At 41.5% G+C, this 67500-nt stretch overlaps 1 protein-coding gene across 5 annotated transcripts; it reads left to right on the forward strand.

Annotated features, from left to right (window-relative positions):
* Positions 1 to 3101: 3101 nt before the first annotated feature.
* On the forward strand, positions 3102 to 29290 carry LOC110526812 (mitogen-activated protein kinase 6). Of its 5 annotated transcripts, none has more exons than XM_036981510.1 (8): positions 3102 to 3398; positions 12032 to 12975; positions 13989 to 14306; positions 24947 to 25091; positions 26423 to 26587; positions 27504 to 27699; positions 27844 to 27970; positions 28051 to 29290. In XM_036981510.1, the coding sequence occupies exons 2-8, from the start codon at positions 12739 to 12741 to the stop codon at positions 29239 to 29241; spliced, it is 2379 nt and encodes a 792-aa protein (XP_036837405.1). In that variant the 5' UTR covers positions 3102 to 3398; positions 12032 to 12738; the 3' UTR covers positions 29242 to 29290. The 5 variants fall into 5 exon arrangements, with proteins under 5 accessions (XP_036837405.1, XP_036837407.1, XP_036837408.1 ...); XM_036981512.1 differs by lacking the exon at positions 3102 to 3398 and adding an exon at positions 5620 to 6247; XM_036981513.1 differs by lacking the exon at positions 3102 to 3398 and adding an exon at positions 7009 to 7166 and having other exon boundaries at positions 27847 to 27970.
* Positions 29291 to 67500: the final 38210 nt, after the last annotated feature.

Here is a 67500-nt window from a genome sequence, read left to right on the forward strand (position 1 = left end):
TGTTAACCCACTAGTCTATACCAGTTGTTAACCCACTAGTCTATACCAGTTGTTAACCCACTAGTCTATACCAGTTGTTTACCCACTAGTCTATACCAGTTGTTACCCCACTAGTCTATACCAGTTGTTAACCCACTAGTCTATACCAGTTGTTAACCCACTAGTCTATACCAGTTGTTTACCCACTAGTCTATACCAGTTGTTTACCCACTAGTCTATACCAATTGTTTCTGGCTTTAGAAGATGTAGGGCCTGTCCCAAATGGCTGCATGTCAAGTCGGTCAGTCTGTCTGAGAGCTAATAACAGACTAATATTACTACCCTGTAACACCACACCACTACCATCATATTACTACCCTGTAACACCACACCAACACACCACTACCATCATATTACTACCCTGTAACACCACACCACTACCATCATATTACTACCCTGTAACACCACACCAACACACCACTACCATCATATTACTACCCTGTAACACCACACCAACACACCACTACCATCATATTGCTACCCTGTAACACCACACCACTACCATCATATTACTACCCTGTAACACCACACCAACACACCACTACCATCATATTACTACCCTGTAACAACACACCACTACCATCATATTACTACCCTGTAACACCACTACCATCATATTACTACCCTGTAACACCACACCACCACACCACTACCATCATATTACTACCCTGTAACACCACACCAACACACCACTACCATCACACCACTACCATCACACCACTACCATCATATTACTACCCTGTAACACCACTATCAACACACCACTACCATCATATTACTACCCTGTAACACCAACACACCACTACTATCATATTACTACCCTGTAACACCACACCACTACCATCATATTACTACCCTGTAACACCACACCAACACACCACTACCATCATATTACTACCCTGTAACACCACACCAACACACCACTACCATCATATTACTACCCTGTAACATCACACCACCACACCACTACCATCATATTACTACCCTGTAACACCACACCACTACCATCATATTACTACCCTGTAACACCACACCACTACCATCATATTACTACCCTATAACACCACACCACTACCATCATATTACTACCCTGTAACACCACACCACTACCATCATATTACTACCCTGTAACACCACGCCACTACCATCATATTACTACCCTGTAACACCACACCAACACACCACTACCATCATATTACTACCCTGTAACACCACACCACTACCATCATACTACTACCCTGTAACACCACACCACTACCATCATATTACTACCCTGTAACACCACACCAACACACCACTACCATCATATTACTACCCTGTAACACCACACCAACACACCACTACCATCATATTACTACCCTGTAACATCACACCACCACACCACTACCATCATATTACTACCCTGTAACACCACACCACTACCATCATATTACTACCCTGTAACACCACACCACTACCATCATATTACTACCCTATAACACCACACCACTACCATCATATTACTACCCTGTAACACCACACCACTACCATCATATTACTACCCTGTAACACCACGCCACTACCATCATATTACTACCCTGTAACACCACACCAACACACCACTACCATCATATTACTACCCTGTAACACCACACCACTACCATCATATTACTACCCTGTAACACCACACCACTACCATCATATTACTACCCTGTAACACCACACCACTACCATCATATTACTACCCTGTAACACCACACCAACACACCACTACCATCAAATTACTACCCTGTAACATCACACCAACACACCACTACCATCATATTACTACCCTGTAACACCACACCACTACCATCATATTACTACCCTGTAACATCACACCAACACACCACTACCATCATATTACTACCCTGTAACATCACACCAACACACCCAACACCCTTTCTCCATTCTCACGCCAGCCACACAAAGACAGGACGAAATGACTAAACAGTTACCAGTCAAAAGTTTGGACACACCTACTCATTCAAGGGTTTTTCTTTATTTGTACTATTTTCTACATTGTAGAATAATAGTGAATACATCAACACTATGAAATAACACATATGGAATCATGTAGTAACCAAAAAAAGTGGTGAAAAAATCTAAATGTATTTCATATGTTGACAGCTTTGCACACTCTTGGCATTAGGTGTGTCCAAACTTGTGACTGGTACTATATATGTACCACAACAGATACCACGTGATAAAAGCATCTCTGCACTGCCCTTTGCAAAAGAAGAGTATTAAGGAAACGAATATGGTATGATTATACAGCAACCTCACTTCTCACACATGCAACTAACACAATCACATGAAGATAAGAAGTCATAAACTCTATGTCGTCAGGAAGCAGCAGAGAGAGAGAGATGCAGGGAGAGAGAGAGAGAGAGAGAGAGAGAGAGAGAGAGAGAGAGAGAGAGAGATGCAGGGAGAGACAGAGAGAGATGCCGGGAGAGACAGAGAGAGAGGGAGAGAGAGAGAGAGAGAGAGAGAGAGAGAGAGAGAGAGAGAGAGAGATGCAGGGAGAGAGAGAGAGAGAGAGAGAGAGATGCAGGGAGAGACAGAGAGAGAGAGAGAGAGAGAGAGAGAGAGATGCAGTGAGAGACAGAGAGATGGAGGGAGAGACAGAGAGAGAGAGAGAGAGAGAGAGTATCTAACAGGCAGTGGTCTAACAGGCATTGTGACAGTGACAGATCTAACCATATTCAGCTTAGACTCCTCCCCCCACTCTCCCTCTCTCCTCCCTCTCTCTTAATGTCCCTCTCTCTCTCCATCTCTACTTTCTCTCTCCTCCCCCTTCAGTCTCCCTCGCTCCCTCCCTCTCTTTTTTCTCTCTCCTCCTTCTCCCCCCCTGTCTCTCCCCCTCCCTCTCTCTTCCCCCTCTCTCATTCGCTCCTTTGCTCCTCCCCCTCACTCCCTTTCTCTCTCTCCCCCTTCCTCCCCCATCCCCCCTCTGCTCCTCCCTCCCCCCCCTCTCTCTCTCTCTCTCTCTTTCTCTCTCTCTCTCTCCATGTTCAGCCTACATGTACTCTTCATGGAGCTCCACCTCCCAACCCAGACTGACTCACATGGAGCAACACAACATATCACCAAGACTGTGACAATCTATTTCTACATAGTACTGTATCACTCCACAGGCTACTAGTGGACTGTCTGTCTGGCAACTGTCTACTTCCCTTTTCCTGGCTGCTGAGGTGCTACTGTAAAGCCCTGTGGACTGTGGGACAAGCCGTGTTGGACAGTTGGATATTGGTCTCTTTCTTTAGTACATAACTGTATGGATTAACTGCTGTTCTGTACCATGGCGTTCCTGACACTCCAGGAGGATTTCAACCATGGTAAGAGAGATAGACGGCTGTAATATCAAGTTACAGACTAAGTTGAACAAGGCAGAAGAACAGTATAAGTGCAGAGGGACTCTGGTTGAAGTGTTCTATGGGCATATAGTAGAGTCTAAGAGACATGAGAGGTTTGTTGGCTGGGCGTGTAGGAGAGTCTAAGAGACATGAGAGGTTTGTTGGCTGGGCAAGATCCTGTGACTGTCTGTTTCAGCCGAATAGCAGTTTAGTTTTTCACGATTGTAGATGAACAACGAGCGCTAGAGATCTCTGTATGTCTGTCTTTTTCTCTCTCTTTCTCTCTCTGTGGTGAGATATGGTGAGCTGGAAGCATGAGTCGAGGCTGAGGCAGGCAGAAAGGCAGACAAGCAGGCACTCAGAAAGACAGGCATGCAGGCAGGCTTGTGATGAGCTTCCTTTGTGATTATGCCCGCTGTCATCATCACAGCAGCATATAAGGTGACAGACGGGTGTAAACAGAATTTTCACGTCTCCTTGGAGACACGGCAGTCAGAAACCACTCTTTACACTCCGAGGACAGAGAACGTTCTGTGCAGATGAACTAACACTGGAATGAAGTCCCAAATAGACCCCTATGCCCTAGGGTGCTATTTGTAATGCATCCCGGGACTCAGACAGGGATTTCTCAGCCCGTAAAGCACAGCACATCGATACAAAGTGGTTCTGTGGTAACAGTGTAGACACAGGTGTGTTGTCCCTGTGTGCATTAGGATAGAGTTTAAATGTGATATCAAAGTCACGGTAGCTTTGTTTTGTCAAATCCAGCTCCCACTATCTATGGTGCTACTTCATACTGACCATCTGTGTGGTGCTACGGCTTCAGTTTCAACAGATCAACATTAGTTACATTAGTTACATTAGTTACATTAGCAACATTAGTTACATTAGCTACATCAGTTACAATAGTTACCTTAGTTACATTAGTTACATAAACTAGTTACATAAGCTAGTGTGATGGATATCCTACTACTTCAGCTCCCCTCAGCAGGTTGACAATATGAATGACAATATGAATATACAATATGAATGTTTTTTGAGGGGAAGTCTAAGGGACTCAACAAATGATACTGTAGACTAACCTTGGGTGGGGGGGGGGTGGGGTAAAGTGTACCCGGCCAAAACCCAGACGAAGCTGGGCCAATTGTGCGTCGTCCTATGGGACTCCCAATCACAGCTGGATGTGATACAGCCTAGAATCGAACCAGGGACTGTAGTGATACCACTTGCACTGAGATGCAGTGCCTTAGACCACAGGTATTGATCTATACCACAGGTATTGATCTATGTCTTACTGTAGTGATTGATCTATATATTACTGTAGTGATTGGTCTATTTATTACCGTAATGATTGATCTATATATTACCGTCGTGATTGATCTATATATGACCGTAGTGATTGATCTATATATTACCGTAGTGATTGATCTATATATTACCATAGTGATTGATCTATATATTACCGTAGTGATTCATCTATATATTACTGTAGTTATTGATATATATATTACCGTAGTGATTGATCTATATATTACCATAGTGATTGATCTATATATTACTGTAGTGATTGATCTATATATTACCGTAGTGATTGATCTATATATTACCGTAGTGATTCATCTATATATTACTGTAGTGATTGATCTATATATTACGGTAGTTATTGATCTATGTCATAGTTATTGATTTATGTGTGAACGTAGGCAATTTGTACCATTGGTCAGAATTCCATTCAGCTACTTTTCTTCACACCTTCATATGGAACTGACCTAGAGAAGCTGATCTGTAGCCTGCTCCTTGGACATGGTCTCAAAATGCTCACCTCACCATGTCTGTCGCATAATAGACTGAGCATCCTTCCAGTCTCTCCATCCCACTAGTCTACATCATCATCATCATCATCCCAGGCTGGGTCAGGTAACGTTCTGCAGCATTCTCAGCCACACGGCTCTTCACATGGTCTGCTGGCCCTGCTGATGGACACTGCAGTTGATGGGAGCAACCTACCACATTGCTCCTGCTGCTTCCGCGTCCGGCCTCTTCCGGTCCTCTCATTAAACTGGCCGATTCTGTTGCTCGTTCATTCATCAACATATCCTACATATCCTCCTTCCCCGCCGCTCTCCCCTGCTCTGGTGCTGCCTGTGCTGATGTTGTTACATCACACTGGCTCACAGACTGACTGGTGAAGCTACTGCATAGCAGACAAGGACCCCAGACCTGCAGAATCTATCTGGATATCTCTGGATCCGAATATTTTGGCTATTCTGTTTTATTTCTGTGTGATTTTTATTCCTTTATTCGGAATATTATTTTCGGAAGGATGTAGGTAGATCGCAGTGCGAGAGATTCCACATACCGCCAGTCGGGGAAAAAAAGAAGACAAAAAAAAAACCAGCAGAAAAAGGCGACAAGCCCTGCGCATCATGACAGATGGACTATCTAAATCCTCGCGCAGCACCAGTAACCTTTCCGAGGGACTTTTACCTCTAACGCGGCTAATAACCCAGTACTGTGTACCATAATCTGAAAATAGCATTTAGGCCAAACTCAGAAAACACTGCATTGCTGCTGAAGGATGAAAAACAACGGCAGCACCTCCGCAGTCCTTCGCAAGCAGAAGGATTTCCAAAACAAGTGTGTCTGTCTTGTCTGACTGACTTGCTTGGAAGTTGACACAAATATTAGTATCTCTCTTGAGTGTTGATTTTGAATATTTTTTTTTTGAATATTTTGAAAATATAAATATAATCCTCCGTCTCAGCAACTGTGTGTGACATATGGTCCAAGCGTAACAGGCACTGACTACACCTGTGCCCAGTCAATAACAGGTAAAATACACGCGAGAGAAGTACAGAAAACTATAGGTCATGATTAAATGATTGATTTGAATTTGATGTGAAGATAAGCTTATACCGCCTATCGATCTGTGTTTTACTTTTAAGTTTAATACATGAGGATTTCATTGAGCAGTCAGACTCAACCGCATAGTCGCTGTGTTTACTATAATTATAAGATATAGGCTTTATATATATATAGGCTCAATATGATTGTCAATTAGGCTATAGGCTTTATATAGGCCTATAGGCTGAACATGACAGGTTGTCAATTAGGCCTATGCATTATTTTATGAACAGACCTACGTCTAAAAACAATGACCTTCTGAATGAACATAATCCTAACTATCAGCAGTTTAATAATGAATTGATGTTAACTGTTTTTAATGGCTGTTAATTGATTTAAAAAAAAAACTGTTTTAATGACTGTTACTTAATGTTTAACTGTTTTGCGTTTGAGGTTTCCCAAGGCTGCTTTGATCCTCCAGTCAATAGTGATGGCGGCCTGTTAGTGTTTTTCCTTTGTATTGGGGCTATCTATTTAGGATAAGATTCTGCCTGGCTGGCTGTCAATAACTTCAGGGCCCACAGCGTAAAATAACCGTTTATTCGGACACTAAGACTATTTAAAAAAAAAAACATAACAAAAAACACAGTCAGTAAAATAACATCAAACAAACATTAGAAGATAAAATCGCCCTAAATATTTGTTTAATTCCGATATTTTGAATTTACCGCCCGATTTCCCATCGTCTCCGTTCTCCACGTCTGTTGAATGACGCCGACGCTGACGCGGGCAGCCAGTCTGAATGGCGATGGTAACAGACTCGCAGCGCGGTGCGGACGGAGCGCAGCCCGACCTTATATCGCTTTGAAAAAAACATCGCTATATCAAATGAAACGGACGAGAACAGTAAGTGATTCAATACTATTTTTTTTGTTTTGTTTGGTTGGATAAGTGTATTGTTATGTGGGAAGGTCGTATTATGTTTTTAAACGGCAGATGATGTGATATTTTCGACGTCGGCTTTGTGTTAGGAGGGAGCAGGATCCGCTGTTGTATGCCTCAGAGGGACGACCACGGAGCCGAATAAAGCTAACTAGCGACGGCCTTGTGAGGTTAGCCTGCTCCACTCAAGACCCTCTGGCCAACAACAGGGCGCCTTTGTTCATGTCACGGGGATCGTTGAAAACCTCTCTCACTCGTATCGACCAAATATGTGGATAAAACGTTGTATATATTCGTAACGTTATATAGAAGAAGCCTTTGGCTGAATATCAACGATATTTCATTTCCCCCTGTAAGGTTAGGATAATGCGAACAGTCAACTAGGGGGTCTGTTCCCCGAATTATCACCGGAGTCGGAGGTTCACGACTTTAATGGGGGGGGATCACATGGTTAACTTGGCTAGCAGTGGCTATCTGGAGAAAGTTCATCGTAATAACGTGGTTATCTTCACACAAAATAACCTATAGTCGGCAATACGGCGAGTATGTTTTGTTGGCCAGCTGCTATCGCCATGTTATTTACATTTAAACATTTCGGAGTGTTTTTCTGGTTCCGTTTTGGATAGAAAGTGTGTCGCTAGTTAGCGAATTATGCTACAGTAGCTAGTTTACCAGCCGACTCCACGATTTACTATGGAGTTGAGCGGCGCAGTGTTAACATTTATTTATTGTATTTTTTTTAAAGGAAAAAAAGTAGCTTTTGTCCGTTTGTCCCTAGATGACATAATAGGGATTTGTTTTTACGTTTATGCTGTCCCTCAGTCCTCTCATGCAATGAGACATTAAATCATTAAAATGCACATACCTTTTTTGAAAATAGTATACACTTTATTTTTTAACTTGTTATTATTGTTTATGCCTTATAGAGAGCTGTGGTGTCATTTGACAAGGAGACGATTTAATAAATTAACTTCACTCGCTGCAGCAGAGGGGTGAGGACCAAGAGGCTAGAGTGGCGCTACCTCAGTGGAGGAGCAGCTGAGTTTAGCCAGGCAGGGTACACAAACACGGAAGTCACTAAATCCCGAGTGGCGCAGTGGTCTCAGAGTGACGTAGAGAGCAGCTCGCTAAGACACCGCAGTACCTGGTTCGAAACCAGGCTGTATCACATCCGGCCTTGATTGGGAGTACCATAGAGCGGTGCAGAATTGGCCCAGCTTCGTCCGGGTTTGGCCTGGGTAGACGGTCATTGTAAATAAGAATTTGTTCTGAACTGACTTGCCTAGTTAAAATAATGAAATCAACCAAAAGTAACTGGGGCAGCCTTTAAAAAGTATCTAAATACTCTTGCCAATAAAAGTCGCTGGAAGGATCTGACTTGCTAAATCTAGCAACAAAGTCGCTAAATTGGCAACACTAGAGTCATATTTAAAACGAAGTTTTTATTAAAAACTACTGATTTCATTATCCAAAGAATAGTCTGCAATTACATACATTGTTCTCTGTAATTGCAGGCTAACGCTATTCTTTGGGTGCTGAAAGAGGTATTTTTTATAAAAACTGTTATTTTATGTGAGGTCGGAGGTCCAATTTAAGCCAGGTGTACAGTTGTGGCCAAAAGTTTTGAGAATGACACAAATATTAATTTCCACAAAGTTTGCTGCTTCAGTGTCTTTAGATATTTTTGTCAGATGTTACTATGAAATACTGAAGTATAATTACAAGCATTTCATAAGTGTCAAAGGCTTTTATTGACAATTACGTGAAGTTGATGCAAAGAGTCAATATTTGCAGTGTTGACCCTTCTTTTTCAAGATCTCTGCAATCCGCCCTGGCATGCTGTCAATTAACTTCTGAGCCACATCCTGACTGATGGCAGCCCATTCTTGCATAATCAATGCTTGGAGTTTGTCAGAATTTGTGGGTTTTTGTTTGTCCACCCGCCTCTTGAGGATTGACCACAAGTTCTCAATGGGATTAAGGACTGGGGAGTTTCCTCGCCATGGATCCAAAATATCGATGTTTTGATCCCCGAGCCACTTAGTTATCACTTTTGCCTTATGGCAAGGTGCTCCATCATGCTGGAAAAGGCATTGTTCGTCATCAACTGTTCCTGGATGGTTGGGAGAAATTGCTCTCGGAGGATGTGTTGGTACCATTCTTTATTCATGGCTGTGTGAGTGAGCCCACTCCCTTGGCTGAGAAGCAACCCGACACATGAATGGTCTCAGGATGCTTTACTGTTGGCATGACACAGGACGGATGGTAGCGCTCATCTTGTCTTTGGACAAGCTTTTTTCCAGGTTCCCCAAACAATCGGAAAGGGGATTCATCAGAGAAAATGACTTTACCCCAGTCCTCAGCAGTCCAATCCCTGTACCTTTTGCAGAGTATCAGTCTGTCCCTGATGTTTTTCCTGGAGAGAAGTGGCTTCTTTGCTGCCTTTCTTGACACCAGGCCATCCTCCAAAAGTCTTTGCCTCACTGTGCGTGCAGATGCAATCAAACCTGCCTGCTGCCATTCCTGAGCAAGCTTTGTACTGGTGGTGCCCTGATCCCACAGCTGAATCAACTTTAGGAGACGGTCCTGGCGCTTGCTGGACTTTCTTGGGCGCCCTGAAGCCTTCTTCCCAACAATTGAACCACTCTCCTATTGATGGATCAAATAAATGGTTGATTTAGGTGCAATCTTACTGGCAGCAATATCCTTGCCTGTGAAGCCCTTTTTGTGCAAAGCAATGATAACGGCACGTGTTTCCTTGCAGGCAACCATGGTTGACAGAGGAAGAGCAATGATTCCAAGCACCACCCTCCTTTTGAAGCTTCCAGTCTTGTTATTTGAACTCAATCAGCATGACAGAGTGATCTCCAGCCTTGTCCTCGTCAACACTCACACCTGTGTCAACGAGAGAATCACTGACATGATGTCAGCTGGTCCTTTTGTGGCAGGGCTGAAATGCAGTGGAAATGTTTTTTGGGGGGGGGATTCAGTTCATTTGCATGGCAAAGAGGTACTTTGCAATTAATAGCAATGCATCTGATCACTCTTCATAACATTCTGGAGTATATGCAAATTGCCATCATACAAACAGAGGCAGCAGACTATGTGAAAATTAATATTTGTGTCGTTCTCAAAACTTTTGGTCCCGACTGTACACTACATGATTTTGCCCCCAGACAGGTCTCATCGATTAGACGTAACATAGTAAAAGTAAATCCGGGACACTCGAATTAGTATGATATGTTACGTTTGGTATTGTTACATAAGATCGGTTACGTATGGCATTAAATTTAAAGGAGCGTGGTTGGGTGGGTGTATAACGCGAACGTATAGCAACCCAACACGGGACTGGCGCTGACTGGACACAGGACGGGCGCTGACTGGACACAGGACGGGCGCGGACTGGATGTGTTTTTGTTTGTCCGTTCTCGGTAAACCCTAGACACAGTCGTGCGTGAAAAGTCTAGGAGGCCGGCCTGTTTCTGAGATACTGGAGCCAGCATGCCTGGCACCGACGATCATACCAACGCTCAGTCGCTTAAGTTAGAGTGTTGGGCCAGTAACCGCAAGGTTGCTGGATCGAATCCCTGACCTGACAAGGTAAAAATCTGTAATTCTGCCCCTGAGCAAGGCAGTTAACCCAGTGTTTCCCCCGGGCGCCAAAGATGTGGATTAAGGCCGCCCCCCAGCACCTCTCTGACACATTTCAGTTGAAGGCATTCAGTTGTACAACTGACTAGGTACCCCCCCTTTCCCTTTCCAACTGACTAGGTATCCCCCTTTCCCAAACTAGTTTTGCCCATTCTAACATCTGCCTAGCGACTTTCCACAGATCATATGGTCTTTATTGCAACTTGGCTGGATTACAAAGCCAGGTAGCTATTTTTTTTTAGAAGTTTATTAAAACTAAAACTGGACGTTTTCCTCAAATAGTTAAAATATAAGACTATTTTTCCAATAAATATCAAGGGTCTTATTCTGTTGACGTGATCATCGATGCTTGGCTGCCGTCTGACAACTAAACATCATCTCGCTCTTTTGTCGAATAATAATCCAATTATAGTCTTATACCCACACTGTATCTGTACCCACACTGTATCTATACCCACACTGTATCTATACCCACACTGTATCTGTACCCACACTGTATCTGTACCCACACTGTATCTGTACCCACACTGTATCTGTACCCACACTGTATCTGTACCCACACTGTATCTGTACCCACACTGTATCTATACCCACACTGTATCTGTACCCACACTGTATCTGTACCCACACTGTATCTATACCCACACTGTATCTATACCCACACTGTATCTGTACCCACACTGTATCTGTACCCACACTGTATCTGTACCCACACTGTATCTGTACCCACACTGTATCTGTGAGCGTGCCAATACCAGAATGGACACACTTGCTATACATCTTTTTTTTTGTGAAAACCATCAGTAGAGTTGAAAATGTGATGAGAAACCATTTAACTTGAACTTTTTTTTTGTCAATTTGATGGAAACTCTGGTGGGAAAATTTGCATATTGTTTTTATGCAGATTTTTTTGAATATTTGTGTGCAAAATCTGTCGGCAATTGGATGAAAAACCCTAGTTTGAAAGTTTTGAAATGTATTAGCTAGCATTTCTCTCCCATGTATTTCTCTTTTGGGTTATCTTAAATTGGACAGTGACAGTTGTTCAGTCCGTTGGACGTCAGGCTGTTAAAACGGCTGAATGGAACTGTGTCCAGTCAGCCAGCCGTGGGCAGTGTTACTATTGTCTAATTGTTGTCTGACTGCTGACCTAAAGCATTGTGTTGTTTCTGTTTCAGGTTACCCCTATGTAAAATGGAGGATAGTTTTGATTGCGACTGTGGTGAGCTTGAGCCACCCGATTGTTGAGGGCCAGACTACTCTGTGAAGACTAAAAGGCAAGACACCATTTTTGGATGAGCGGTGGTTTCAACAGGAAGAAGATTTGAGTAAATACAAAAAAAAAAAAAAAAAAAAAAAAATAGAATTTAAAATTGTAGTTCTTTTTAGCGCAATTGTAATCAATGCAGCTACACAGGATGAGTCTATCACTGAATGTATCTGCACTGTGAGGATGCAACAAGATGCTGTTGTAGTTGTTGAATTGGCCTCTTGAGTTCATTCCATTATTGCTGGCTGTTAAACACTATAAACGTTTAAAAACGGTTTAAAAACCGGAGAAGCTGCAAAAAACAACACAAACAAACAAACAAAAAACAGATTTTGAAAAAGTAATTCATATTAGGCCTGGAAAAACTTGCTCCATTTGTCAAACAAACATGACTTTCTACTCTGGTTGTGAGTCCGAGAGCCGTGTGATTCTGTGAGGGTTAGACAGGGGGAAACAGTAGTCTTCTGTAAGGGTTATACCATTCACATTTTCTATTTTCACAATGTTACACACCAGGCAAGACCTCCTATAGCTTATTACCAGTCAGTTTGTCCATTTTTGTATTGAACAACCCCCAAAGTCAATCGCAAACTTAGTCAAAACACCAAATCCAAGATGGCGGAGAAGTTTGAGTCTCTGATGAACATCCACGGGTTTGACCTGGGCCCACGTTACATGGACCTGAAGCCTCTGGGCTACGGAGGGAACGGCCTGGTGTTCTCAGCCATCGACACGGACTGCGACAAACGAGTGGCGGTGAAGAAGATCATTCTGACGGATCCTCAGAGCGTCAAACACGCCCTGAGAGAGATCAAGATCATCAGGAGGCTGGACCACGACAACACCGTCAAGGTAACACAGGAATTGCAGTAACGAACTGTACAATACTTTATTCATATGGAAATGTATTTTTGTCAGGACAGCAGTGGAATGGGTCAGCTCCTAACACTGCAGACAGTGGAAATGGGTCAGCTCCTAACACTGCAGACAGTGGAAATGGGTCAGCTCCTAACACTGCAGACAGTGGAAATGGGTCAGCTCCTAACACTGCAGACAGTGGAAATGGGTCAGCTCCTAACACTGCAGACAGTGGAAATGGGTCAGCTCCTAACACTGCAGACAGTGGAAATGGGTCAGCTCCTAACACTGCAGACAGTGGAAATGGGTCAGCTCCTAACACTGCAGACAGTGGAAATGGGTCAGCTCCTAACACTGCAGACAGTGGAAATGGGTCAGCTCCTAACACTGCAGACAGTGGAAATGGGTCAGCTCCTAACACTGCAGACAGTGGAAATGGGTCAGCTCCTAACACTGCAGACAGTGGAAATGGGTCAGCTCCTAACACTGCAGACAGTGGAAATGGGTCAGCTCCTAACACTGCAGACAGTGGAAATGGGTCAGCTCCTAACACTGCAGACAGTGGAAATGGGTCAGCTCCTAACACTGCAGACAGTGGAAATGGGTCAGCTCCTAACACTGCAGACAGTGGAAATGGGTCAGCTCCTAACACTGCAGACAGTGGAAATGGGTCAGCTCCTAACACTGCAGACAGTGGAAATGGGTCAGCTCCTAACACTGCAGACAGTGGAAATGGGTCAGCTCCTAACACTGCAGACAGTAGGGGGCGGGGGGGAGAGACTCCCCTTGCTCAAGTCACACTGCAACGTCAAACTCTGCAGTCATACGACTTGGCCTGAGTCGAACAATACAAGTCACTTCCAAGTGCTGGACTACCTCCCACTAGTTAGTCCTTAAACAGACAGGATGGAAGTTACACTGCACACAGTCAGGAACACACAGACAACATGCAGGTGTGTCTGCTCGTATGAGTTGATGTTAACATATGAACACCTTCCCTCTGCCAGGTATTTGAGACCCTTGGGCCCAGCGGTCGTCACCTAACAGAGGACATAGTCTCTCTGACAGAGGTGAACTCTGTGTACATCGTCCAGGAGTACATGGAGACAGACCTGCGTCAGCTCCTGGAGAGGGGTCTACTCTCTGAGGACCACGCCAGACTCTTCATGTACCAGCTGCTGAGAGGCCTCAAGTACATCCACTCTGCCAACGTACTGCACAGAGACCTGAAGCCTGCCAACTTGTTCGTCAACACAGAGGACCTGGTGCTGAAGATAGGAGACTTTGGACTGGCCCGGATCATGGATCCTCACTACTCACACAAGGTAAGAGGCTAAAACAGAGGCTAGTTAAACTAACAGTCATTACTGTCTGTAATAACCATGTGATACCTGCCTAGCGTTCTGGCTTTATTGCCCAGAAACCAACTGGGCTAATCCCTCGGGTGACGCCATCAGCCTATCACACCACACTGCACCGCAGGAAGTTAACAGGAGGTATGGTAGTTCCTGATGTCGCGCCTCCGTTTCCCTTCCCAGAGGAAATGCTTCCGCTGAGATAAGGGCCCTGGGAACCAATATTTCCGTTGAGGGGTGGGAGGCTGCATCCACATCCTGAGAGAGTTTAGACTGTTGACCAGGCTGTGTGGTGTTGACCAGGCTGTGTGGTGTTGACCAGGCTGTGTGGTGTTGACCAGGCTGTGTGGTGTTGACCAGGCTGTCCAGGCTGTGTAGTTGTTGACCAGGCTGTGTGGTTGTTGACCAGGCTGTGTGGTTGTTGACCAGGCTGTGTGGTTGTTGACCAGGCTGTGTGGTTGTTGACCAGGCTGTGTGGTTGTTGACCAGGCTGTGTGGTTGTTGACCAGGCTGTCTGGTGTTGACCAGGCTGTGTGGTGTTGACCAGGCTGTGTGGTTGTTGACCAGGCTGTGTAGTTGTTGACCAGGCTGTGTGGTTGTTGACCAGGCTGTGTGGTTGTTGACCAGGCTGTGTGGGTGTTGACCAGGCTGTGTGGGTGTTGACCAGGCTGTGTGGGTGTTGACCAGGCTGTGTGGGTGTTGACCAGGCTGTGTGGTTGTTGACCAGGCTGTGTGGTTGTTGACCAGGCTGTGTGGTAGTATATATTGTGCACCAGTCAGGCGTTCAAACCTCAGAGATATGGAGATGAGGCTGATTTGTCTGGCTCTGGGAGAATGTAGGTTGAGGTGGCTCTTTCCCCAGTCCTACACTGCTCTTTAGACAGGACTCCGAGGGGAGAGCAGGAGTCACAGAAGAATGAAGAAAGAGGTGAGGAGAGAGCTGAGGAGTGGAGTAGTCACCATGCAGCTACAGGTGTCTTAGATTAGTCATCACCGGGGCCTGTCTGGTGTGGGACTCGGCCCTCTCTCTCTGGCACAGCACAGGATTCACTCGGGACTTTTACAGTTAGCTAGGCCTCACACTTTCTCACACACACTGCTCAGCCCCGTGCCAGAGTCTTTTAGTGCGAGGCCACAGCTTCACATACACACACACACACAGCCCAAAAGCAGCTGGTTTTAGTGGCTCATATCGCAGATCAAGTGTTGACTCGCTACTCTCCAATGACGCATCACTAGAGAACACTCTCTCCTTTGAATAGCAATCGTGTTGGGGACATGGCAGGAAACTGGCATTTCCGTGTGTGTGTGTGCGCGCTACAGGTGCCTGTTTGAAGTTCGATAGATTTTCTCACGATCTTCAGTCTCTAGCCAGACATTCCCTCCTCTTCCTGCCTCTCCTAGCCCCTATAGCAGCTCTGTTCTGCTGTGTGTTTTCCCTATCTACGCAGGTTTTGTTTTGATGAGGTGGAGGTAAGGGAACGGCCTATTGAAAAGACCCTCTGCTGATGTCAACTCTTTTTGTATTTCCGTGGACTGCAGAAGCTCAAGTGTGTGTGTGTGTGTGGACACAGCCATTTGGTGCCGCATTCCATGTACCATCCAGAGAGCCTGGACACACACACGGCCTGAGTGGACGGGGAGGGGGGGGGGGGCAACCACTTGACTTCCGTGCCCCTGCCTGCCCAAGCTGCCCTGCTGTTGGGGTAGCTGGCTGGCTCTGCCTCTCTGCATGCTATTTGTACAGCTCACTCTGTCTAAATAAAGAACCAGCCCATTTGCAGCAACTAACCTTGGTCTCTGTCGGGACACTGGCAAGAACTTGCACACGTCTCAATGTATAGATATTCTATAGTGTCTATCTATATAGATGCCATATTTGAGCAATATGGCCCGAGAGGGTGTGGTCTATGGCACGACGTAATGCCTGGATACAGCCCTCGGCCCTGGTATATTGGTCATATACCACAAACCCCCGAGGTGCCTTATTGCTGTTAGAACCTGGTTACTAATGCAATTAGGGCAGTAAAAATGTATGTTTTGTCATACCTGTGGTATACGGTCTGATATAACACGGCTGTTAGCCAATCAGCATCCAGTTTATATTTGTATATATCTTCAGCAAGACCTACTCCATGTCCTGTGTTGTACATGACCAGAGATGGGCCCTGATTGGCTTAATATGACCAGAGATGGGCCCTGATTGGCTTAATATGACCAGAGATGGGCCCTGATTGGCTTAATATGACCAGAGATGGGCCCTGATTGGCTTAATATGACCAGAGATGGGCCCTGATTGGCTTAATATGACCAGAGATGGGCCCTGATTGGCTTAATATGACCAGAGATGGGCCCTGATTGGCTTAATATGACCAGAGATGGGCCCTGATTGGCTTAATATGACCAGAGATGGGCCCTGATTGGCTTAATATGACCAGAGATGGGCCCTGATTGGCTTAATATGACTAGAGATGGGCCCTGATTGGCTTAATATGACCAGAGATGGGCCCTGATTGGCTTAATATGACCAGAGATGGGCCCTGATTGGCTTAATATGACCAGAGATGGGCCCTGATTGGCTAAATATGACCAGAGATGGGCCCTGATTGGCTAAATATGACCAGAGATGGGCCCTGATTGGCTTAATATGACCAGAGATGGGCCCTGATTGGCTTAATATGACCAGAGATGGGCCCTGATTGGCTTAATATGACCAGAGATGGGCCCTGATTGGCTAAATATGACCAGAGATGGGCCCTGATTGGCTAAATATGACCAGAGATGGGCCCTGATTGGCTTAATATGACCAGAGATGGGCCCTGATTGGCTTAATATGACCAGAGATGGGCCCTGATTGGGTTTAGGTGATTGGGTTCTTATGGAGATTACATTGTCTGTTTCTCAGACTTCCTTTAGGCTCTATTGAAGTTCTCTGAATTTGTCCCATCCCCCCACCCTTAGAAATATTCTGAACTCTGCTAGAGGATTGAGTGGTTCTGTATGTTGAGGGGTTCTGTATGTTGAGTGGTTCTGTATGTTGAGTGGTTCTGTATGTTGAGGGGTTCTGTATGTTGAGGGGTTCTGTATGTTGAGGGGTTCTGTATGTTGAGGGGTTCTGTATGTTGAGTGGTTCTGTATGTTGAGGGGTTCTGTATGTTGAGTGGTGTGTGTGACAGCCTGTTGTGTGCAGTTTCTCAGAGCCTCCTCAGCCTGCTTCTGTGGGACCCGCAGCAGTCAAACACCAAGTGGCCCACCACCAAGAATGTCTGGAATTCACGTGCAGGCAGGAATCAAGCATCCTGTGCATTTCCCTCCCTCCCTCCCTTCCAGCCAGTCAGTCAATCATTCCTTTGTCCTGCCTATCGTGGGAGCCTTTGTCCAAGGCTAGAGCTGCTCTCAAGCTGCTAGCGTAGCATAATCATGCCTTGAGGTTAAGCAGGGAACGTGGCTGAGCTGTTACAACCAGTGTTAGTTTAGCATTTAGCTTAGCGTGCCCTTGGGCTGACTAGACGCATGGGTTCGGCAAAAGCATTGCATTTGCGTCCGTTAGCGTAGCATTAGCAATAGTATCCCTTTTTCGGCTTGGCACAGTGATCGTGGCAGGGACTCGGCCGGGACCAGAGTTAGCTAGCTTAGCAGTTAGCTTAGCATTAACAATAGCATCCCTTGGCACAGTGAGCATGGCAGGGACTCGGCCGGGACCAGAGTTAGCTAGCTTAGCAGTTAGCTTAGCTTAAGTGTGCCCTTCAGTGAAGCAGGTCAAGGGGCATGGCAGTGTAGACTAGCATTAGCTGAGTGATATGACATCTGCTCAGTGAGGCAACTTGACCTCCTATTTTACAAGTTGTAATCCAACCCTGAAGATTTCTTAATGCAAAATGGCCTTTGACATACATACCGAGGGTTTGTTTATAGGAATATAAAACGTTTTATTGAACCCAGTTTTGTTCTAGGAAGTTAGACAAAATTAATAACATGACGGTCTTTTACATGTGAGCAACAAGTGGTTTAAGGGGTGTTTTTTTTTTTTTTAACCAAGTAAGTTAGTCATTTTCCAAACAAGTTGTTTTCATCTAAAACCCTCCAGGCCTGTGTGTCATTATGAAGAAGCAGCAGACTGTTAGGTTTGCAGATGGTAGCTGCTCTTGATGTGCAGGTGTACATTTCCTGGAATGTTATAAGGAGAGAGGAGGGGGGCTGAGACGGGGGAAGATGGGGGGAGGAAGGGAAAAATGTGGGGGGGGGCTGAGGCAGGGGGGGAGGAAGGGAAAAATGTGGGGGGGGGCTGAGGCAGGGGGGGAGGAAGGGAAAGATGGGGGGGCTGAGACAGGGGGGGAGGAAGGGAAAGATGGGGGGGCTGAGACAGGGGGGGAGGAAGGGAAAGATGGGGGTGCTGAGACAGGGGGGAGGAAGGGAAAGATGGGGGGGCTGAGACAGGGGGGGAGGAAGGGAAAGATAGAGGGGAGAGAATGTCATTCCACCACCACACATGCTTCCTGCTGTAGCTCGGATCACTCCACCACAGTCCTCCTCCCATGACACACATACTCACGTTGACCCAATTACCCAGCAATAGCAACACACACACACACACACACACAGCGGTCCTCTTGGCTCGCCGATTCCACTCCAAGGTTCACAAGGCTTTTAAAAAATGACTTGAGTCGTGTGTAAGCAGAGCAACAGCTCTAAAAGAAACCATTCTACATGCCAAACACACATCTCCTGGGGATTAAAGCTGTGTGTATAAAGACATGCCTAACACACATCTCCTGGGGATTAAAGCTGTGTATATAAATCCATGCCTAACACACATCTCCTGGGGATTAAAGCTGTGTGTATAAAGACATGCCTAACACACATCTCCTGGGGATTAAAGCTGTGTGTATAAAGACATGCCTAACACACATCTCCTGGGGATTAAAGCTGTGTGTATAAAGACATGCCTAACACACATCTCCTGGGGATTAAAGCTGTGTGTATAAATCTATGCCTAACACACATCTCCTGGGGATTAAAGCTGTGTATATAAATCTATGCCAAACACACATCTCCTGGGGATTAAAGCTGTGTATATAAATCTATGCCTAACACACATCTCCTGGGGATTAAAGCTGTGTGTATAAATCCATGCCTAACACACATCTCCTGGGGATTAAAGCTGTGTATATAAATCATGCCAAACACACATCTCCTGGGGGTTAAAGCTGTGTATATAAATCCATGCCTAACACACATCTCCTGTGGATTAAAGCTGTGTGTATATATAGACATGCCTAACACACATCTCCTGGGGATTAAAGCTGTGTGTATAAAGACATGCCTAACACACATCTCCTGGGGGTTAAAGCTGTGTGTATATATAGACATGCCTAACACACATCTCCTGGGGATTAAAGCTGTGTGTATATATAGACATGCCTAACATGCATCTCCTGGGGATTAAAGCTGTGTGTATGTGTGTGTGTATATAAAGGCATGCCTAACACACATCTCCTGGGGATTAAAGCTGTGTGTATGTGTGTGTGTGTGTGTGGCTAGCTTCGTGTGGTTCTCTGAGGAAATCTAGCTACTAATCCTCTGTCACCAGGTTCTCTGAGGCAATCCTATAGTACTCTACAACTGCTCCCTTTCTCTCCTTCCTCTTATTTTCCTCCTCCCTTCCTCTACACTCCCTCTTCATCCTCCCTCTCTTCCCTTCCTCTCCCCACTCCCCCCCTTCCTTCCACTGAGGTGTTAGCCACCCATCTGAGACAGAAACATATAAGCTAAAGTAAAAATGTAAACTATTCTACACAGAAAAAAGGCTTTACATAGAGAACCATAGCATGCATGGCTGTTCTTCCTGTCATGAATGGAAGACCCACTAGTCTGGCAGTGAGAACAGCACAGCGCTCAGTGAGTGGAAACAGGGTTTTTCTCTCTGTCACACACTGGGCTAGATAACACAGCCTCTCTGACTGTTGCAAACCTGTGGCTTTGGTCTGGTCTGGAGAAATGACTTAATGCGTCACTCCGGGTGTGTGTGTGTGTGACGTGTATGAATTCTCCTGAAATGAGTTAGACAATTAGTTAGAATGTTCACTTGTTGTGATCTGCTGTGGATTCTCAGAACCTCTTTCATTCTAGACTTCTTATGCAACATTACAGGCAGTCTACCATGCTGGTTGTTGCCAAATCTCTGACTACAGTCATCTTGACTGCTGGGAACTGCTTGGAGTTTCCTCATCTGTGATAGTGGTATTGACTGATTTCATGACATTCTGGTTGGCTGGCAGACTGTTCTGGTTGGCTGGTTTTCTGACTGCTCCTTCAGTTGCTTAAAAGCTGCTGATGCAAGAGAGACATCTACCCATTTCTAAATATACCCAGCCAACCAACCAACCGGGCCCTGGTGTTGCTTAGAATATCCACCAGGTTTTTTTGAGGAGATCATTTCTCCTGTCTTGACATCTAGATCATTCTGTCATTCAACCTAGATCATTTCTCCTGTCTTGACATCTAGATCATTCTGTCATTCAACCTAGATCATTTCTCCTGTCTTGACATCTAGATCATTCTGTCATTCAACCTAGATCATTTCTCCTGTCTTGACATCTAGATCATTCTGTCATTCAACCTAGATCATTTCTCCTGTCTTGACATCTAGATCATTCTGTCATTCAACCTAGATCATTTCTCCTGTCTTGACATCTAGATCATTCTGTCATTCAACCTAGATCATTTCTCCTGTCTTGACATCTAGATCATTCTGTCATTCAACCTAGATCATTTCTCCTGTCTTGACATCTAGATCATTCTGTCATTCAACCTAGATCATTTCTCCTGTCTTGACATCTAGATCATTCTGTCATTCAACCTAGATCATTTCTCCTGTCTCTACATCTAGATCATTCTGTCATTCAACCTAGATCATTTCTCCTGTCTTGACATCTAGATCATTCTGTCATTCAACCTAGATCATTTCTCCTGTCTCTACATCTAGATCATTCTGTCATTCAACCTAGATCATTTCTCCTGTCTTGACATCTAGATCATTCTGTCATTCAACCTAGATCATTTCTCCTGTCTTGACATCTAGATCATTCTGTCATTCAACCTAGATCATTTCTCCTGTCTTGACATCTAGATCATTCTGTCATTCAACCTAGATCATTTCTCCTGTCTTGACATCTAGATCATTCTGTCATTCAACCTAGATCATTTCTCCTGTCTTGACATCTAGATCATTCTGTCATTCAACCTAGATCATTTCTCCTGTCTTGACATCTAGATCATTCTGTCATTCAACCTAGATCATTTCTCCTGTCTTGACATCTAGATCATTCTGTCATTCAACCTAGATCATTTCTCCTGTCTTGACATCTAGATCATTCTGTCATTCAACCTAGATCATTTCTCCTGTCTTGACATCTAGATCATTCTGTCATTCAACCTAGATCATTTCTCCTGTCTTGACATCTAGATCATTCTGTCATTCAACCTAGATCATTTCTCCTGTCTTGACATCTAGATCATTCTGTCATTCAACCTAGATCATTTCTCCTGTCTTGACATCTAGATCATTCTGTCATTCAACCTAGATCATTTCTCCTGTCTTGACATCTAGATCATTCTGTCATTCAACCTAGATCATTTCTCCTGTCTTGACATCTAGATCATTCTGTCATTCAACCTAGATCATTTCTCCTGTCTTGACATCTAGATCATTCTGTCATTCAACCTAGATCATTTCTCCTGTCTTGACATCTAGATCATTCTGTCATTCAACCTAGATCATTTCTCCTGTCTTGACATCTAGATCATTCTGTCATTCAACCTAGATCATTTCTCCTGTCTTGACATCTAGATCATTCTGTCATTCAACCTAGATCATTTCTCCTGTCTTGACATCTAGATCATTCTGTCATTCAACCTAGATCATTTCTCCTGTCTTGACATCTAGATCATTCTGTCATTCAACCTAGATCATTTCTCCTGTCTTGACATCTAGATCATTCTGTCATTCAACCTAGATCATTTCTCCTGTCTTGACATCTAGATCATTCTGTCATTCAACCTAGATCATTTCTCCTGTCTTGACATCTAGATCATTCTGTCATTCAACCTAGATCATTTCTCCTGTCTTGACATCTAGATCATTCTGTCATTCAACCTAGATCATTTCTCCTGTCTTGACATCTAGATCATTCTGTCATTCAACCTAGATCATTTCTCCTGTCTTGACATCTAGATCATTCTGTCATTCAACCTAGATCATTTCTCCTGTCTTGACATCTAGATCATTCTGTCATTCAACCTAGATCATTTCTCCTGTCTTGACATCTAGATCATTCTGTCATTCAACCTAGATCATTTCCAGTTGGTGCACATGTCTCTTGGCCCGCTAGCTGAGCCTTGTTGTCTCTTGGCCCGCTAGCTGAGCCTTGTTGTCTCTTGGCCCGCTAGCTGAGCCTTGTTGTCTCTTGGCCCGCTAGCTGAGCCTTGTTGTCTCTTGGCCCGCTAGCTGTGCCTTGTTGTCTCTTGGCCCGCTAGCTGAGCCTTGTTGTCTCTTGGCCCGCTAGCTGAGCCTTGTTGTCCCTTGGTCCGCTAGCTGAGCCTTGTTGTCCCTTGGTCCGCTAGCTGAGCCTTGTTGTCTCTTGGCCCGCTAGCTGTGCCTTGTTGTCTCTTGGTCCGCTAGCTGAGCCTTGTTGTCCCTTGGTCCGCTAGCTGAGCCTTGTTGTCCCTTGGCCCGCTAGCTGAGCCTTGTTGTCCCTTGGTCCGGTAGCTGAGCCTTGTTGTCCCTTGGCCCGCCAGCTGAACCTTGTTAGCCCGCCAGCTGAGCCTTGTTGGCCCGCTAGCTGAGCCTTGTTATGAGCTGAAGACATTAGACTGCTTAGTATGGGACTATCCTACCTGAGCTAATTCATTTATTTATTGGTATGTCCATAATAAAGGAGGCCATGGTTACAGACTGGTGTTCATTACATTTAGTAGGTCAGCACAACCTGTGTGCTTCTCAAAATTGTATAATGATATTCTGACTGACACACAGGGTGTGTGTGAGCCTTTCTAGCGACAGAGACCGAAACAGCCAGCTCACCACTCTGACGTAGCAGGGAACCAAACAGAAGCCAATGGAACACAACGGGGAGGGGCGGGGCCTACCTGAATTTGTCCAATAGAAACTTGTTATCGTTGCAAAATGTTTTCCATTTGGATTAAATGGTTTCAGTTGTGAAATGTTTTTCCGACTAATGATTTCTCCCCAGGTCAGAGGGTGTTGTTTTACCACTGTAACACACACACACACACACACACACACACACACACACAGGATGGGACCTTGTGGGGATCTATAATTGATTTCCATTCAAAATACTATTTTACCCTAACGGCTAACCCTTCAGCTTAAAATAGCCTTTGACCTTGTGGGTGTGATCTTGTTTTACTGTCCTTGTGGGGACTTTTGAGGATGGAAGAACAAGACGGGGGGGGCACTGGTTTGGTGGGTGCCTTTTGTGTTGCAGGGCCTGAGGGCAGACTGGCAGGCAGCGTATTGTTGCTGACTCTACTGTCCCGGAAGTACAGATCGGTGTGTGTGTGTGAGAGGCAGGGGGATTATCCTGCTTTCTGTGGCTGCTGACTGGGCCTGTGTATGTCTCCTCGCTCTTTCTCTCCCTTTTTTCCCTTTCTGTATTTTCTCTCCATTTTTGTGCGGCAAAGGGTCGAGGCTGTAGGGGCCAGGGTCGAGGCTGTAGGGGCCAGGGTCGAGGCTGTAGGGGCCAGGGTCGAGGCTGTAGGGGCCAGGGGCGAGGCTGTAGGGTCCAGGCTGTAGGGGCCAGGGGCGAGGCTGTAGGGGCCAGGGGCGAGGCTGTAGGGACCAGGGGCGAGACTGTAGGGGCCAGGGGCCAGGCTGTAGGGACCAGGGGCCAGGCTGTAGGTGGAGGAGTGGGTGGGTGTGATTGAGCTCTGGGACAAACGTACGTGTATCTCCTGTCGTCACTGAGGATACTGCAGGCAGGTCTAATGTGACAGGCCCGAGCAGAGCTCTAGTAGCTTTGATCTACCAGGGTGGGTGACTGGCCGCTGGGTAACACAAACAAACAGCGACTGCACTATTGTTGACCAGGGTCCATGTAGGGAGCTGTAGGGGAAGCTTCCAGAAGCAGATTGTTCTGTTGCTACAGCTTTGATGAGTCTCTGCTTCTCAACCATTAAGAGGTCGTTAGCTGAATGTAGTTAACAGGATCAATGGTGCTTTTGAAGTCGATACAGACCTAGAGAGAGAGACACACACACACACACACTGCAGTACAGTAGGATGACAACTGTTTCATTCATTGAAATAAACTAGTAACCTATGGGTCTGTGTTTTAGGTGTATCTCATAAGAGCTGAAAAACCAGTTTCAGTCACATTCTGTTTATTCATTCTGAACACACACAGAGGGAGAGGGGTTGAGTCATTCTGAACAGGGAGAGAGAGGTTGAGTCATTCTGGAGAGGGAGGGGAGGGGTCCTATGAATTCAGCTTTATCAGGCTCTTGCTCCCGTTCAACTCTTAGTGTGCACTTCTCACTAAAGACTTGTTAACTCACCCTCCCCTCTTCCTCTCTGCCTCCTCCTCCAGGGTCATCTTTCTGAGGGCTTGGTGACTAAATGGTACCGGTCTCCTCGCCTGCTGCTCTCTCCTAACAACTACACCAAGGCCATTGACATGTGGGCTGCCGGATGCATCTTCACCGAGATGCTCACCGGGAAAACGCTCTTCGCAGGTCAGTCAAGCACAGACTCACACGGGTTACCGGTGAGGCAGGTTCACTGTGCCACTGAACCGCGGGGCGGAAATGTAGGCCACAGGCTTCATGGCACGTGGGTTCTGGCAGAGCTCTCACTCTGTGACTGATATGGGGCAGACAGTTTAAGTGGTGCCACGGGGGGGGGGGGGGTTTGGATATGGAGCTGCTTGTCTATATCAGTGTTAACTCTGGGGGGGGGGGGGTAACCTTGAAAGTTAGCTTGCTAACCGAGGTAACCTAGAGAGTTAGCTTGCTAACTGAGGTAACCTGGAGAGTTGGCTAGCTAAACTGAGGTAACCTGGAGAGTTGGCTAGCTAAACCGAGGTAACCTTGAAAGTTAGCTTGCTAACTGAGGTAACCTGGAGAGTTGGCTAGCTAAACTGAGGTAACCTTGAAAGTTAGCTTGCTAACTGAGGTAACCTGGAGAGTTAGCTTGCTAACTGAGGTAACCTGGAGAGTTAGCTTGCTAACTGAGGTAACCTGGAGAGTTGGCTAGCTAAACTGAGGTAACCTGGAGAGTTGGCTAGCTAAACTGAGGTAACCTGGGGAGTTGGCTAGCTAAACCGAGGTAACCTGGGGAGTTGGCTAGCTAAACCGAGGTAACCTGGAGAGTTGGCTAGCTAAACCGAGGTAACCTGGAGAGTTGGCTAGCTAAACCCGAGGTAACCTGGAGAGTTGGCTAGCTAAACTGAGGTAACCTGGAGAGTTGGCTAGCTAAACCGAGGTAACCTTGAAAGTTAGCTTGCTAACTGAGGTAACCTGGAGAGTTGGCTAGCTAAACTGAGGTAACCTTGAAAGTTAGCTTGCTAACTGAGGTAACCTGGAGAGTTAGCTTGCTAACTGAGGTAACCTGGAGAGTTAGCTTGCTAACTGAGGTAACCTGGAGAGTTGGCTAGCTAAACTGAGGTAACCTGGAGAGTTGGCTAGCTAAACTGAGGTAACCTGGGGAGTTGGCTAGCTAAACCGAGGTAACCTGGGGAGTTGGCTAGCTAAACCGAGGTAACCTGGAGAGTTGGCTAGCTAAACCCGAGGTAACCTGGAGAGTTGGCTAGCTAAACCCGAGGTAACCTGGAGAGTTGGCTAGCTAAACCGACTGAATCTTATGCTTAGTGACCAGACAGAGAAGCATCAGGGTCTTTGGTATCACTCACTCGACCGAGGATCGAACCCCCCCCCCCCCTCAACCTTTCAATCTCAGGATGGACACTAACCACAAGGCCACTGAGTTGGTGGTCTGACAGTTGGGTGTAAACAAACCCTGTGTCCTCCTGTGTTTTTAACCCTGTGTTGAACCGGTGTTCTTGCAGGAGCCCATGAACTGGAGCAGATGCAGCTGATCCTGGAATCCATCCCTGTGCTGAGAGAAGAGGACAGGCAGGAGTTACACAGTGTTATCCCCGTCTTCATACACGGCGACATGTCCCAGCCGCACAACCCACTGGCCAAGTTACTGCCCGACGTCAGCCCACAGGGTGAGTCTAGACTCGCACTCGTGTAGACACATACACAGTGACATGTCCCAGCCACACAACCCACTGGCCAAGCTACTGGCCAAGCTACTGCCCAACGTCAGCCCACAGCGTGAGTCTAGACACACAGTCACACTTATGACGTACACACACACCCGCACTGGACAAACTGATGCCTGACATACCACCAGGTGAACACACACAACATACCACCAGGTGAACACACACAACATACCACCAGGTGAACACACACAACATACCACCAGGTGAACACACACAACATACCACCAGGTGAACACACACAACATACCACCAGGTGAACACACACAAACTAACACAATCCTATTCTATACCATATTGTCCCCGTACATATTGTCCCCGTACATATTGTCCCCGTACATATTGTCCCGTACATATTGTCCCGTACATATTGTCCCGTACATATTGTCCCCGTACATATTGTCCCGTACATATTGTCCCCGTACATATTGTCCCCGTACATATTGTCCCGTACATATTGTCCCGTACATATTGTCCCCGTACATATTGTCCCCGTACATATTGTCCCGTACATATTGTCCCGTACATATTGTCCCGTACATATTGTCCCGTACATATTGTCCCGTACATATTGTCCCCGTACATATTGTCCCCGTACATATTGTCCCCGTACATATTGTCCCCGTACATATTGTCCCGTACATATTGTCCCGTACATATTGTCCCGTACATATTGTCCCGTACATATTGTCCACGTACATATTGTCCCCGTACATATTGTCCCCGTACATATTGTCCCCGTACATATTGTCCCGTACATATTGTCCCCGTACATATTGTCCCCGTACATATTGTCCCCGTACATATTGTCCCGTACATGCCACACTGCACCATGGTAAATGCTCCTCTTCCCTTCCAGCCCTGGATTTCCTGCAAAAGATCCTGACCTTTAACCCCATGGACCGTCTGACAGCAGAAGAAGCCCTAGCCCACCCTTACATGTCTGACTACTCCTTCCCCCTGGACGAACCCGTCTCGCTGCACCCCTTCCACATAGAGGATGAGGTGGATGATATCTTACTGATGGACCAGGGTCACAGCCACACCTGGGACAGGTACATGGAGACGTACTGTGGTCTACATACACACACTGGGTTCCATAGCTAGTTAGTTATAGAGGGTTTCTTTTACTGTGGAGGTCAGACTTTCAGGGGTTTTGTGCTTTGGGTTGTCTTAACCCTTCATCTCCCTCCACCCAGCAGGTACCGTGACAGCCAGCTTTCAGAAGGGGACTGGCACCTCCACACCCACAGCACTCTGGACACTGACGAGGTACAGGTGGACCCTCGGGCTCTGTCTGACCAAACTGACGAGGAGGAGGTTCAGGTACGGAGAGAGAGACACACACACACTCACACTCCTTCCTCAAGTCACCACCCTAACCCCTGTCCCTCCTACCCCTCCAGGTGGACCCTCGTAAGTATGCAGACGGAGACCGGGAGTTCCTGGACGATCCTTCCTACGGCTACTCCTCCCTCTTCACTCCCGAACGCTCGTGGCCCGACCCCGATGACGAACACTTCGACCTTCACCACGAGAACAAGTACTGTGACCTGGAGTGTTCCCACACCTGTAACTACAAGGTGGTGTCTCCGTCCTACCTGGATAACCTGATCTGGAGGGACAGCGAGGTCAACCACTACTACGAGCCCAAGCTCATTATAGATCTGTCCAACTGGAAGGAGCAGCAGAGTAAAGAGAAACAGGCTCAGGCTGCAGGCAGAGACAAGGAGCACAAGGCGCAGAAGAGCAAGTGTGAGAAGAACGGCCTGGTGAAGGCTCAGATGGTTCTACAGGTAGAGAAGGGCCCGGTGGAGAAGGACTCCCAGCAAGAGAAGAACCAGACCCAGACTACTCAACAGAATCAAGGCTTTGACTTTGACTCCTTCATCGCCGGCACCATCAAACTGAGCCTGCGAACTGAGCCCAGCGACGTGGGACTCCTGGGGGACGTGGGCCTCCTGAGCGAGGTGGGAGTGGGCCTCCTGAGCGAGGTGGGCCTCCTGAACGAGCTCAACTCATCTGTGTCCCAGCTGGAGGCTCCGCGGTCAGGCTCCATGTCCAAAACCATCAGCCAGGAGAAGGAGGAGAAGTGCCTGGTGAACTTTGCTCAGATTAGCATCACCGTGGGGACCGCTGGGTCTGGGGCGCGTCCCGCACACCCCTGGGAGAGCTTCGGAGGAGGGGAGAGGGTGGAGGAGCGGAGAGGTGGGTGTCTGATGGACGGGGCGGGGCGCTGGGACGTTGGGAAAGAGGAGCAGCTCCAGAAGGACAGCTGCTACACCAGCTACCTGGACAGACTGTTCAGCAGGAAGGACGAGGGCAGCGGGGAGAGTGCTGCTAGCGCCGCCGACACCCCAGAACCTGAGCCCTCGGATGTGGGAGGGGAGAGGGAACGGGACGAGGGGGGCTTCCTGGCGCGGAGCGGAGAAATCATGTTTAACATGCAGCTGGACTCTCTGGCGCTGCCGGGATTCGCTGCTACGACCGACGTGCCGCTCAAATCCATCCAGGCCTCCCTCGCTCCCTCCACGGTCAAATGCTCGCCTCAGATCGGCCACACAACCTACAGCAGCTTCTTCAAGCATCTGAATTAAAAAAATAAAAAAAAAACATAAATGATACAATACCATGTTCCTCACAGTGCAAGATCTCTAGGCTGGTTCTGTTCTGTTGTCCTTGTATTTTATTTCATTATCATAGTAATGTTATTTTACTTGAATCATTTCATACCTTATCGTATGGCTCCTTTTTTTTTTTATATATAAACTTTTATTTGTATTATTATTTTTTAGTTGTTGTAGGAGTTAAAAGGTAAAATAGACTGGGTTGAAAGTTGCTAGCAGATCAAAACATCAGAGTTATTACCTCCGGGGTCACTGACCCTATACCTGAGTTGATCTCCCCAATTATCCCTCAGCATCCACAAACTGGCAGCATTTACACTGCACACTGAGTACTGTAGACTAGAAGGAGAGGAGAGAAGGAATGGGGAAGAGAGAGAGAAGGAAGGTGGAGAATTGGATAGGGGGAGGGATATGAGCAGTGGTGCTATGCTAAGCAGAACAGCCCTGTTGATCCCGCAGCCTTCCCCCTGAGCTCATCACTGATCTAAGACCTGTGGCTGAAAAAGTGAAAGGAAGGTTTGCACCCTATCACTTAAACCAATCAGACCCTCGCAGATCAGTCATGTGGTCAACACAGGAAGAGGTGTATAGAAATCACAGCTTTGTATCTGTGCCATTCTGGTGTCTGTGACAGCATGGCCAGTGCCATTGAGGCTATCTCCATTTTAAAGTAGTATATTTTCTTCTTCTTTTGATGTTTGAAGAGTGTAACGCTAATAGTGGTGACTTTACCGCCACCTGCAGTCTTCGAGTCTTGAAACCAAATCGTGTTATTCATTTATTGTGGCCACTAGATGGCGGTCATTTAGCTTAAAGCCATTTACAAACTAGGCAAACCAATTTGAAGAAGACAAATGCTCTGCTGATCGCTCCCAACCCATAGGAATCCCCCCCCACCCAGTTCAATACTTTAAAATGGTGGAAGCCCTCAATGGAAATGTCCATGCAAAAACAGGTTATTTCCAAGTAATGATCTCTACATCTCCACGGGAGGAAGGATACATATCTTAACAGAGCCAATGTGAGAAGATGGGAGGGCATTGTGAACTAAAGTAGAGAGGTGCATTGTGGGAGACGTAGTCATACTGACATCACAATCGCTGTAGGTCTTTTCACTAGGGAGGGGAGGAGGGGGGGACAGGCTTTTCTTTTTAAAATAAAGAGGTTTTATTTGAAAATGTAGTTTAATTATTTTTACCAAGTGTAATTTATTTCTGTATAATTTCCATATAATTTCTGTATAATTTCCTAAAAGAGGCTTCCTGAAACCCCCTCATTTCATACTGTAGTTTTTTTGCCACATGATGCCAGCAGCGAACCATTACTCCTGGACCTTTTGTGAATGCGTTATCTACCTCAAGGTAACAGCAGCGAGAGACATTCGAAGCCGCACTAGTGCTTTACACACACACACACACACACACACCACACACACTACCATCCTCATACACACACACACACACACTCTCACTACCATCCTCATACACACACTCTCACTACCATCCACATACACACACTACCATCCTCATACACACACACACGCACTCTCTCACTACCATCCTCATACACACACTCTCACTACCATCCTCATACACATACACACACACACACATACCACTCTCTCACTACCATCCTCATACACACACTCTCTCACTACCATCCTCATACACATACACACACACACTCTCTCACTACCATCCTCATACACACACACACACACCACTCTCTCACCACCATCCTCATACACACACTCTCACTACCATCCTCATACACATACACACACACACACATACCACTCTCTCACTACCATCCTCATACACACACACACACACTCTCTCACTACCATCCTCATACACATACACACTCTCTCACTACCATCCTCATACACACACACCACACCACTCTCTCACCACTATCCTCATACACACACACACCACACCACTCTCTCACCACCATCCTCATACACATACACACACACACACTCTCTCACTACCATCCTCATACACACACACACACACACACCACTCTCTCACTACCGTCCTCATACACATACACACACACACCACTCTCTCACTACCATCCTCATACACATACACACACACACCACTCTCTCACCACCATCCTCATACACACACACACACACCACTCTCTCACTACCATCCTCATACACATACACACCACTCTCTCACCACCATCCTCATACACACACACACACACCACTCTCTCACTACCATCCTCATACACATACACACCACTCTCTCACCACCATCCTCATACACATTGCATTGACATAGTGACCTTCTCTTCTGTTTTGACAGTCGTGTTTCCATTATTTATTTCTAGCAGATATTTATTTGAACGGGACAACGTGTTATTTCAATGTAACTGTTCTGGACACCGAGGCGTTGGACGAGAGGGACGGGGGGGGAGTGAGATGGAAGGACATCCCATTTTTCATTGTGTCACTACGGTGAGTCATTAGTTATGGTAGGTTGCAAGTTGATCATTAATTAATCTGTCTAAGTTATAGAAGCTTTCCATTTTCAATCATTTTGTCATTTTTTATTTATAGGTGCATTCTGGTTGTTTTTTTTTGGGGGGGGGGGGAATGCTTCATGAGAAGCACCTAAGTCTTACTTAAAAAAAAAATCTAAATGTAAATTGCTAAAATCGTGTGCATGGAAGAAACAGGAGGTACATTAAAACGAAGTTAAGGGTGTACATCATTACATTTAATTGTGTTTTTATTACATATTTAAGTTTCCAAGCATGATACGATTACGTTCTGAAGGTGCAGCATGTTCAACACGAGGACATTTAGTTTTTGCCTTAAAGCTGCCTCTCCATTTTGTAATAAATCGGTTCCCCTGTTCTATGAAATATCTCATTTAATAAACATGACCAGCAAACAATTGGACTGTCTTTTTCTTTCTTCTTTGTTTTAGAAAGGATTTGAAACCATTTGTTTCAAAGACAACTGTTGAAAAAGCGCAATGGACAAACACATCTTCATGCATCCTCTCCTCTCTCTCCTCCCTCTCCTGTCTCTCTCCTCCCTCTCCTGTCTCCCTTCTCTCTCTCTCTCTCCTCCCTCTCCTGTCTCTCTCCTCCCTCTCCTGTCTCCCTTCTCTCTCCTCCCTCTCCTGTCTCTCTCCTCCCTCTCCTGTCTCTCTCCTCCCTCTCCTGTCTCCCTTCTCTCTCTCTCTCTCCTCCCTCTCCTGTCTCTCTCCTCCCTCTCCTGTCTCCCTTCTCTCTCTCCTCCCTCTCCTGTCTCCCTTCTCTCTCTCTCTCCTCCCTCTCCTGTCTCTCTCCTCCCTCTCCTGTCTCTCTCCTCCCTCTCCTGTCTCCCTTCTCTCTCTCCTCCCTCTCCTGTCTCCCTTCTCTCTCTCTCTCCTCCCTCTCCTGTCTCTCTCCTCCCTCTCCTGTCTCCCTTCTCTCTCCTCCCTCTTCTGTCTCTCTTTCTCTCTCTCTCTCTCCTCCCTCTCCTGTCTCCCTTCTCTCTCTCTCTCTCCTCCCTCTCCTGTCTCTCTCTCCTCCCTCTCCTGTCTCTCCTCCCTCTCCTGTCTCCCTTCTCTCTCCTCCCTCTCCTGTCTCTCTCCTCCCTCTCCTGTCTCCCTTCTCTCTCTCCTCCCTCTCCTGTCTCCCTTCTCTCTCTCTCTCCTCCCTCTCCTGTCTCTCTCCTCCCTCTCCTGTCTCCCTTCTCTCTCCTCCCTCTTCTGTCTCTCTTTCTCTCTCTCTCTCTCCTCCCTCTCCTGTCTCCCTTCTCTCTCTCTCTCTCTCTCCTCCCTCTCCTGTCTCTCTCTCCTCCCTCTCCTGTCTCTCCTCCCTCTCCTGTCTCCCTTCTCTCTCCTCCCTCTTCTGTCTCTCTTTCCTCCCTCTCCTGTCTCCCTTCTCTCTCCTCCCTCTCCTGTCTCCCTTCTCTCTCCTCCCTCTCCTGTCTCCCTTCTCTCTCCTCCCTCTCCTGTCTCTCTTTCCTCCCTCTCCTGTCTCCCTTCTCTCTCCTCCCTCTCCTGTCTCCCTTCTCTCTCCTCCCTCTCCTGTCTCCCTTCTCTCTCTCTCCTCCCTCTCCTGTCTCTCTCTCTCTCCTCCCTCTCCTGTCTCTCTCTCTCTCCTCCCTCTTCTGTCTCCCTTCTCTCTCTCTCTCCTCCCTATTCTGTCTCTCTCTCTCGTCTCTCTCTCCTCCCTCTCGTCTCTTCTCTCTCTGTCTCTCTCTCCTCTCTCTCCTGTCTCTCTCTCTCCTGTCTCTCTCTCCTGTCTCTCTCTCTCTCCTGTCTCTCTCTCTCCTGTCTCTCTCTCTCCTCCCTCTCCTGTCTCTCTCTCTCCTGTCTCTCTCTCCTCCCTCTCCTGTCTCTCTCTCCTGTCTCTCTCTCTCCTGTCTCTCTCTCTGTCTCTCTCTTGTCTCTCTCTCTGTCTCTCTCTCGCCTCCCTCTCCTGTCTCTCTCTGTCTCTCTCTCCTGTCTCTCTCCTGTCTTCTGTGTGTAAAGTGCTGACTGCAGTCCCCTATTGTAGGGTTCAGTTTCACAATGTCCCCGTTGACTGGTTTTATTGCACAGCTACATGGACACGCCTTTACACACAGCTACTGAACCAACAGCTACATGGACAGGCTGAACCAACAGCTACATGGAGGATCCTTTACACACAGCTACTGAACCAACAGCTACATGGACAGGCTGAACCAACAGCTACATGGACAGGCTGAACCAACAGCTACATGGACAGGCTGAACCAACAGCTACATGGAGGATCCTTTACACACAGCTACTGAACCAACAGCTACATGGACAGGCTGAACCAACAGCTACATGGAGGATCCTTTACACACAGCTACTGAACCAACAGCTACATGGACAGGCTGAACCAACAGCTACATGGACAGGCTGAACCAACAGCTACATGGACAGGCTGAACCAACAGCTACATGGAGGATCCTTTACACACAGCTACTGAACCAACAGCTACATGGACAGGCTGAACCAACAGCTACATGGACAGGCTGAACCAACAGCTACATGAAGCTCCAGCACCCTGTTCCCTATGTGGTGCACTACTTTTAGCCTTATGGGCCAAGGGAACATGGTGCCATTTGGTATGCACATTGACTCTGTCTACCCCCTAGGGCCCTGATCTATACCAGCAGATACCAGCACTCTACCCAGCCTACCCAGCCCAACACCTCACTAGGATTGGGTTAATGTATCACTGTTGGTATGCCTGGGCTTATGACTGTGGTTACAACACCTATTCCCACTTGGCCTAACAGTTCCGGAACACTGGCTGTTCCTCTGTTGTTATAGTAACAACTCATCAGTCTACACTAGAATGGTTTACGGGTGCCAGCCTGCTAGGCAGAGCCATATATTTACAACTGCCTCCTGTTTCAGTCTGGCCCAAGTTCTTATGCAGTAGTTCAGCCAGGCAGCCGGAGAGTTTCGGTCTGACCCGTTTCATATCCAGGATTGGAAATTAAATGTGTCCTGAATTGGCTGTCATTTACAGTGGGGTTCTGAACTTGACACCCTTGAAAAAGATGACCAATAATGACTTAAGTGTTACCTTTTGACCCTCTCTAACTTCCTCACTCTTTATTCACTATTATTTTGTATTTATTTTTATTTCACCTTTATTTAACCAGGTAGGCCAGTTGAGAACACCTTTATTTAACCAGGTAGGCCAGTTGAGAACACCTTTATTTAACCAGGTAGGCTAGTTGAGAACACCTTTATTTAACCAGGTAGGCCAGTTGAGAACACCTTTATTTAACCAGGTAGGCCAGTTGAGAACACCTTTATTTAACCAGGTAGGCCAGTTGAGAACACCTTTATTTAACCAGGTAGGCTAGTTGAGAACACCTTTATTTAACCAGGTAGGCCAGTTGAGAACACCTTTATTTAACCAGGTAGGCCAGTTGAGAACACCTTTATTTAACCAGGTAGGCTAGTTGAGAACACCTTTATTTAACCAGGTAGGCCAGTTGAGAACACCTTTATTTAACCAGGTAGGCCAGTTGAGAACACCTTTATTTAACCAGGTAGGCCAGTTGAGAACACCTTTATTTAACCAGGTAGGCTAGTTGAGAACACCTTTATTTAACCAGGTAGGCTAGTTGAGAACACCTTTATTTAACCAGGTAGGCCAGTTGAGAACACCTTTATTTAACCAGGTAGGCCAGTTGAGAACACCTTTATTTAACCAGGTAGGCTAGTTGAGAACACCTTTATTTAACCAGGTAGGCTAGTTGAGAACACCTTTATTTAACCAGGTAGGCTAGTTGAGAACACCTTTATTTAACCAGGTAGGCCAGTTGAGAACACCTTTATTTAACCAGGTAGGCTAGTTGAGAACACCTTTATTTAACCAGGTAGGCCAGTTGAGAACACCTTTATTTAACCAGGTAGGCTAGTTGAGAACACCTTTATTTAACCAGGTAGGCTAGTTGAGAACAAGTTCTCATTTACAACTGCGACCTGGCCAAGATAAAGCGTAGCAATTCAACACATACAACAACACATAGTTACACATGGAATAAACAAAACATACAGTCAATAATACAGTAGAACAAAAGAAAACAAAAAGTCTATATACAGTGAGTGCAAATGAGGTAAATTAAGGAAATAAATAGGCCATGGTGGTGAAGTAATTACAATATAGCAATTAGACACTGGAATGGTAGATCGGCAAAAGATCATTCAGAATTCTATCTAATTGACATACGTATTCACATCCCTCAGTCAATACTTTGTAGAAGCACCTTTGGCTGCGATTACAGCTGTGAGTCTTTCTGGGTGAGTCTCTTAGACCTTTTCATTTCACACCTTGATAAAGCAACATTGGCACATTTTATTATTTTCTAAATTCTTCAAGCTCTGTCAAATTGGTTGTTGATCATTGCTAGACAACTATTTTATGGTCTTGCAATAGATTTTCAAGTAGATTTAAGTCTAAACCGCCACTCAGGAACATTCAATGTCTTTTTGTTAAGCAAGTAGAGTTTAGATTCAGCCTTGTTTTTTAGGTTATTGTCCTGCTGAAATGTAAATTCATCTCACATTGTGGAAAGCAGACTGAGCCAGGTTTTCCTCTAGGATTTTTGCCTGTGCCTAGTTCCATTCAGTTTCTTTTTTTTATCCTGAAAAACTCCCCAGTCCTTACAAGCATACCCATAACATGATGCAGCCACCACTATGCTTGAAAATATGGAGAGTATTACTCCGTAATGTGATGTATTGGATTTTCCCTAAATATAAGGCTTTATATTCAGGACAAAAAGTGAATTTCTTTGCCACATTTTTAGCAGTTTTACTTTAGTGCCTTGTTGAAAACAGGATGCATGTTTTGGAATATTTTTATTCTGTACAGACTTCCTTCTTTTCACTCGGTCAATTAGGTTAGTATTGTGTAGTACCGACAATGTTGATCCATCCTCAGTTTTCTCCAATCACAGCCATTAAACTCTGTTAAAAAGTCGCGATTGGTCACATGGTGAAATCCCTGAGCGGTTTCTTTCCTTTCCAGCAACTGAGTTAGGAAGGACGCCTGTATGATTGTAGCGACTGGGTGTATTGATAAAGTGATCTAAAGTGTAATTATTAACTTTACCATGTTCAAAGGAATATTCAATGTCTGCTCTAAAAAAATATGTTTTACCCATCTGCCAATAGGTGCCCTTCTTTGTGAGGCGTTGGAAAACCTCCCTGGTCTTTGTGGTTGAATCTGTGTTTGAAATTCACTGCTTGAATGAGAGACCTTACAGATAATTGCATGTGTGGTGTACAGAGATGAGGTAGTCATTCATGTTAAAACACTATTATTGCACACAATGAGTCCATGCAACTTATGTGACTTGTTAAGCACATTTTTACTCATTAACTTATTTAGACTTCCCATAACAAAAGGGGTTGAAAACTTATTGACTCGACATTTCAGCTTTAGAACGTTTTATTCATTTGTAAAAATGTCTAAAAACATAATTCCACTTTGACGTTATGGGGTGTTGTGTGGAGGCCAGTGACAATGTTTGGGGTGATTTAATCAATTTTAAATTCAGGCTGTAACAACAAAATGTGGAAAAAGTCAAGGGGTGTGAATACTTTGACGGCACTGCATCTCACGCGGATAGATTTTGGGGTCCGAGTAAGTCCTCTTGCTTCGCCTCTTCATCTCTGATACAAGGTCAGATATTTTTGAATCGGCAGTTTTGAAACAGGGTCCTGTCTGGCTCAGTTGGTAGAGCATGGCGCTAGTAATGCCAGGATCGTGGATTCCATTGCCCCTGGCCACCCTTACGAAAATGTATGCATGCATGATTGTCGCTTTGGATGACAGCGTCTCCTTAATGACTAACCCACCTGAAGTTGACCCGTCTCAGGTGAAGGTCTGGACTTGCACTAATAATGTCTGGGATTCAGAGAGGGTAAGCTGATCCTAGGTCAACACTTACCAGACTATGAGAGACACACATTCACCAATTGTACAGGCAAGCTATCCAATGACCACTGCACACAGAATTTGAGGTAGATACGTCATTGCTTGCACAACTTTAGCCAACATCTCCTTCGAGACAGCTCCATGCTGCCTGGGCTGATGTCACTAGCTGTCTGTTGTCAGTAGATAACTAGTTCACCCACAAAAGCATTCCTGACACGAGGCCAACAGCTCCCTTTCGCTCTCTCTTTCCTGGAAGACCAATTAAAACCAACGTGGCAATATTAGCGCCGGGTGGAAATGGCACCGAAGCCTTCCTTCTAGTAAGGGGCTAAAATAAGTCCAATGGTGGAGGACATCTGGTTACTAAAATCTAACGTGAATAACCTCAGAACAGAATTCTGACTTATCTCCAAGTCTCACTTTGACATCAATCTCTGACTTGAGCTCTTAGTACACATTTATCTGTCTTTATAATGTGAAAGGTTTATGATGCTTCCTTAAATGTTATCTATCTGCCCATGGACTACAGAAGAAAACTAGCCAGCTGGCAAAATCTAGCACTTTTACAGAAATGTTCTTTAAAATAAATATATTTTGTTTACCCAGCAGGCCATTTGGTGGGTGATGTTTACTGTTTTGGCACTACTAGTTCCAGAACACTACAGTACAGGCAAGCTGTCCATTTAGTTCCAGAACACTACAGTCCAGGCAAGTTATCCATTTAGTTCCAGAACACTACAGTCCAGGCAAGCTATCCATTTAGTTCCAGAACACTGTCCATTTAGTTCCAGAACACTACAATACAGGCAAGCTATCCATTTAGTTCCAGAACACTACAGTACAGGCAAGCTGTCCATTTAGTTCCAGAACACTACAGTCCAGGCAAGCTATCCATTTAGTTCCAGAACACTACAGTCCAGGCAAGCTATCCATTTAGTTCCAGAACACTACAATACAGGCAAGCTGTCCATTTAGTTCCAGAACACTACAGTACAGGCAAGCTGTCCATTTAGTTCCAGAACACTACAGTACAGGCAAGCTGTCCATTTAGTTCCAGAACACTACAGTACAGGCAAGCTATCCATTTAGTTCCAGAACACTACAGTACAGGCAAGCTGTCCATTTAGTTCCAGAACACTACAGTACAGGCAAGCTGTCCATTTAGTTCCAGAACACTACAGTACAGGCAAGCTATCCATTTAGTTCCAGAACACTGTCCATTTAATTCCAGAACACTACAGTACAGGCAAGTTATCCATTTAGTTCCAGAACACTACAATACAGGCAAGCTGTCCATTTAGTTCCAGAACACTACAGTACAGGCAAGCTGTCCATTTAGTTCCAGAACACTACAGTACAGGCAAGCTGTCCATTTAGTTCCAGAACACTACAGTACAGGCAAGCTGTCCATTTAGTTCCAGAACACTGTCCATTTAGTTCCAGAACACTACACTACAGGCAAGCTGTCCATTTAGTTCCAGAACACTACAATACAGGCAAGCTATCCATTTAGTTCCAGAACACTACAGTCCAGGCAAGCTATCCATTTAGTTCCAGAACACTACAATACAGGCAAGCTGTCCATTTAGTTCCAGAACACTACAGTACAGGCAAGCTGTCCATTTAGTTCCAGAACACTACAGTACAGGCAAGCTATCCATTTAGTTCCAGAACACTACAATACAGGCAAGCTGTCCATTTAGTTCCAGAACACTACACTACAGGCAAGCTGTCCATTTAGTTCCAGAACACTACAATACAGGCAAGCTGTCCATTTAGTTCCAGAACACTACAGTACAGGCAAGCTGTCCATTTAGTTCCAGAACACTACAGTACAGGCAAGCTATCCATTTAGTTCCAGAACACTGTCCATTTAGTTCCAGAACACTACAGTACAGGCAAGCTGTCCATTTAGTTCCAGAACACTACAGTACAGGCAAGCTATCCATTTAGTTCCAGAACACTACAATACAGGCAAGCTGTCCATTTAGTTCCAGAACACTACAGTACAGGCAAGCTATCCATTTAGTTCCAGAACACTACAGTACAGGCAAGCTGTCCATTTAGATCCAGAACACTACACTACAGGCAAGCTGTCCATTTAGTTCCAGAACACTACAGTACAGGCAAGCTGTCCATTTAGTTCCAGAACACTACAGTACAGGCAAGCTGTCCATTTAGTTCCAGAACACTGTCCATTTAGTTCCAGAACACTACAGTACAGGCAAGCTATCCATTTAGTTCCAGAACACTGTCCATTTAGTTCCAGAACACTACAGTACAGGCAAGCTGTCCATTTAGTTCCAGAACACTACAGTCCAGGCAAGCTGTCCATTTAGTTCCAGAACACTACAATACAGGCAAGCTGTCCATTTAGTTCCAGAACACTACACTACAGGCAAGCTGTCCATTTAGTTCCAGAACACTACAGTACAGGCAAGCTGTCCATTTAGTTCCAGAACACTACAGTACAGGCAAGTTATCCATTTAGTTCCAGAACACTACAATACAGACAAGTTATCCATTTAGTTCCAGAACACTACAGTACAGGCAAGTTATCCATTTAGTTCCAGAACACTACAGTACAGGCAAGCTATCCATTTAGTTCCAGAACACTACAGTACAGGCAAGCTATCCATTTAGTTCCAGAACACTACAGTACAGGCAAGCTATCCATTTAGTTCCAGAACACTACAGTACAGGCAAGCTGTCCATTTAGTTCCAGAACACTACAGTACAGGCAAGCTGTCCATTTAGTTCCAGAACACTACAGTACAGGCAAGCTGTCCATTTAGTTCCAGAACACTACAGTACAGGCAAGCTGTCCATTTAGTTCCAGAACACTGTCCATTTAGTTCCAGAACACTACAGTACAGGCAAGCTGTCCATTTAGTTCCAGAACACTACAGTACAGGCAAGCTATCCATTTAGTTCCAGAACACTACAATACAGGCAAGCTGTTCATTTAGTTCCAGAACACTACAATACAGGCAAGCTGTCCATTTAGTTCCAGAACACTACAGTACAGGCAAGCTGTCCATTTAGTTCCAGAACACTACAGTACAGGCAAGTTATCCATTTAGTTCCAGAACACTACAATACAGGCAAGCTATCCATTTAGTTCCAGAACACTACAATACAGGCAAGCTGTCCATTTAGTTCCAGAACACTACAGTACAGGCAAGCTATCCATTTAGTTCCAGAACACTACAGTACAGGCAAGCTATCCATTTAGTTTCAGAACCCTACAGTACAGGCAAGCTGTCCATTTAGTTCCAGAACACTACAGTACAGGCAAGTTATCCATTTAGTTCCAGAACACTACAGTACAGGCAAGCTATCCATTTAGTTCCAGAACACTACAGTACAGGCAAGCTGTCCATTTAGTTCCAGAACACTACAGTACAGGCAAGCTGTCCATTTAGTTCCAGAACACTACAGTACAGGCAAGCTATCCATTTAGTTCCAGAACACTGTCCATTTAGTTCCAGAACACTACACTACAGGCAAGCTGTCCATTTAGTTCCAGAACACTACAGTACAGGCAAGTTATCCATTTAGTTCCAGAACACTACAGTACAGGCAAGCTATCCATTTAGTTCCAGAACACTACAGTCCAGGCAAGTTCTCCATTTAGTTCCAGAACACTACACTACAGGCAAGCTGTCCATTTAGTTCCAGAACACTACAGTACAGGCAAGTTATCCATTTAGTTCCAGAACACTACAGTACAGGCAAGCTAAATCAGGCACACGTAACATATTTGGACAAACACATACTGTTTGGATCCAGCGGGTCTGTTATGTGCTCTGTCCATCCAGCTGACCCCAGAACAGCCCTGAGCTGAGAGGGACTGGACCGGGGCCAGAGAACACTAGGCTGTTATATTACAAAGTGCTCTTATAAATAGACATGCCACTCTCCATCCCACTCTCTCTCTCTCTCTCTCTCTCTGCAGCTATCTCTCACCTTCTCTCTGCGCCCATCTCCCCCTTTCTCTCTCTCTCTGTCTCTCCCTCTCTCTGCGCCTATCCCCCTTCCTTTCTCTCTCTGCGTTTCCCTCTCTCTCAAATGACAGCAATGAAGTTGTCAAGACAGCTCAAACAGCCTCTGGACTCAGACTATAGTTTAATCACCTTATAATATGACTCAGACTATAGTTTAATCACCTTATAATGTGACTCAGACTATAGTTTAATCACCTTATAATATGACTCAGACTATAGTTTAATCACCTTATAATATGACTCAGACTATAGTTTAATCACCTTATAATATGACTCAGACTATAGTTTAATCACCTTATAATATGACTCAGACTATAGTTTAATCACCTTATAATATGACTCAGACTATAGTTTAATCACCTTATAATATGACTCAGACTATAGTTTAATCACCTTATAATATGACTCAGACTATAGTTTAATCACCTTATAATATGACTCAGACTATAGTTTAATCACCTTATAATATGACTCAGACTATAGTTTAATCACCTTATAATATGACTCAGACTATAGTTTATTCACCTTATAATGTGACTCAGACTATAGTTTAATCACCTTATAATGTGACTCAGACTATAGTTTAATCACCTTATAATATGACTCAGACTATAGTTTAATCACCTTATAATATGACTCAGACTATAGTTTATTCACCTTATAATATGACTCAGACTATAGTTTAATCACCTTATAATATGACTCAGACTATAGTTTATTCACCTTATAATATGACTCAGACTATAGTTTAATCACCTTATAATGTGACTCAGACTATAGTTTAATCACCTTATAATATGACTCAGACTATAGTTTAATCACCTTATAATGTGACTCAGACTATAGTTTAATCACCTTATAATATGACTCAGACTATAGTTTAATCACCTTATAATATGACTCAGACTATAGTTTAATCACCTTATAATATGACTCAGGCTATAGTTTATTCACCTTATAATGTGACTCAGACTATAGTTTATTCACCTTATAATGTGACTCAGACTATAGTTTATTCACCTTATAATATGACTCAGACTATAGTTTAATCACCTTATAATATGACTCAGACTATAGTTTAATCACCTTATAATATGACTCAGACTGTAGTTTAATCACCTTATAATATGACTCAGACTATAGTTTATTCACCTTATAATATGACTCAGACTATAGTTTATTCACCTTATAATATGACTCAGACTATAGTTTAATCACCTTATAATGTGACTCAGACTATAGTTTAATCACCTTATAATATGACTCAGACTATAGTTTAATCACCTTATAATATGACTCAGACTATAGTTTATTCACCTTATAATATGACTCAGACTATAGTTTATTCACCTTATAATATGACTCAGACTATAGTTTAATCACCTTATAATATGACTCAGACTTTAGTTTAATCACCTTATAATATGACTCAGACTATAGTTTAATCACCTTATAATATGACTCAGACTATAGTTTAATCACCTTATAATATGACTCAGACTATAGTTTAATCACCTTATAATATGACTCAGACTATAGTTTAATCACCTTATAATATGACTCAGACTATAGTTTAATCACCTTATAATATGACTCAGACTATAGTTTAATCACCTTATAATATGACTCAGACTATAGTTTAATCACCTTATAATATGACTCAGACTATAGTTTAATCACCTTATAATATGACTCAGACTATAGTTTAATCACCTTATAATATGACTCAGACTATAGTTTAATCACCTTATAATATGACTCAGACTATAGTTTAATCACCTTATAATATGACTCAGACTATAGTTTATTCACCTTATAATATGACTCAGACTATAGTTTATTCACCTTATAATATGACTCAGACTATAGTTTAATCACCTTATAATATGACTCAGACTATAGTTTATTCACCTTATAATATGACTCAGACTATAGTTTATTCACCTTATAATATGACTCAGACTATAGTTTAATCACCTTATAATATGACTCAGACTATAGTTTAATCACCTTATAATGTGACTCAGGCTATAGTTTAATCACCTTATAATATAACTCAGACTATAGTTTAATCACCTTATAATGTGACTCAGACTATAGTTTATTCACCTTATAATATGACTCAGACTATAGTTTAATCACCTTATAATATGACTCAGACTATAGTTTATTCACCTTATAATATGACTCAGACTATAGTTTAATCACCTTATAATATGACTCAGACTATAGTTTAATCACCTTATAATATGACTCAGACTATAGTTTAATCACCTTATAATATGACTCAGACTATAGTTTAATCACCTTATAATATGACTCAGACTGTAGTTTAATCACCTTATAATATGACTCAGACTATAGTTTAATCACCTTATAATATGACTCAGACTATAGTTTAATCACCTTATAATATGACTCAGACTATAGTTTAATCACCTTATAATATGACTCAGACTATAGTTTATTCACCTTATAATATGACTCAGACTATAGTTTAATCACCTTATAATATGACTCAGACTATAGTTTATTCACCTTATAATATGACTCAGACTATAGTTTATTCACCTTATAATATGACTCAGGCTATAGTTTAATCACCTTATAATATGACTCAGACTATAGTTTAATCACCTTATAATATGACTCAGACTATAGTTTAATCACCTTATAATGTGACTCAGACTATAGTTTAATCACCTTATAATATGACTCAGACTATAGTTTAATCACCTTATAATATGACTCAGACTATAGTTTAATCACCTTATAATGTGACTCAGACTATAGTTTAATCACCTTATAATATGACTCAGACTATAGTTTAATCACCTTATAATATGACTCAGACTATAGTTTAATCACCTTATAATATGACTCAGACTATAGTTTAATCACCTTATAATATGACTCAGACTATAGTTTAATCACCTTATAATATGACTCAGACTGTAGTTTAATCACCTTATAATATGACTCAGACTATAGTTTAATCACCTTATAATATGACTCAGACTATAGTTTAATCACCTTATAATGTGACTCAGACTATAGTTTAATCACCTTATAATATGACTCAGACTATAGTTTAATCACCTTATAATATGACTCAGACTATAGTTTAATCACCTTATAATGTGACTCAGACTATAGTTTAATCACCTTCTAATATGACTCAGACTATAGTTTATTCACCTTATAATATGACTCAGACTATAGTTTAATCACCTTATAATATGACTCAGACTATAGTTTAATCACCTTATAATATGACTCAGACTATAGTTTAATCACCTTATAATATGACTCAGACTATAGTTTAATCACCTTATAATGTGACTCAGACTATAGTTTAATCACCTTATAATATGACTCAGACTATAGTTTAATCACCTTATAATATGACTCAGACTATAGTTTAATCACCTTATAATATGACTCAGACTATAGTTTAATCACCTTATAATATGACTCAGACTATAGTTTAATCACCTTATAATATGACTCAGACTATAGTTTAATCACCTTATAATATGACTCAGACTATAGTTTAATCACCTTATAATGTGACTCAGACTATAGTTTAATCACCTTATAATATGACTCAGACTATAGTTTAATCACCTTATAATGTGACTCAGACTATAGTTTAATCACCTTATAATATGACTCAGACTATAGTTTAATCACCTTATAATGTGACTCAGACTATAGTTTATTCACCTTATAATATGACTCAGACTATAGTTTAATCACCTTATAATATGACTCAGACTATAGTTTAATCACCTTATAATATGACTCAGACTATAGTTTAATCACCTTATAATATGACTCAGACTATAGTTTAATCACCTTATAATATGACTCAGACTATAGTTTAATCACCTTATAATATGACTCAGACTATAGTTTAATCACCTTATAATATGACTCAGACTATAGTTTAATCACCTTATAATATGACTCAGACTATAGTTTAATCACCTTATAATATGACTCAGACTATAGTTTAATCACCTTATAATATGACTCAGACTATAGTTTAATCACCTTATAATATGACTCAGACTATAGTTTAATCACCTTATAATATGACTCAGACTATAGTTTATTCACCTTATAATATGACTCAGACTATAGTTTATTCACCTTATAATATGACTCAGACTATAGTTTAATCACCTTATAATATGACTCAGACTATAGTTTATTCACCTTATAATATGACTCAGACTATAGTTTATTCACCTTATAATATGACTCAGACTATAGTTTAATCACCTTATAATATGACTCAGACTATAGTTTAATCACCTTATAATGTGACTCAGGCTATAGTTTAATCACCTTATAATATAACTCAGACTATAGTTTAATCACCTTATAATGTGACTCAGACTATAGTTTATTCACCTTATAATATGACTCAGACTATAGTTTAATCACCTTATAATATGACTCAGACTATAGTTTATTCACCTTATAATATGACTCAGACTATAGTTTAATCACCTTATAATATGACTCAGACTATAGTTTAATCACCTTATAATATGACTCAGACTATAGTTTAATCACCTTATAATATGACTCAGACTATAGTTTAATCACCTTATAATATGACTCAGACTGTAGTTTAATCACCTTATAATATGACTCAGACTATAGTTTAATCACCTTATAATATGACTCAGACTATAGTTTAATCACCTTATAATATGACTCAGACTATAGTTTAATCACCTTATAATATGACTCAGACTATAGTTTATTCACCTTATAATATGACTCAGACTATAGTTTAATCACCTTATAATATGACTCAGACTATAGTTTATTCACCTTATAATATGACTCAGACTATAGTTTATTCACCTTATAATATGACTCAGGCTATAGTTTAATCACCTTATAATATGACTCAGACTATAGTTTAATCACCTTATAATATGACTCAGACTATAGTTTAATCACCTTATAATGTGACTCAGACTATAGTTTAATCACCTTATAATATGACTCAGACTATAGTTTAATCACCTTATAATATGACTCAGACTATAGTTTAATCACCTTATAATGTGACTCAGACTATAGTTTAATCACCTTATAATATGACTCAGACTATAGTTTAATCACCTTATAATATGACTCAGACTATAGTTTAATCACCTTATAATATGACTCAGACTATAGTTTAATCACCTTATAATATGACTCAGACTATAGTTTAATCACCTTATAATATGACTCAGACTGTAGTTTAATCACCTTATAATATGACTCAGACTATAGTTTAATCACCTTATAATATGACTCAGACTATAGTTTAATCACCTTATAATGTGACTCAGACTATAGTTTAATCACCTTATAATATGACTCAGACTATAGTTTAATCACCTTATAATATGACTCAGACTATAGTTTAATCACCTTATAATGTGACTCAGACTATAGTTTAATCACCTTCTAATATGACTCAGACTATAGTTTATTCACCTTATAATATGACTCAGACTATAGTTTAATCACCTTATAATATGACTCAGACTATAGTTTAATCACCTTATAATATGACTCAGACTATAGTTTAATCACCTTATAATATGACTCAGACTATAGTTTAATCACCTTATAATGTGACTCAGACTATAGTTTAATCACCTTATAATATGACTCAGACTATAGTTTAATCACCTTATAATATGACTCAGACTATAGTTTAATCACCTTATAATATGACTCAGACTATAGTTTAATCACCTTATAATATGACTCAGACTATAGTTTAATCACCTTATAATATGACTCAGACTATAGTTTAATCACCTTATAATATGACTCAGACTATAGTTTAATCACCTTATAATATGACTCAGACTATAGTTTAATCACCTTATAATGTGACTCAGACTATAGTTTAATCACCTTATAATATGACTCAGACTATAGTTTAATCACCTTATAATGTGACTCAGACTATAGTTTAATCACCTTATAATATGACTCAGACTATAGTTTAATCACCTTATAATGTGACTCAGACTATAGTTTATTCACCTTATAATATGACTCAGACTATAGTTTAATCACCTTATAATATGACTCAGACTATAGTTTAATCACCTTATAATATGACTCAGACTATAGTTTAATCACCTTATAATATGACTCAGACTATAGTTTAATCACCTTATAATATGACTCAGACTATAGTTTAATCACCTTATAATATGACTCAGACTATAGTTTAATCACCTTATAATATGACTCAGACTATAGTTTAATCACCTTATAATATGACTCAGACTATAGTTTAATCACCTTATAATGTGACTCAGACTATAGTTTAATCACCTTATAATATGACTCAGACTATAGTTTAATCACCTTATAATGTGACTCAGACTATAGTTTATTCACCTTATAATATGACTCAGACTATAGTTTAATCACCTTATAATATGACTCAGACTATAGTTTAATCACCTTATAATGTGACTCAGACTATAGTTTAATCACCTTATAATATGACTCAGACTATAGTTTAATCACCTTATAATATGACTCAGACTATAGTTTAATCACCTTATAATATGACTCAGACTATAGTTTAATCACCTTATAATATGACTCAGACTATAGTTTAATCACCTTATAATATGACTCAGACTGTAGTTTAATCACCTTATAATATGACTCAGACTATAGTTTAATCACCTTATAATATGACTCAGACTATAGTTTAATCACCTTATAATGTGACTCAGACTATAGTTTAATCACCTTATAATATGACTCAGACTATAGTTTAATCACCTTATAATATGACTCAGACTATAGTTTAATCACCTTATAATGTGACTCAGACTATAGTTTAATCACCTTCTAATATGACTCAGACTATAGTTTATTCACCTTATAATATGACTCAGACTATAGTTTAATCACCTTATAATATGACTCAGACTATAGTTTAATCACCTTATAATATGACTCAGACTATAGTTTAATCACCTTATAATATGACTCAGACTATAGTTTAATCACCTTATAATGTGACTCAGACTATAGTTTAATCACCTTATAATATGACTCAGACTATAGTTTAATCACCTTATAATGTGACTCAGACTATAGTTTATTCACCTTATAATATGACTCAGACTATAGTTTAATCACCTTATAATATGACTCAGACTATAGTTTAATCACCTTATAATATGACTCAGACTATAGTTTAATCACCTTATAATATGACTCAGACTATAGTTTAATCACCTTATAATATGACTCAGACTATAGTTTAATCACCTTATAATATGACTCAGACTATAGTTTAATCACCTTATAATATGACTCAGACTATAGTTTAATCACCTTATAATATGACTCAGACTATAGTTTAATCACCTTATAATATGACTCAGACTATAGTTTATTCACCTTATAATATGACTCAGACTATAGTTTAATCACCTTATAATATAACTCAGACTATAGTTTAATCACCTTATAATATGACTCAGACTATAGTTTAATCACCTTATAATATGACTCAGACTATAGTTTAATCACCTTATAATATGACTCAGACTATAGTTTAATCACCTTATAATATGACTCAGACTATAGTTTAATCACCTTATAATGTGACTCAGACTATAGTTTAATCACCTTATAATATGACTCAGACTATAGTTTAATCACCTTATAATGTGACTCAGACTATAGTTTATTCACCTTATAATATGACTCAGACTATAGTTTAATCACCTTATAATATGACTCAGACTATAGTTTAATCACCTTATAATGTGACTCAGACTATAGTTTAATCACCTTATAATATGACTCAGACTATAGTTTAATCACCTTATAATATGACTCAGACTATAGTTTAATCACCTTATAATATGACTCAGACTATAGTTTAATCACCTTATAATATGACTCAGACTATAGTTTAATCACCTTATAATATGACTCAGACTGTAGTTTAATCACCTTATAATATGACTCAGACTATAGTTTAATCACCTTATAATATGACTCAGACTATAGTTTAATCACCTTATAATGTGACTCAGACTATAGTTTAATCACCTTATAATATGACTCAGACTATAGTTTAATCACCTTATAATGTGACTCAGACTATAGTTTATTCACCTTATAATATGACTCAGACTATAGTTTAATCACCTTATAATATGACTCAGACTATAGTTTATTCACCTTATAATATGACTCAGACTATAGTTTAATCACCTTATAATATGACTCAGACTATAGTTTAATCACCTTATAATATGACTCAGACTATAGTTTAATCACCTTATAATGTGACTCAGACTATAGTTTAATCACCTTATAATATGACTCAGACTATAGTTTAATCACCTTATAATGTGACTCAGACTATAGTTTATTCACCTTATAATATGACTCAGACTATAGTTTAATCACCTTATAATATGACTCAGACTATAGTTTAATCACCTTATAATGTGACTCAGACTATAGTTTAATCACCTTATAATATGACTCAGACTATAGTTTAATCACCTTATAATATGACTCAGACTATAGTTTAATCACCTTATAATATGACTCAGACTATAGTTTATTCACCTTATAATATGACTCAGACTATAGTTTATTCACCTTATAATATGACTCAGACTATAGTTTAATCACCTTATAATATGACTCAGACTATAGTTTAATCACCTTATAATATGACTCAGACTATAGTTTAATCACCTTATAATATGACTCAGACTATAGTTTATTCACCTTATAATGTGACTCAGACTATAGTTTAATCACCTTATAATATGACTCAGACTATAGTTTAATCACCTTATAATATGACTCAGACTATAGTTTATTCACCTTATAATATGACTCAGACTATAGTTTATTCACCTTATAATATGACTCAGACTGTAGTTTAATCACCTTATAATATGACTCAGACTATAGTTTAATCACCTTATAATATGACTCAGACTATAGTTTATTCACCTTATAATATGACTCAGACTATAGTTTATTCACCTTATAATATGACTCAGACTATAGTTTAATCACCTTATAATATGACTCAGACTATAGTTTAATCACCTTATAATATGACTCAGGCTATAGTTTAATCACCTTATAATATGACTCAGACTATAGTTTAATCACCTTATAATATGACTCAGACTATAGTTTAATCACCTTATAATGTGACTCAGACTATAGTTTATTCACCTTATAATATGACTCAGACTATAGTTTAATCACCTTATAATATGACTCAGACTATAGTTTAATCACCTTATAATATGACTCAGACTATAGTTTAATCACCTTATAATATGACTCAGACTATAGTTTAATCACCTTATAATATGACTCAGACTATAGTTTAATCACCTTATAATATGACTCAGACTATAGTTTAATCACCTTATAATGTGACTCAGACTATAGTTTAATCACTTTATAATATGACTCAGACTATAGTTTAATCACCTTATAATATGACTCAGACTATAGTTTAATCACCTTATAATATGACTCAGACTATAGTTTAATCACCTTATAATATGACTCAGACTATAGTTTAATCACCTTATAATATGACTCAGACTATAGTTTAATCACCTTATAATATGACTCAGACTATAGTTTAATCACCTTATAATATGACTCAGACTATAGTTTAATCACCTTATAATATGACTCAGACTATAGTTTAATCACCTTATAATATGACTCAGACTATAGTTTAATCACCTTATAATGTGACTCAGACTATAGTTTAATCACCTTATAATATGACTCAGACTATAGTTTAATCACCTTATAATATGACTCAGACTATAGTTTAATCACCTTATAATGTGACTCAGACTATAGTTTAATCACCTTATAATATGACTCAGACTATAGTTTAATCACCTTATAATATGACTCAGACTATAGTTTAATCACCTTATAATGTGACTCAGACTATAGTTTAATCACCTTATAATATGACTCAGACTATAGTTTAATCACCTTATAATATGACTCAGACTATAGTTTATTCACCTTATAATATGACTCAGACTATAGTTTAATCACCTTATAATGTGACTCAGACTGTAGTTTAATCACCTTATAATATGACTCAGACTATAGTTTATTCACCTTATAATATGACTCAGACTATAGTTTATTCACCTTATAATATGACTCAGACTATAGTTTAATCACCTTATAATATGACTCAGACTATAGTTTAATCACCTTATAATATGACTCAGACTATAGTTTATTCACCTTATAATATGACTCAGACTATAGTTTATTCACCTTATAATATGACTCAGACTATAGTTTAATCACCTTATAATATGACTCAGACTATAGTTTAATCACCTTATAATATGACTCAGACTATAGTTTAATCACCTTATAATATGACAGACTATAGTTTAATCACCTTATAATGTGACTCAGGCTATAGTTTAATCACCTTATAATATGACTCAGACTATAGTTTAATCACCTTATAATGTGACTCAGACTATAGTTTATTCACCTTATAATATGACTCAGACTATAGTTTATTCACCTTATAATATGACTCAGACTATAGTTTAATCACCTTATAATGTGACTCAGACTATAGTTTATTCACCTTATAATATGACTCAGACTATAGTTTAATCACCTTATAATATGACTCAGACTATAGTTTAATCACCTTATAATATGACTCAGACTATAGTTTAATCACCTTATAATATGACTCAGACTATAGTTTAATCACCTTATAATATGACTCAGACTATAGTTTAATCACCTTATAATATGACTCAGACTATAGTTTAATCACCTTATAATATGACTCAGACTATAGTTTAATCACCTTATAATATGACTCAGACTATAGTTTAATCACCTTATAATGTGACTCAGACTATAGTTTATTCACCTTATAATATGACTCAGACTATAGTTTAATCACCTTATAATATGACTCAGACTATAGTTTAATCACCTTATAATATGACTCAGACTATAGTTTATTCACCTTATAATATGACTCAGACTATAGTTTATTCACCTTATAATATGACTCAGACTATAGTTTAATCACCTTATAATATGACTCAGACTATAGTTTAATCACCTTATAATATGACTCAGACTATAGTTTAATCACCTTATAATATGACTCAGACTATAGTTTAATCACCTTATAATATGACTCAGGCTATAGTTTATTCACCTTATAATATGACTCAGACTATAGTTTAATCACCTTATAATATGACTCAGACTATAGTTTAATCACCTTATAATATGACTCAGACTATAGTTTATTCACCTTCTAATATGACTCAGACTATAGTTTATTCACCTTATAATATGACTCAGACTATAGTTTAATCACCTTATAATATGACTCAGACTATAGTTTATTCACCTTATAATATGACTCAGACTATAGTTTATTCACCTTATAATATGACTCAGACTATAGTTTAATCACCTTATAATATGACTCAGACTATAGTTTATTCACCTTATAATATGACTCAGACTATAGTTTAATCACCTTATAATATGACTCAGACTATAGTTTATTCACCTTATAATATGACTCAGACTATAGTTTAATCACCTTATAATATGACTCAGACTATAGTTTAATCACCTTATAATATGACTCAGACTATAGTTTAATCACCTTATAATATGACTCAGACTATAGTTTATTCACCTTATAATATGACTCAGACTATAGTTTAATCACCTTATAATATGACTCAGACTATAGTTTATTCACTTTATAATATGACAAAGTGCACGGTCAGTGTTTCCTCATCAGGTGAATTACATTCAGGCATTTGGAAATTGCTTCCAAGGATGAACCAGACTTGTGGAGGTCTACAATTCTTTTTCTGAGGTCTTGGCTGATTTCCCCTTGATGTCAAGCGAAGAGGTACTGAGTTTGAAGGTAGGCCTTGAAATACATCCACAGGTACACCTCCAATTGACTCAAATGATGTCAATTAGCCTATCAGAAGCTTCTATAGCCATGACGTAATTTTCTGGAATTTTCCAAGCTGTTTAAAGGCACAGTCGACTTAGTGTATGTAAACTTCTGACCAACTGGAATTGCGATAGAGTGATTTATAATATGTCTGTAAACAATTGTTGGAAAAATTACTCGTGTCATGCACAAAGTAGATGTCCTAACCGACTTGTCAAAAACTATAGTTTATTAACAAGACATTTGTGGAGTGGTTGAAAAATGAGTTTAATGACCCCGACTTCAACTGTATCTATCCAAAATATGTATATGTAAGATGTATGGTGTATGGTGTATGGAGTATGGATATGTAAGGTATGTATGGTGTATGTAATATGTAAGATGTATGGATATGTAAGATGTATGGATATGTAAGATGTCTGGTGTATGGTGTATGGAGTATGGTGTATGGATATGTAAGGTATGTATGGTGTACGTAATATGTAAGATGTATGGTGTATAGATATGTAAGATGTATGGTGTATGTATATGTAAGATGTATGGTGTATGGATATGTAAGATGTATGGATATGTAAGATGTATGGTGTATGGATATGTAAGATGTATGGATATGTAAGATGTATGGATATGTAAGATGTCTGGTGTATGGTGTATGGAGTATGGTGTATGGATATGTAAGATGTATGGTGTATGGATATGTAAGATGTATGGATATGTAAGATGTATGGTGTATGTACATGTAGATGTATGGATAAACCATTTCTCCAACGTTTTTATCCATGTAACAAAGAACCAAGAGCAGAAACACACGCATGATAACGTACATAACGTACAATCGGCCATTAAAGACTAAGGATTGCTCGACGCTAGAGGTTAAAGACTACCACTGGATCCTTGTAACGGGGTTTGTCGTCGGAGGAGGAGGAATCGGACCAAAGCGCAGCGTGGTGAGTGTTCATGACTTTTATTGAACTGAAAACACTTAAACAAAAATAACAAAGTGAATAAACCAAACCGAAACAGTCCTGTCAGGTGAAGAACACTAAACAGAAAACAACAACCACAAAACATAGGTGGGAAAAAAAGCTGCCTAAGTATGGTTCCCAATCAGAGACAACGATAGTCAGCTGTCCCTGATTGAGAACCATACCCGGCCAAAACATAGAAATACAAAACATAGAATAAGGAACATAGAATGCCCACCCAAATCACACCCTGACCAAACCAAAATAGAGACATAAAAAGCTCTCTATGGTCAGGGCGTGACAATTCTCCAATTACATTGATTGAAATAGAGGACAACATACAAACCCTCCAACCCAAAAAGCCCTGTGTTATACTAAACAAAATGATAAAAAATCCAGACCACAAATTCAAATGGGCTATTCTTAAGCTTTTCAACATTATCCTCAGCTTTGGCATATTCCCTAATATTTGGAACCAAGGCCTGATCCCACCCCAATCCACAAAAGTGGAATATGCGTTCGCAGCAATCTCTGATAAATCCTCTGCAGTATTATCAACAGCAGACTCCAACATTCCTCAGTGAAAATAATGTCCTGAGCAAATGTCAAATTGTCTTCTCACTAAAATATTGTGCAAACAGACCACGTATACACCCTGCACACCCTTACTGACAAACAAACAAAGCAAAAGCAAAGTCTTCTCATGCTTTGTTGATTTCAAAAAAGCTTTTGACTCAATTTGTTAAGGTCTGCTATACAAATTGACGGAAAGCTGTGTTGCGGGGAAAGCATAATTATAATATTAATGTACACAAACAACAAGTATGCAGTTAAAATTGGCAATAAACACACAGATTTATTTCCTCGGGGCCGTGGGGTGAGACAGGGATGCAGCTTGAGCCCCACCCTCTTCAACATACAGTGCATTCGGAAAGTATTGAGACCTCTTGACTTTTTCCACATTTTATTACATTACAGCCTTATTCTAAAGAGATTCAAAAATATTTTATACCCAATAATGACAATGCAAAAACAGGTTTTTAGAAAAAAAATGAAATACCTTATTCACGTAAGTATTCGGACCCTTTGCTATGAGACTTGAAATTGAGCTCAGATGCATCCTGTTTTCAATGATCATCCTTGAGATATTTCAAAAACTTGATTGGAGCCCACCTGTGGTAAATTCAATTGATTGGACATAATTTGGAAAGGCACACACTTGTCTATGTAAGGTCCCACAGAGACAGGATTGTGTCGAGTCACAAATCTGGCGAAGGGTAGCAAAACATTTCTGCAGCATTGAAGGTCCCCAAGAACACAGTGGCCTCCATCATTCTTAAATGGAAGGAGGTTGGAACCATCAAGACTCTTCTGAGATCTGGCCTCCCGGCCAAACTCAGCAATCGGGGGAGAAGGGCCTTGGTCAGGGAGGTGACCAAGAACCAGATGTGACAAAAACCAAATTGAGACTGCATGCAGAATTCTGCAAAACTATCCTCCTTGTATAAGGTAAATCACCAAATAATGCATGCAGAATTAGGCCGATACCAGCTAATTATCAAAATCCAGAAAAGAGATGTTAAATTCTACAACCACCTAAAAGGAAGCGATTCCCAAACCTTCGTAACAAAGCCATCACCTACAGAGAGATGAACCTGGAGAAGAGTCCACTAAGCAAGCTGGTCCTGGGGTTCTGTTCACAAACAGACCCACAGAGCCCCAGGACAGCAACACAATTAGACCCAACCAAATCATGAGAAAACAAAAAGATAATTACTTGACACATTGGAAAGAATTTACAAAAAAACAGAGAAAACTAGAATGCTATTTGGCCCTAAACAGAGAGCACACAGTGGCAGAATACCTGACCACAAACTTAAGGAAAGCTTTGACTATGTACACACTCAGTGAGCATAGCCTTGCTATTGAGAAAGGTCGCCGTAGGCAGACCTGGCTCTCAAGAGAAGACAGGCTATGTGCACACTGCCCACAAAATGAGAGGAAACTGAGCTGCACTTCCTAACCTTCTGCCAAATGTATGACCATATTAGAGACACATATTTCCCTCAGAATACACAGATCTACAAAGAATTTGAAAACACACCCAATTTTGATAAACTCCCATATCTACTGTGTGAAATACCACAGTGTGCCATCACAGCTGCAAGATTTGTGACCTGTTTCCACAATAAAAGGGCAACCAGTTAAAAACAAACACCATTGCAAATACAACTCATATTTATGTTTATATATTTTACCTTTTGTACTTTACAGTTTTTCTAAAACACTAAAACCCATTGGCTGAACAAAGTTCTCAGTTGCCTGGACTCATTTAGCTAATTATGCTGTCTGTTGTCAATACCTTAAACCATTTCACATGGTAAAACACAATTTGCAGATCTCACTTAGACTTTTCAGCAAAACTCTAAACACATTCTCATTCTCAAAACACATTCTGCACTCTAATGCACATGTCATCCATACTGGTAAACACAAGTGGCAACAATCAAATACAAATAGAGAACACATGTCATTGATTGAACACAACCACTCAAAATGGACTTAACCTGTTTCAAATGATGCTACACAACCAATATAAGCCAGTTCAGAGAGCAAATAGGTTGTTGAAGGTGGGAAGGAGAAAGTCTGAGAATGGATAGAAGAAACAATGTGAGTGTATGCATACTAACACATACTATGTGAATGACATTACTCTTCAGTACATACTGCCTAATTGTACTCTACAGTATAGCACTGTCTCTGTACGACTTACAAAATCCTACATACAGTATATTGTATTTCTACACAGACAGAGTTCATCTCTGTCGATGAAGCAGGCTTCAATCTAACAAAGAGGAGAAGGAGAGGCCGAAACATGATTGGACAGCGGGCCATTGTTGAAGTCCCTGGTCAACGAGGTGGCAATGTCACAATCTGTGCTGCTATCAGCAACCATGGTGTTCTACATCACCATGTTACACTCGGGCAATATAACGTTTTGTCCCTTTTAGTATTGTATACTGTAGTACAGTGCATTGTAGGCTGTATACTGTACAATGGACAAATGGTATGGCCCTGAACATTGTGCTTTCCATTTATTAACAGTACTGACTCCTCAATAGATTTTGACTGGTTGCAGGTTCATATCAACAAAGAACAAGAATTACAGTATTACAGAGACAAAGGACACGTTTGTGAGATGCAGGGTACAGTACTGTAAAAATAGGGGTACAAGGAGGAGGAAGAACAAAAAACTAAATTACAAAGAGCAAAGCAGAGTAGTAATTTCTGATCCATTTTGAGCTACTATGATAAAACATGTTTTCGTTCATCAAAAGACAATGACGGAAAAATATGAATATTTTTTTTAGATTAAAAATGTACTTCTCCCTGAGAATTGTATGTTTTGAACAATGTGTTTTCTATTTTTCTCGGTGTATTGTTTACTGACTGCTTGAGAGTGTATATCATTTTGATCACTTTGTTTATGATTTGAGAGCAGTGTTTGATTTTGAACACAGGTAAAAACTGTTTTGAGGCGAATGTTTCATTTTGCGAGAGGAGTCAGAGGTTATGTAAATTTTGTGTTTAATGTTTTCAGGAAATGGAGCAAGGTTTCAGAAATGGTGTTTTAGCAATTGAGAAAAACTGTAACTGTTTGCACATCGTTACAACACTGTATATATACATAATATGACATCTGCAATGTCTTTATTCTTTTGGAACTTGTGTTTGTAATAATATATTATTATATATTTAATTTAATATTTACCTCACTTGCTTTGGAAATGTTAACATGTTTCCCATGCCAATAAAGCCCCTTGAATTAAACAATTGAGAGAGAAGAGAGAGAGAGAGAGGTCACACACACATCATAGCATGTTCCCACACTCTGAACAAGCTCGACATGCTCCTCTCCACATGTTCTGTTCTTGCTACGGCACGTACTTTACATATCTGTTAGAAGATGAATTGTCACCAGGGTATAAACTACACTAGAGCTATAATGTAATCACATAGAGAAAAGCAGTTACTTCCAAATGTTCCACTCTCTCATGGAACTTCCTGTCTTGATGGAATGCTATGCAGTCCCCTGTGTGTCTGCGTGGAAACACATTACCGAGCCCGAAAATATACTTGGATTAGTTCTGTTTTCTGACTAGCTGTCATTCATGTTGAATGATGGTCTTCTAAACCGGAGCTGAGTTCCCCAAGCCGTTCCTTAGGGCAGGGTTTCCCAAAATCCATCCAGGCAAGCTGATCCTAGATCTGTGGTAGAGCAGGCAAGCTGATCCTAGATCTGTGGTAGAGCAGGCAAGCTGATCCTAGATCTGTGGAGGAGCAGGCAAGCTGATCCTAGACCTGTGGTAGAGCAGACAAGCTGACCCTAGATCTGTGGTAGAGCAGGCAAGCTGATCCTAGACCTGTGGTAGAGCAGGCAAGCTGATCCTAGACCTGTGGTAGAGCAGGCAAGCTGATCCTAGACCTGTGGTAGAGCAGGCAAGCTGATCCTAGACCTGTGGTAGAGCAGGCAAGCTGACCCTAGATCTGTGGTAGAGCAGGCAAGCTGATCCTAGACCTGTGGTAGATAAATGATTCATTACTGTGGACATGTCTGCAGGCTCTGGCATGATACACTCATGGAAAACTAACCACTATTGAAAAGAAAGGAGAGATCAGAACAGATAGGTGGCCAATCACATCCATCTGTTCCTTTCCTCGTGTTCCATTCTCACACCGAACCAGAGCAGTAGGCCTTTGTACCAATCACATGACTGTAGTCCTTGCAACTGTGGTACCTTGGCAGAACCAGTGGCATTTCTGAGGACAAACTGTGTAGGTGTGTTCCATGGCTGCATTTAGACCAGGCACATATCATTAAAGCCTCCTCCTACGTGAGATAGGCTAGATGATGGAAATTATCATCCCAGTCTGTCACTGTGTGGGTACCATGCAGAACAGAACAGACTGAATAACTTCAGAATCATTAGACCCTAGCCTATCACCGCCTGGTACGGCAACTGCACCGCCTGCAACCGCCAGAGGGTGGTGCGGTCTGCCCAACGTATTACCGGGGGCAAACTACCCATCCTCCAGGACACCTATAGCACCTGATGTCACAGGAAAGCCAAAAAGATCCTCAAGGACATCAACCACCTGAGCCACTGCCTGTTCACCCCGCTATCATCCAGAAGGCGAGGTCTGTACAAGTGCATCAAAGCTGGGACCAAGAGACTGAAAAACAGCTTTTTCCATCTCAAGGCCATCAGACTGTTAAACAGCCACCACTAACACATTAGAGGCTGCTGCCTATAGGCATAGACTAGAAATCACTGGCCACTTTAAGGAATGAAACACTAGTCACTTTAATAATGTTTAAATATCTGGCATTACTCATCTCATATGTATATACTGTATTCTATACTATTCTACTGTATCTTAGTCTATGTATTACTCATCTCATATGTATATACTGTATTCTATACTATTCTACTGTATCTTAGTCTATGTATTACTCATCTCATATGTATATACTGTATTCTATACTATTCTACTGTATCTTAGTCTATTCATTACTCATCTCATATGTATATACTGTATTCTATACTATTCTACTGTATCTTAGTCTATGCATTACTCATCTCATATGTATATACTGTATTCTATACTATTCTACTGTATCTTTGTCCATTCCGCTCTGACATCGCTCGTCCATATGTATATAGTCGTAATTAATTCCTACTTAGATTTGTTTGTATTGGGGATATGTTGTGTAATTTGTCTGATATTACTTGTGAGATATTACTGCGCTGTCGGAACTAGAAGCACAAGCATTTCGCTACACCCGCAATAACATCTGCTAATCACAAGCACGTGACCAATAACATTTGATTATTGGTTGATTTGATATCAAAAGCCTAGCCTGGGCCCTAGCCTGGGTTCTAGCCTGGGTTCTAGTCTGGGTTCTAGTCTGGGTTCCAGCCTGGGTTCCAGCCTGGGTTCTAGCCTGGGTACTAGTCTGGGTTCTAGTCTGGGTTCCAGCCTGGGTTCCAGCCTGGGTTCTAGTCTGGGTTCTAGTCTGGGTTCTAGCCTGGGTTCTAGTCTGGGTTCTAGTCTGGGTTCCAGCCTGGGTTCTAGTCTGGGTTCTAGTCTGGGTTCTAGTCTGGGTTCCAGCCTGGGTTCCAGCCTGGGTTCTAGTCTGGGTTCTAGCCTGGGTTCTAGCGTGAGTTCCAGTCTGGATTCTAGCCTGGGTTCTAGCGTGAGTTCCAGTCTGGGTTCTAGCGTGGGTTCTAGTCTGGGTTCTAGCCTGTGTGCCAGACTGATCCTCCATCTAAAAAACATTACGTTGCTTGTTTGGCAAAACAGGGAAAAAGTGAATGTCTCTGTAGCAGAAACAGACCAGCACTGCGGATAATCAATAGCCTGAGGGTTAGAGAGAGAGAGAGAGAGAGAGGAAGCACACATTGTATCTGTAGCCTCTACTTAGGAGCTGAGTGAGGCTAACAGCTTTGTTCTCTACACATGAACATATTCTACTCTGCCTGGTGTGGATAACTGGCCATGGGTCTGTGTGCCAAATGTCTCCCTGTGCCCTAAATAGTGCCCTTTGGGCCTTGGTAGTGCAGTACAAAGACAATAGGTTGCCATTTGGGACCATGAAACTGCATTGGGTTTATGTAACAGAGCAGAGCTGGCTGTGCTGGAGGCTTGTGGGTAATTGCGACGTCCCTGGCTGCCGTGCCAGAGAGAACACTGTGTGGGTGATTGTTGTCACGACGACTTGCCTGCTGTTGCTGGATATAAAATAGCCATGGTGCTCCTCCCTCCCCATGAGGAGGGAGGAGCACCAGATATTGTTAGCCTGTTTCTCTCTGCCTCTCCTTTTGAATGATGTCATTATTTGCTGTACTTTCATCAGTTATGTCAGCAATGTTGCCACAGCAGGTAGTAGGAAGACAGACAATTAGATTCAACAGCAATCAATTAATAGTTGATTTATCTAATTGATCAGAAAACCCATCAAATACCAAAAAACAAGAAAATAACAACGTTGGTTTTGAGTTAGAGATTATATTTATATGATGTCATATACAGTATAGAACCTGGACAAACCAACAGTGGCCTTGGAGGCCTTAGATTGCTATGATGTCATATATAGAACCTGGACAAACCAACAGAGGCCTTAGATTACTATGATGTCATATATAGAACCTGGACAAACCAACAGAGGCCTTAGATTACCACAATGTCATATATAGAACCTGGACAAACCAACAGAGGCCTTAGATTACTATGATGTCATATATAGAACCTGGACAAACCAACAGAGGCCTTGGAGGCCTTAGATTACTATGATGTCATATATAGAACCTGGACAAACCAACAGAGGTATTGGAGGCCTTAGATTACTATGATGTCATATATAGAACCTGGACAAACCAACAGAGGCCTTGGAGGCCTTAGATTACTATGATGTCATATATAGAACCTGGACAAACCAACAGAGGCCTTGGAGACCTTAGATTGCTATGATGTCATATATAGAACCTGGACAAACCAACAGAGTCCTTAGATTACTATGATGTCATATATAGAACCTGGACAAACCAACAGAGTCCTTAGATTACTATGATGTCATATATAGAACCTGGACAAACCAACAGAGGTCTTAGATTACTATGATGTCATATATAGAACCTGGACAAACCAACAGAGGCCTTGGAGGCCTTAGATTGCTATGATGTCATATATAGAACCTGGACAAACCAACAGAGGCCTTGGAGGCCTTAGATTGCTATGATGTCATATATAGAACCTGGACAAACCAACAGAGGTCTTAGATTACTATGATGTCATATATAGAACCTGGACAAACCAACAGAGGCCTTGGAGGCCTTAGATTGCTATGATGTCATATATAGAACCTGGACAAACCAACAGAGGCCTTAGATTACTATGATGTCATATATAGAACCTGGACAAACCAACAGAGGCCTTGGAGGCCTTAGATTACTATGATGTCATATATAGAACCTGGACAAACCAACAGAGGCCTTAGATTACTATGATGTCATATATAGAACCTGGACAAACACCAACAGAGGCCTTGGGGGCCTTAGATTGCTATGATGTCATATATAGAACCTGGACAAACCAACAGAGGCCTTGGAGGCCTTAGATTACTATGATGTCATATATAGAACCTGGACAAACCAACAGAGGCCTTAGATTACTATGATGTCATATATAGAACCTGGACAAACCAACAGAGGCCTTGGAGGCCTTAGATTGCTATGATGTCATATATAGAACCTGGACAAACCAACAGAGGCCTTAGATTACTATGATGTCATATATAGAACCTGGACAAACCAACAGAGGCCTTGGAGGCCTTAGATTACTATGATGTCATATATAGAACCTGGACAAACCAACAGAGGTATTGGAGGCCTTAGATTACTATGATGTCATATATAGAACCTGGACAAACCAACAGAGGCCTTGGAGGCCTTAGATTACTATGATGTCATATATAGAACCTGGACAAACCAACAGAGGCCTTGGAGACCTTAGATTGCTATGATGTCATATATAGAACCTGGACAAACCAACAGAGTCCTTAGATTACTATGATGTCATATATAGAACCTGGACAAACCAACAGAGTCCTTAGATTACTATGATGTCATATATAGAACCTGGACAAACCAACAGAGGTCTTAGATTACTATGATGTCATATACAGAACCTGGACAAACCAACAGAGGCCTTGGAGGCCTTAGATTGCTATGATGTCATATATAGAACCTGGACAAACCAACAGAGGCCTTGGAGGCCTTAGATTGCTATGATGTCATATATAGAACCTGGACAAACCAACAGAGGTCTTAGATTACTATGATGTCATATATAGAACCTGGACAAACCAACAGAGGCCTTGGAGGCCTTAGATTGCTATGATGTCATATATAGAACCTGGACAAACCAACAGAGGCCTTGGAGGCCTTAGATTGCTATGATGTCATATATAGAACCTGGACAAACCAACAGAGGCCTTAGATTACTATGATGTCATATATAGAACCTGGACAAACCAACAGAGGCCTTGGAGGCCTTAGATTACTATAATGTCATATATAGAACCTGGACAAACCAACAGAGGCCTTAGATTACTATGATGTCATATATAGAACCTGGACAAACACCAACAGAGGCCTTGGGGGCCTTAGATTGCTATGATGTCATATATAGAACCTGGACAAACCAACAGAGGCCTTGGAGGCCTTAGATTACTATGATGTCATATATAGAACCTGGACAAACCAACAGAGGCCTTAGATTACTATGATGTCATATATAGAACCTGGACAAACCAACAGAGGCCTTAGAGGCCTTAGATTGCTATGATGTCATATATAGAACCTGGACAAACCAACAGAGGCCTTAGATTACTATGATGTCATATATAGAACCTGGACAAACCAACAGAGGTATTGGAGGCCTTAGATTACTATGATGTCATATATAGAACCTGGACAAACCAACAGAGGCCTTGGAGGCCTTAGATTACTATGATGTCATATATAGAACCTGGACAAACCAACAGAGGCCTTGGAGACCTTAGATTGCTATGATGTCATATATAGAACCTGGACAAACCAACAGAGTCCTTAGATTACTATGATGTCATATATAGAACCTGGACAAACCAACAGAGTCCTTAGATTACTATGATGTCATATATAGAACCTGGACAAACCAACAGAGGTCTTAGATTACTATGATGTCATATATAGAACCTGGACAAACCAACAGAGGCCTTGGAGGCCTTAGATTGCTATGATGTCATATATAGAACCTGGACAAACCAACAGAGGCCTTGGAGGCCTTAGATTGCTATGATGTCATATATAGAACCTGGACAAACCAACAGAGGTCTTAGATTACTATGATGTCATATATAGAACCTGGACAAACCAACAGAGGCCTTGGAGGCCTTAGATTGCTATGATGTCATATATAGAACCTGGACAAACCAACAGAGGCCTTGGAGGCCTTAGATTGCTATGATGTCATATATAGAACCTGGACAAACCAACAGAGGCCTTAGATTACTATGATGTCATATATAGAACCTGGACAAACCAACAGAGGCCTTGGAGGCCTTAGATTACTATGATGTCATATATAGAACCTGGACAAACCAACAGAGGCCTTAGATTACTATGATGTCATATATAGAACCTGGACAAACACCAACAGAGGCCTTGGGGGCCTTAGATTGCTATGATGTCATATATAGAACCTGGACAAACCAACAGAGGCCTTGGAGGCCTTAGATTACTATGATGTCATATATAGAACCTGGACAAACCAACAGAGGCCTTAGATTACTATGATGTCATATATAGAACCTGGACAAACCAACAGAGGCCTTAGATTACTATGATGTCATATATAGAACCTGGACAAACCAACAGAGGCCTTGGAGGCCTTAGATTGCTATGATGTCATATATAGAACCTGGACAAACCAACAGAGGCCTTAGATTACTATGATGTCATATATAGAACCTGGACAAACCAACAGAGGCCTTGGAGGCCTTAGATTACTATGATGTCATATATAGAACCTGGACAAACCAACAGAGGCCTTAGATTACCACAATGTCATATATAGAACCTGGACAAACCAACAGAGGCCTTAGATTACTATGATGTCATATATAGAACCTGGACAAACCAACAGAGAACTTAGATTACTATGATGTCATATATAGAACCTGGACAAACCAACAGAGGCCTTAGATTACTATGATGTCATATATAGAACCTGGACAAACCAACAGAGGCCTTGGAGGCATTAGATTACTATGATGTCATATATAGAACCTGGACAAACCAACAGAGGCCTTAGATTACTATGATGTCATATATAGAACCTGGACAAACCAACAGAGGCCTTAGATTACTATGATGTCATATATAGAACCTGGACAAACCAACAGAGGCCTTGGAGGCCTTAGATTGCTATGATGTCATATATAGAACCTGGACAAACCAACAGAGGCCTTAGATTACTATGATGTCATATATAGAACCTGGACAAACCAACAGAGGCCTTGGAGGCCTTAGATTACTATGATGTCATATATAGAACCTGGACAAACCAACAGAGGCCTTAGATTACTATGATGTCATATATAGAACCTGGACAAACCAACAGAGGCCTTGGAGGCCTTAGATTACTATGATGTCATATATAGAACCTGGACAAACACCAACAGAGGCCTTGGGGGCCTTAGATTACTATGATGTCATATATAGAACCTGGACAAACCAACAGAGGCCTTGGAGGCCTTAGAGTACTATGATGTCATATATAGAACCTGGACAAACCAACAGAGGCCTTGGAGGCCTTAGATTACTATGATGTCATATATAGAACCTGGACAAACCAACAGAGGCCTTAGATTACTATGATGTCATATATAGAACCTGGACAAACCAACAGAGGCCTTAGATTACCACGATGTCATATATAGAACCTGGACAAACCAGCAGAGGCCTTAGATTACTATGATGTCATATATAGAACCTGGACAAACCAACAGAGGCCTTAGATTACTATGATGTCATATATAGAACCTGGACAAACCAACAGAGAACTTAGATTACTATGATGTCATATATAGAACCTGGACAAACCAACAGAGGCCTTAGATTACTATGATGTCATATATAGAACCTGGACAAACCAACAGAGGCCTTAGATTACTATGATGTCATATATAGAACCTGGACAAACCAACAGAGGCCTTAGATTACTATGATGTCATATATAGAACCTGGACAAACCAACAGAGAACTTAGATTACTATGATGTCATATATAGAACCTGGACAAACCAACAGAGGCCTTAGATTACTATGATGTCATATATAGAACCTGGACAAACCAACAGAGGCCTTAGATTACTATGATGTCATATATAGAACCTGGACAAACCAACAGAGAACTTAGATTACTATGATGTCATATATAGAACCTGGACAAACCAACAGAGGCCTTAGATTACTATGATGTCATATATAGAACCTGGACAAACCAACAGAGGCCTTAGATTACTATGATGTCATATATAGAACCTGGACAAACCAACAGAGAACTTAGATTACTATGATGTCATATATAGAACCTGGACAAACCAACAGAGGCCTTAGATTACTATGATGTCATATATAGAACCTGGAGAAACTAACAGAGGCCTTAGATTACTATGTCATATATAGAACCTGGACAAACCAACAGAGGCCTTAGATTACTATGATGTCATATATAGAACCTGGACAAACCAACAGAGAACTTAGATTACTATGATGTCATATATAGAACCTGGACAAACCAACAGAGGCCTTAGATTACTATGATGTCATATATAGAACCTGGACAAACCAACAGAGGCCTTAGATTACTATGATGTCATATATAGAACCTGGACAAACCAACAGAGAACTTAGATTACTATGATGTCATATATAGAACCTGGACAAACCAACAGAGGCCTTAGATTACTATGATGTCATATATAGAACCTGGACAAACCAACAGAGGCCTTAGATTACTATGATGTCACAAAGGTAATTCGTGTATCAGAGGGAAGTCTTCTCAACAAGCCATGAAGCTACATGGATGATTCCAATGGGAGGTGAGTTCACTTCAGGTCCGAACTGACTTAATAAACTGTTTAAAACTAAATAGCTTTGACTATCCAGACAGAC

This window comes from Oncorhynchus mykiss, chromosome 6 (genome assembly GCF_013265735.2).
Source record: "Oncorhynchus mykiss isolate Arlee chromosome 6, USDA_OmykA_1.1, whole genome shotgun sequence".
Classification (NCBI taxonomy): Eukaryota; Metazoa; Chordata; class Actinopteri; order Salmoniformes; family Salmonidae; genus Oncorhynchus; species Oncorhynchus mykiss.

Excerpts from the sequence above, each read along its gene's own strand:
- LOC110526812 (XM_036981510.1), top strand. The coding sequence starts at position 12,739 with ATGGCGGAGAAGTTTGAGTCTCTGATGAACATCCACGGGTTTGACCTG. Across the intron at positions 25,092-26,422 it reads CGGGAAAACGCTCTTCGCAG|GAGCCCATGAACTGGAGCAG; the intron begins GTCAGTCAAGCA and ends GTGTTCTTGCAG. Across the intron at positions 27,700-27,843 it reads CACAGCCACACCTGGGACAG|CAGGTACCGTGACAGCCAGC; the intron begins GTACATGGAGAC and ends CCCTCCACCCAG.